Source organism: Pinus tabuliformis, chromosome 4_1 (assembly GCF_031772625.1).
Source record: "Pinus tabuliformis cultivar Carrire ecotype Pingquan chromosome 4_1, CPIR1, whole genome shotgun sequence".
Taxonomy (NCBI): domain Eukaryota; kingdom Viridiplantae; phylum Streptophyta; class Pinopsida; order Pinales; family Pinaceae; genus Pinus; species Pinus tabuliformis.
Window position 1 is genome coordinate 647,445,577 of NC_142303.1, and position 72,089 is coordinate 647,517,665.

The 72,089-nt window shown below is 36.9% G+C and overlaps 2 protein-coding genes and 1 pseudogene across 2 annotated transcripts; all 3 read right to left on the reverse strand.

The window, feature by feature from the left end:
• Window positions 1-33,923: 33,923 nt before the first annotated feature.
• Window positions 33,924-34,613, reverse strand: LOC149177724 (germin-like protein 8-12). The gene has a single exon (XM_089421860.1). The coding sequence runs from the start codon at window positions 34,611-34,613 to the stop codon at window positions 33,924-33,926; it is 690 nt and encodes a 229-aa protein (XP_089277986.1).
• Window positions 34,614-48,102: 13,489 nt separating this feature from the next.
• Window positions 48,103-48,792, reverse strand: LOC149177725 (germin-like protein 8-12). The gene has a single exon (XM_089421861.1). The coding sequence runs from the start codon at window positions 48,790-48,792 to the stop codon at window positions 48,103-48,105; it is 690 nt and encodes a 229-aa protein (XP_089277987.1).
• An 18,485-nt stretch (window positions 48,793-67,277) lies between these two features.
• LOC149177726 (putative germin-like protein 2-1 pseudogene) lies at window positions 67,278-67,964 on the reverse strand (annotated as a pseudogene).
• Window positions 67,965-72,089: the final 4,125 nt, after the last annotated feature.

Genomic DNA, 72,089 nt, shown 5'->3' on the forward strand with positions numbered 1-72,089 from the left:
AACATTTTCTCTCTATTTATAGGCAATAATATTTTTTTCTTAGACTAAAGGGACTTCTAATATTGAAATATTGGAGTTGTGATCCTAATGTTTGTCAACATTTGGTAGAAACAATGTTAGGTTGCATTGTTACCATTTCATGAAAACCATTTGCAAGTTCACAACTATGATGAAGGTTTCCCATAAAATCCTACCAAATGTAGCCATTGTGTACAAGATTTGTACATAAATGGTGGTAGTTGGCCTGAATCACCAACAAGATTTATAGATCAATGGTTGAATGTGTGATTGTGTGATTTTTATTTTCTATGAACGCCTCATGCAAGTAGTGCTCAATTTATATAAAATGTTTTTCCTATAAAATGTATCTTGTCAATGAGAATAAATTGAATATAGCTCAACTCTTCATGGAACATTGTGAAATAATTTCCTTGTAAAGGATGCATAACCTGTATAGGAATCTTACAGATTGTATGTAGCATAAGGTAAAGTATTGGGATATGTCGTTTGAGTGCTTGAGTACACAATGTGACTTTAATGCAACTTATAAGGTAGGATCTCAATGTCAATTTCTCCTTGGATGAACATCTTTAAGACCCGTTTTTTCTCCTTATTGAGAATGTTGTATCATTATGTTGGATTTCAAGAATTGATTGTGTAACAATGTATTTGTATGTGGAGTAAATGTTGGTTTTTATATATGGTTTATCTACTTGATCTTTGAATTATATGAATTGTGGCACTATAGATAGTGTTTTTTCTAGTACTTTTTGTTGGTCCCATGTATGGGTGGTGTTAAAGTAAAAAATACCAGGCATATCAATGTCACTAAAGTGCTTATTTTTAGTGGGGACAAATCTAGATAACAACTTCCATTCGGTCATCTCCATATTCAAATGCCTATTTGTTTGATTATCCTCATCTTCATCTATCATTATGTCTTTAGTGGGATCAAGTTCATGATCAATAGATTGTTCATGGTAAGAGTTCTTATGTCCTCCCAATTTCCAACCATGGCCTCTTTTGACAGTAATTTGTATGTTTTGAAGGTAAGAAAGGGTCTATATAAGAGAAATTCACCCATACAAAAGTTCTTGAAGTTAGTGAAACCTTTGTCAAGAATTATATAAAAAGGTGGCCAAGATTGGGCAATTATTGCGATGGTTCTTAATTACCACTTTTATGTGATTAATATTAGACTTCATGTTTGATTAGAGGTAAAGGGTGTAAGTAAGATAGATGTTTGAAAAATATATCAATGAAGTAGGTCCACAAAATTGATGTTGCATGTCAAAATATCAACATCTAACATTTAAGTCGATGAAATGGTAGCTACATGTGATAATGGTGTAGCTTTTGCAAGATATGGTAAGTTTTATGGATACCTATGTCTTAGTTGATATTTTCTTCCACATTGATTTGTCAATGGGTAAATTAAATCAATTGTTATCTATTTTATATCTCTATTATTATGGTCGTCTTGGTGATAAATCGTTGATCTTATTTCTTTCTTAAAAGATTAAAATGCAATGTATTTCAACATTACATGATGGGAAAGGATTGTTTAGAAATCCACATTTTCTCATCATATGTTAAGTATGTCATGATTATTGATGTTTAGTTAATCATCATTGCATGTAAGCTGATTTGTCATGTGTTCATTATCTTGAATGAAGAGTGTTGACTTATTTAATGTATTTTCCATGGGAATTTATATAAATTGTATTCAACCCATAGAACTTTTTCTATAGAGGCATGACTTCTCACTACATTTTGGATGTCTCTATATTGATTGAGGAGTTAGTAATAGCCATCAAGTGGGTTTAAGGGAATGATATATCATGTATCTCATAAATAAGAATTATCCTTGATAGATTGATGCAATTTTTACAAATGGGAGACAATTGTGGAAAACGTTGAGATGACCAATGATGGTAGGGATATTCTCCCACAGACATGGAGACCCCTCATATAGTGATTTTAGGTTCAATAATTTCCTCATCTAATCACTCACATTGAAAAAGTAGGTCATTTTTATTGATGTGTATCACTTTATTCCTTAGAGATTATAATTCTTTATGACTCTTTAGTTTTCACTACCTTGCATGGCATCATTTGATATGTTGAATTTTTCCATTATGGCACTAGCTCAGGTGGTTATTTTCATGGCCTATTTTATTTTTGTAAAATACATATGACCCATTTAACATTCAATATGTATATTATTCCATGTATTCCTTTATGTTGAGGCTACTAGACTATGTGTCTATGCCTAAGTGGCTAGTGAGAGACTTAGTGGATGATTGAATCACTTTGGTTCTTGTTATATATAGCTAATAAACCACTTGGACAGGACATTCTGAGTCACTTTGGTGCTTGCTAAAGAGTTGTTAACCACATGGATAGTAGACTGCAAAACCCCGTGGTTCTTGCTATGAAAAGATAGTTGATAAACCACCTAGTTAATGAATTCAATCTCCTAGACTGAGAAATACCACATTTGAACCATAGGTGAAGCCCTATGAATGGACTTGGAAGAGTAAGTGATTTATTGTAGTGCTTCAATCAAATGATAGTTGATAAACCACCTCGAAAATGAACTTCATCTCTAAGTGCCTATTAAGACATTGGTGTGAAGTTTCCCCTCGAGCAAGCATCTCCTAAAACTTTGGTTCCAACTCAGGGGTGGTCATCTACAAGAAAGGTTACCATATAGTTGGCCTATGGAAGGGTGGAGATTTAAATTCCTTCCTTTAGTTTCCAGCCATCTTTACATACTCAGATAAGTCAAATACATTGATATATTGAGTTAAATATGTGATGTCCCATAAATTGCACCCATCTAGTATGAACTCTTGTATGATCTTTAATATTAGTGAATGCCTGAATGACGAAGATCATTCTTATGCTCATGATTGCATGATATCTTAGATTTTATGAATTTAATCATTGTTTGGATATTGTTGTCCATTAATTTATTAATTTTTCATGTAACAAGTTGTGTGTCTATTTTCATTCATTAGACTACCATGGTTGAGAGCGTAATAGCTCATTTTCTGAGGATTTTGGTGTAGCCTATCAGAGGATCCACATTTCCTATTATAATATTATCGAGATGTGTCTACTTATAATCAGGTTGACTCTAATAAACTCATGCCTCAGAGTGTCTAAACAACCTATGAGAAAACTACTGAAGTGGGGTGAATCACTTGTCTCGGACCTCGAACTACGGCTATGAAATTGAGATTGGGATGGAGGAAAAACCTTAATGCCAAAAGTCTCAATATGACATGGATAGATGGGATACACCTTTAGTATTGATCATAAATAAGGGGAACTGTGGGTCTCAGACGTTGAATTGCAACTTTTCAATTGAGATTGAAATGAAGAGGAAACCTTGATGTCAAATTCATGAGATGACATGGACTAGTGGGCTCCACCTCGAGCACTAAGCATAAAAAAGGGGAGCCATCAGTATCAAACCTTGGATCACAACTTTACAATTGAGATTTTAATGAAGAGGAAACCCTAATGTCGAAGCCCCAAGACAATGTGAACTAGTGTGCTCCACCTAGGGCATCAAGCATGAGGAAGGGGAGCTGTAAGCCTTGGATCTTGGGTTATGGCTTTGAAATCTAAATTGGAATAAAGAGGAAACCCTAATGTTGACTCCCTAATATGACGTGGATCGGTGGGATCCAACTTGGGAAAAAAGCATAATGAAGGGAGGTCACGAGTATCAAACCTCAGACCTCATCTCTACAATTGAGATTGGAATGGAGGTAAGGATGAGAACCCAATGTTGAGATGACATCGATTGGGGGTGATGTGGCTTGGGATGACATGGCTTGGGGGTGGACCCTACTGGGCTCGCAGGTGACTTGGCCACCAAGCCATTCAATGGAATTAAGTGGAGAGTAGGCCTAGAGATCGACAAATGAGAGTGATTGATGGGGCCCTAAAGTGGTCGATGTTTAACGAGCAGGGGGGGTCGCGGTTGGGATTAATTCCAACCTGCTTGTTACTGATCAATGGTTGAGATTAATTAAGGGACCACCCTTCCCCAATTTCGAAACCACCATGATGGGGGTCTGCAGTAGCAATATTTTTGACTGGGTAATTCCATACCCCTATGCAACATGCAATAAGGTAGGTGGCTTTGTTGACAAGTCGTCATAGCAATGCCTCATAGGCTAAGCAAGGGCCACGTGGAGATCAATGAACCAACGTGGATAGTTATCATTAGAAAAACTTCAAATGTGCATAACATTTGATCCAGGATTCAGATCAAGATAAAAATTATATCGTCAAAAATATCTAGACGAGTTGATCATCATGGTGGCATCCAAATTATTTTTCAAAAAATTAGAAAAGTGAGGTTTCACTAAGCCCATTTTCATAAAAAAATCTTAGATAACATGTCAAAATAAACATGTAATTCCAACCACAGCCCAAGATAAGCTTAAGGGGGTGGAATGGGAGCGTTACATCATAATTCGATATTGACGTTGCGATCAACACCGTCCAAAATTTTGCCTACACTTTAATTTTGGAGCCCGTTGAGGATCTTACGATCTGTCGTCCATGGTCACTTCATCGTCAATTGACGTTTGTTAAGTGTTTTAGTCTTATTCTCAGGCTCTAAGTGTCAAAGTCACTTGTTCACACATGCTCAGTGCTTGATAAATGCATAATCACACCTTTCCTATGCAAGCCTAGACAATTGATAGTCATTGTGCACTTTCTATTAACAGTCTCCCTCAATTTGGTTGTAATTGTACTTTTATTTTAGTGAGTTTTCCCAATATCGATTTTGTGCAAATTTTCTTTCAAAAGTGTCAATTTCTTATTCACGACTATCATTTTTGCTTTCTTTCATTTTAACAAGTGGAATTTTCATGTTATCTTCACTCTAGCATGTTTCACCTTCAATTTCTTTAACTTTTGCAAGTTTCATTTTCACATTTTCTTACTGTCACAAGTGTCACTTCTAGCTATTTTCACTCATGTATGTGTCACACCTTTGCACTTCATTAGAGTCAGTTATTGTGCACTCTTCTGCATTAGATTATCCTAGATATCATGAGAATATGTGTTAGACACATCCTCACAACTTAGCGCACTTTCTGGTCGCAGTCGACCCTTCTATCGCAACTTGTATTCTAAGTGTCATAATGTGTTGTTTCAATTATCACAATTAGAAATAAGTGTTTCTTGTTGTCATTTCAAGGTGTGATTTTTGTTTATGAGTCTTGTTCTTTCCCTTGTATTATATTGATGGCATTCATTGTGTGATCCATGTTTTAGTCTTGCTCAAATGTTTTTCCCGTTCTTACTCTATTGGTTCCACACTTAGCCATTTTGGAGCTCTTCTTGGTCCTACTACCTAGTGCAAGTTATGAAAGCTTCAATCCTTCACCGAGTTATGAGCACATCCTATTCATGAGCCTCATTGATCATATCTGTTCCTCCCACACTTTTTCACTAAGCCCTCTTCAAGGTCATCTCCTATGGATGCACATTCAAAACCTTCAAAACATAGTCACTTAACCCTTCTTGCTAAAATCAACTCACTGCACTGGGATTTGAGCATTCTACCTTGCATAGTGCATGGATCATTTCTAGTAGCCCTTTGCAAAAGAAAATTGCACCATGCCAGATCTCCTCCCTCTCACAGTGCAATAAACATCTCCTGGGAAAAGTGACTTACCTTTTGTTTCCTACCTCAATGAACTATGTTGGTGTCCAGGTATGAACAAATTATTCACCCTCTTTCCTACATTAACTTATCAATCCAGGTGTGTATTCTTTTCAAGGTAACACACAAGGTATATGCAGGGGAAAGGTTACAATCTGTCATCGACCAAGGGTTTGCGATTACAAAATCAAAGCATTGTTGTAACAGGGATGAAAACTAAACTGCAGAACTTAAAAAGGCATTCACAGTAATCTAAAGAAATCTATAACAACAATCAAGAAATACACGCATCAATGAACAACAAACATAACAAGAAAACATGCAGCACCTGGTCAGAAGAGCGGGCCTAGCTCTCTTATCAGGGTTGTGTTACTCATGGCGAAGGATAGAACAACAAAAAGGGTTGTATTTTATTAATCTGAGGAATGTTGTTACAATATAGATCAAGGTCTAGCTAACCCTTCGTACATGAATGACCTGTCTTTTATACAGTACAAAGGGAAATAACATCTCTCCCCAAAACCTAGCAACCATATTCCCAAAGATATACATGAGCTCAACACAGCAGCGCCGAGAGAGCAAGAACATAAATGATCCAAAACGGGTTGAGAACAACTGCAAATTGGTTATTTTGTTTCGTCGTGGTCAATCAACTACTGTGAATTGCAGAACTACTACGATATGCCATGAGGTCAACGTTTGTGCTCCAGAATCTACGGTCATAACATGTTTTAGTGGTTCACATAGGCAAAACCCTCATGACTCTACTTCATTAATTAAATATTCTAAGAGACGAAGAAAGGGGAATTACCTCACAATTTTAGCATAATAAATATGTGTGAATGAATACAAAAAGGATGAGAAAAGGGAGTGGAAATGTAGGAAAAAGATAGGCCGATTTGGTGCCCAACATCTCCCCCCAACTAGGCTTTTGCATGCCCTCATGTAGATTTCCGCCTCCATAGGTTTGGATTGGATAGGTTGTGGGCTTCATGAAGCTGGGTGAGATCGTATTCCTTAGCCATATCTATTCCTAAAACCTTAAACACTTCTGAGAGAAGAACTTCCTTGCACCAATCATTTGGTACATTATATGCAGGGGTGTAGTGCTCTGTTGGCAAGCAAATGACAGGGTACTGAAACTGAATTCCCATCCACCAAACCCCATATGTTTGGATGCATGCCACATACCTTGGCACTCTACTGAGTGCTCGTGCAAAATTTGGTGCTCCAAACAATTCTCTGTTCTGGACAGACGTGGGTGACATCATCCACCTTTTCTGGAAACTATCAAGGGCCTCATCTTGAAACGTGACTAATTGCTTGACACAGAGATCAATGCACCACTTTTGTGTCTTCAGCATCTGTTCCTTGTTCCCCACAATTTCTAAAAAAGTGTTGTTCTTATTGTACATAGTCACTGACCGCTCGTGCTCTCCTCTTACCATAAAAGGCTTCATGACCTGATTTGACTCAAACATATTAGAAGCCTTCTGCTAGCTTATCTGATTGAGAGTGTAAGAGGTGAGGGCCCTTAAATGAATGTCCCCCACATATGGGAACAAATTAAATTCTCTATCAACACGCAGGAGATACCCATGCATGTAAAGTTCACACATCAAATGATGAGTTGGAAAGTCACGGGCCCTCAATATCCGGAGGATCTATACACCATCCTCAATATCATGACTAATTTCTTTCTTTATGCTTTCCAAACAGAATAAAAGAAAATGTTCATGCAAAAATAAAGCATAACTGGAAGCAGGAGGGCAACATGCCATCACCTCATGTACTAAATTGAGCATTTGTTCTTTGTCAGATTTCAATTCTGCCACTTGCCTTTCAAGCCGCTCCACCTTGCGTTGTTTCTTTGGATACCTCAATTGCATTATATCTATGTGCTCCACATATTTGAAGATAGTTGTGGCTGCTCGTTCTTGGGCTCTTTTCACTTCATTTTGGTATCGCGCCGCGGTGGATTTCCAGGTTTGTACTTCGATTGTCAAAGAAAACTCATGGCCTTCGAACAATACTCGATAGGGTCTATCTGAGTGGCAAAGAGGTTGTTACCACTTTGTCTACCTATGTCTCTGCTTTGGCCATCGTGGCTTTGGGCTTCTTAGCCCGCTGCTTATATGTCTTCACCTATTTCTTTAACAGGTGTACCTGCCTTCTCAACCTCTTAACCTCTGTTTTGAGCCGCATTATTTCCCTGAATTATAGTTGTTATTTCTGCTTAATAGGCAGCCTCCATTGCTCACACAACTCTATCCATTCTTGTTTGACCACCACCTCATCTAGTACTGCAGTCAGTTCAGCAGGTGGTGGATTATTCGAGGGAGTATCCATAGGTTTAATCAATGGGGATGCTCTGCTTGGTCCCTCTTCCTTGGGAGAAACTGCTTCCTCATTGACCCCTACCTCGACCTGCTGTGAAGCTATCTCGGTAGGTGGTGGGCGCACTTGATGGATATCCATCAGTGTTTCAGCCAGCATTTCCCCTTCAGGTTCCCTTGTCTCAAAAACACCTGTCTCTTCCTCTCTTCTAGGTTCCCGGGAAAGGTCTCTCTAGAAATATGCGACTAGCAGACCTGTGGTAGCTGGTCCCTTGATCAACCCATCAAACTTCAAAATAGGTGGAATGGCAACGTCCTCCTCTGTACGTCGGGGAGAGCGAGACACCCTCACCCCTCTCGGAATGGAGAAATAAGAGGGGAATTGAAAGAATTTTTCTACCTGGTCTATCCCAGCCCTGGTTGTGACCTCGAGCTCTTTCCCTCTATCTGCAACATCTCTACTCTGGGTTGAGATCTCTGTCTGTGTAGTCCTCTGTTTCGAGGTTGACACTAGTTCTTGTGGAGCAGCATCAGCCTCAGGATCCAATTCCTCTGCAATTTCCAGGGTCGGATGGGTTGATGGTGGTTCTTGTGTAACACCACCCTCCGTATCCAACAATTCTTGAGTAGATGATGCTGGCACTATTTCTTCCAGCACGACATTGATAAAAATGGACTCTTGTATCATTATGTCAACTCCATCCATTATACCTATAGCCTCTCCTTCTATTGGCCCCACGGTTCTTTCAGCTTCAGGCCCCTCTCATCCTGGTTCATCTTCCTCCATTGGTTCCACGGTCGAGGGTGGTTCTTGTGGGACACCCCCAGCCACAATGTTAACGAATTCTTCCACCTCAGCCTGTTGTGGTACCTCTTCTCTTGTTACAGTGTTGTCGATTTGTTCCACTGGCTCCATAGTCAAGGTTGGTTCTTGTGGGACAGCCTCGGTTGTGGTGTTGGTGACCTTTTCTATATCAACTCCTTGCTGCAACACTTCTTCTTCCATCGGTTCTGCAGTCGAGGCTAGTTCTTGTGGAGCAGCCTCGACTATCCTTTCTGGTTCAAGCTCCCGATTTTGTTCCAGCTCCTTGGTTTCCATCTCCATTTCTTCTAGTTCTTTTTGGTCTACATATCCGTCCTCTGCCCCGGATTCTTCCTCCATCTCTTCTAGCTCTTCTTCTCTAGTAGCTATAGTAGCTACTATCTCTTCCTCTGTAGAATCCGGGAAATTCTTCCCACGGGATTTGAAATCAATCAATTGCATGCATGACTAATGAAAGGTTAGTATCTTATTACAGGTTATGTATCTTATTACAAAACCTGCTATCTCACCCCATGGGTGTGGTAATGAATTCCAGTCATACCCCTGGCCTTTTTGAACAACATTCCCTCTGGCTTGCAAAAATTCTCCGGGGAACTCCAGGAGGGAGGTTCTTCGTGAAAACCATCTCTGTCTTTGTTGGGGTAGCCCGCTGACCTCCGCAATGGCTTCCTCTGTAATAGGGATTTCTATCCCCCAGACCCGAGAGCTCCCTTCCTCTAAATTGAGTGAAAATTAAATCGCAATTGCCTCGTTAAACCCCTATAACCTGTCGAGATAGATGTTCCACCCTACATTTTCAAAAACCTGCCATACTTCCTGATTACTTCGGACCATTGTCATATCCTTCGGCTCATGGTGCACAGCCAACCCACCCATCACTGTAGGAACGGGATCAACACGATGGATACAGTCGGCTGGTAGGGGGAGAGTAACAACAATCCAAACTGATGATGGCAATAATATTAGCATGGTGGCCGCGGGGTAAAAGATTGGTAACAATGACTGGTACACCTCGAAAAACACAACAAATAATGGTAGGGTATGGCAGTACAGATGAATGATTATGGTGATTGAATGCGACGTACTGGGGAAATGACCGATAAGGTTTTTGGCGTATGATTTCAAATTCCAATGCATCGGAATCATAATTACAAAATCGTGATATTTTTTATTTCTGTTCGCATTAGATTTGGTAATGATGTGATATAATTACAATTTTAGGTACGTCGTCGTTTATTTGTGACGGGACCCCCCAACTTAAATGCGGTTGTCCGCGGCACGTACCAGTATCTTTTTGGAATATTTTAATTAAATCCGTAAGAGTTAGTGAAGGTGTACCTGGTGACCTACCTAGCAATGGAGTAACAACAAAAATAATTGGTGGAATAACAGCGATGGCGGAGTAACAACACTGATGGAGTGACAGCAACAACGGTGTAACAGCACCGGCGGAGTAATAGCAACGACGAAGTAACAACAACAGTGAAGTAACAACATTGACAGAGTAACAGCAATGGTGAAGTAACAACAACGACGGAGTAACAACACTGGCAAAGTAATAGCAACGGCGGAGTAACAGCACCGGCGGAGTAACAGCACCGGTGAAGTAACAGCAATGGCAGAGTAACAACACCGGCGGAGTAACAACAACGGTGGAGTAACAACACCGGCAGAGTAACAACAATAGTGGAGTAACAACACCGGAGTAACAACAAGGACTATTACTTGGAAAATTTCTCAGTTTCTCCTTGTCATAATTCGGTTCTTATTCCTGCAAAAGACAAACAAGTAAGTAGTAACAGCATATTATATATATATATATATATATATATATTTTAACATAAGGTAGAGAGAGTATTCTCTACACTGTCAACCATCAAACCAGATGTATCAGCAAGAAATTTGATGAAGGCATCCTTAGAATTTGGATGGTGGTATAACTTCAGACGGTGTCCATCCACTAAGAAGGAAGTACGATTTTCATCTACTATAACCAATCTGACTGTTCCATTGTCGAATATAGTGTCCACTTCATAGGCTCCCATCCAACGAGTGTGAAGCTTTCCTTTAAAATCTTTGAACCGGGAGTCATAGAGCAATGCCCAGTCCCCTTTATCAAGCACCTTATTCTTGATAAATTTATCATGCCATTTCATCCTCTGTTGTTGGATAGCAGTAGTTTTCTGGTCAACTACTGAACAAATCTCGTCTAACTCATTGAGCTGCTCCAGCCGGTGTTTCTGAGCCTCTGATAAGTCTAATCCCACTTCCAAAGCTGTTCTGAGCAAACTAATCTCAAACTCTACTGGAAACAAGGGGGATTTCCCATAGACTAGCTCAAATGGTGAAAACCCAGATGTATTCCAGCATGTAGTCCTATACGCCCAAAGAGCTTCTGGAAGTTTTTGAGACCAATCCCGGTGATGACTTGCTATAGTTTTTGTCAAGATATTTTCCAATACCTTGTTTTTACTTTCTACCTGTCCATTCGCTTAGGGATGGTAAGGAGTTGTCACTTTGTGTTTTACCCTATATTTCTACATAAGCCTCCCTATCATGTGGGATGTGAACTGTGCTCCTCCATCTGAAACAATTTCTCTTGGGGTACCATATAGGGAAAAAATCTCTTCAAAAAGGAAATCTGCAACCACCTGTTCTGTTGCTTTCGTAACAGCTCTGGCTTCCACCCACTTAGTCACATAATTAGTGCAGACCAGGATGTGAACTTTCTAGTGAGAAGGTGGGTTGAAAGGCCCAATGAAATCAATGGCCAACTTCTCAAAAGGTTCAAGGGCTATCTGGGGTTTTAATGGCATTTCATCCGATTTCCCAGGTTGTCCCATCTGCTGACAGCTGTCACATCTTTGAACATAATCTCTAGCATCGTGAAAGATAGAAGGCCAATAGTATCCCATTTGTAGCACCTTGTGGCCTGTTCTTTTATCTGTAAAATGTCCTCCACAAGTTCCATCATGGGTGGCCTTCAATATCTCATAGATATCATCCACTGATACACAACGCCGAATCTGTTGATCAACCCCTGTATGAAAGAGGTATCCTGCCATCCATGAATATCGGATACAATGATTAATAATTTTTTGTTGATCCTTATAAGAAAAATGATGAGGCGCCTTCCCTGTAGCAAGATAGTTAGCAATATCTGCATACCATGGAGTGTTAGCGGAAATTGAAAAGAGATATTCATCTAGAAAGCTATCTTCAATAGGTGTACCTTCGGCATCATTTTCTAACCTAGACATAAAATCAGCAACCACGTTGTCCTTCCCTAGTTTATCTACTATAGTAATGTCAAACCTTGAAGTAGCAAAAGCCACCTTGTAATATGACCAGGGGTAACGGGTTTATTCATCAGATACCTGATAGCTACATGATCAGTATGTACAAAGGTGGGGTACCCAGTAATATAGTGCCAGAACTTGTTGATGGCATAGATGACAGCAAGGAATTCTTTTTCAGTCACTGTGTAGTTTAACTCAGCAGGAGCCAAGTTCTTACTAACATAGTAAACTGCATATGGTACCTTATCCACTTGCTACCCCAAAACTGCCCCAACTACTGTCTGGGAAGCATCAGCATGAATATGGAATGGTAATGCCCAGTCTGGCCCTCTAAGGATCAGAGCACTACAGACCAATTCCTTGATCTTCACAAAGGTTGTATCACAGTGATCTGTCCACACAAAATCTGCATCTTTTGTGAGCAATTGAAAAAGCGAATGTGATATTTTAGCAAAATTTTCTATAAAGCGTATGTAATAACCAGCACAACCAATAAAGCTACGTACCTGTGTGGGTGTTTTAGGTATTGGAAAATGTTGTATTACCTTTATTTTAGCTGGGTCCATTCAAATTCCTGCAGCCGAAAGCAAGTGTCCCATGACTATTCGTTCATTCACCATCATATAGCATTTTTCCATACTTAAAGAGACATGTGCCTGCTTGCATCTTTCAAGAACCTTTTCTAGCTTCCGCAACACTTCTTCGAATGAATCCCCGTATGCTGTGAAATTGTCCATGTAAATCCCAACACTATCATCCATCAGATCAAAGAAAATCCCTAAAATTGCCCTCTGAAATGTTGCAGGCGCATTACAGAGACCAAATGGGAGGACCCAATATGCGAATGTTCCCCAAGGGCATGTGAAAATGGTCTTATCCTGATCTTCAGGAGCTATCTGGATTTGGTTGTACCCACTAATTCCATCCAGGAAGGAGAAAAAATTCTTCCTAGCCAACGTATCCAAGACTTGGTCAATGAATGGTAACGGAAAATGGTCTTTCTGCGTTGCCTTATTTAATTCTCTGTAATCCACACATATCCACCATTTACCCTTTTTCTTAGGGACCATTACCAATGGAGAAACCCATTGGCTGTCTAAAATGGGGTAGATAAATCCCACGTCCAGCAGCTTTTGAAGCTCTTCCAATACAATGTTTTTCAAAGTAGGGTTCATTCTCCTCTGGGGTTGCCTCATAGGACGATAGTCCTCCTTAATGTATATATGATGGGTACATAGAATAGCAAGAATCCCCTTCATATCTGAGTAGTCCCAGGTGAAGGCTTCTTCGTGTTTCTGAAGAACATCCAAGAGTTGTTTCCTCTGGGACTCTGACAGATTTGGATTGATATTCATGGTTTTTCTTGGTTCTAATTCCATGAAAATATTGTCATGGGACACAATTGTAGGTAGCTCATCAAATCCATCTGCTGTTCCAATACTTTCCTGTGTCTCACAGCTCAAGATAGACTCCAAGATTTGTTGATTTAAATCTGAAACAGAATAGGGATCACTAATTAAAGTAGTAATGGTGTCATATTTCGTCTCTATTTTTAGCTGGAGGGCCTGTCCAATTGTAAGAAATGGTCTTAATTCCTCATTTTCTGATTCAGACTCTTTCTTGGGTAAATATTTCTTGTGACCTGATGACTTTGCTGATGGGTTAGATTTTGCGGGAGGATATAACACTAAATTCTTAGTGTTTTGTCCATTTGAAATGACCATATGTCCAAACCAACACCTAATATAAGAGTCTGCGGTTGCCAGCCACGACCTTCCCAGAATCAAGGGATGGCCTCTAGCTAGAGATTTCGTTTGTAGTACTAGGAAGTCCACAGGATAGTGCCATGAATCAACCAAGATTGTGATATCTTCTAACTTCCCTACCGGTTTTACTATAGATCGATCTGTGAGCTCTAACGCTGTAGGTGTGTGTTTCAAGTTACGAAGACCTAATTCATGCATAGTTTTTGCAGTGATGACATTTATGGCAGCACCCAAATCTACCAGTACATTTGGAATTTCTACCCCATTAATTTGCACGGTTAAAATTAGGTTCCCTGGATCCCCATACTTTATAGGCATGGACCTTCCCATCATAAAATCTGATAGCTTCCCCATTACATGAATATTGAGCAGATCTCTTGATTTCTTTTTAGGCTTATTAGCACAATATTCCCTAAGCGTTTTTGCATATATAGGCATGTCCCTCATAGCTTGCAGTAGGGGAATCTTGACAAATAAATTCTATAACTTCCCTAACAAGTCAAACTCAGCTTGAGGGATTTGTTTACTCAAAGCCAACCTTTCAGGATAGGGCAGTTTAGCTTGGTGTTTTAGAGTAACTAGCGGTTGAGGAGGTGTATGATTTTTGTTGACTCGGTTTGATTCCTCTTCGACCATTTCTGGTTCCTTTTCCTCACTGTCAATTTGTTCAATGATAACTGGTGAGGGTTGAGCATCTACTGTCTGCCCAGATCATAATTTCATCTCATAAAATTATGCAGTAGAGATGTTGTATGAAGGTAGGTTGAGGGTGTCAGCTTGTTGAGCCCCTTTATTGTTAGGATTCGAATTGGGTTGGATGGGAATTTGGGGATGAATACGTTGATTAGGCACATTAGAGGGTAACTGGAGTTGTTGTTGTGGCAATGACTGGGAAACTTCCCAGGAGGAGAAGGTCCCCGCCAGTTAGGAGCCCACGAGGAACTTGAACTAGCTTGAGGAGCACACTGTTGCCAAGGTAGAAGTGGGTATTGGGGCCACATGGGTGGATAAGGCATGGACTGGGGACCCATATTAAAATTACTAAAATATTGAGATGGATCCAGAAACATACCTTGATTTCCCATTAACAACCGAGGTGGCCATGGCTTTTTAGGTCCCATAAAGTATCGTTGCTCCATCTCTTCACCTATCCCTTGAAAAACTTCTTTCATTCCTGGCAAGGATGGGCATGAACTTGTCGCATGATTCAACTCATAGATTGCACACTCCTCTATAGAGTTTAATGGGCATTCCCTCTGTGGGTGTTTCTTCCTGCATGTTGGGCAAAATATTGCCATAGTTCTTTCCAACTCTAGTTGTTTCTGTTTTACTTGCAGCGTATCTATCTATTTAGACAAGGTACTCAGGATATCAGTCCTCAGGTTGCCCAACAGATTTCCAATTTCTACTTTTGTGACACCTCCACCAGATATTTTTGTTGATCGAATCCCCTGTTTATTTCTTTCAACTCCCCTTGAGAACTATATGCACAACTCGCAGATGGTGTCAAAGTTCTCCTTTGATATATCTCCCTTTCTGACTATATTAAACAATTCCAAAAACTCCTCTTGAAAGGCCTGGAGAAGGATAATTTTCAAAATTTCCTTATCCAGGTCAGAGTGACTTGGTCTCTGCAATGTGTATTTACAGTGTTCCACATAGTCTTCCATATTTTTGTCCTCTTTCTGTGTAAACTTGAAGTCTTCTTCCTTAATATCCCATGATTTACGGTAATCCTGGTACTTCTCCAAGAAATCAGCTTTCATCTCCTCCCATGTTGTGATAGTCCTTCCCCAAAGACCCATAAACCACCACAGGGCTATCCCTTTTAGCATAGTAGGGAATATTTTCAATTTCTGAGCATCCGTTATATAATCATATCGCCGACACACAATGTCAAATTCAAACAAAAACGTGTCGGGGACTTCTGAGGTAAGCCCATGGAAGTTGGGTAAAGTTGTTAAAGGAATGGGCATTGTTGGTGCACTAGTCCCAAGATCCCCAATTGGGAATTCAATAGTAGAGATTGTAGGTGCCATGAATATCCTCCAATACTCACTGGGGACTTCGACAGGCTCCGTAGGAAGGGCTCTCATCACAGGGATTTGAATTTCCTTAACAACGCTCCCTCTATCCCTTGGTGATAGGAATGTCCCTACAAATTCTTCCTTCCTGTCATAGTGGCTTGACCCTTCAGACCTCCTTTCTGTAACTTCTTCTTCCCTACTGGGATGGATTGTCTCCTCGGATGTTGTACTTGCAACTTCTTCTTCTTCTGTTACGAGCAACGGTACCCCTTTATCAAGTGTACTTCTGCTTGTCTCTCCGACTGCTGGAAGGATCTGTTGTATCAAATCAGTAGGGGGTGCTGTAAACAACATTGGTTGATCAACAGATTGTCCCTCGGATCTTGTCCACGCACCTGGTCTCATGGCTGCACGGGAAGACGCCTCTAATTCAACTTTTGCAATGATTTTCTGGATATAAGTATTCCTTCCCAAATCCTGTCCTCCCTTCTTTGGGGTTCTCCCTCTACCCCTCTTATTTGGCTCTTTTTTCATGCAAATTGATATTATGAAAGATGTTGATACCAAATCTCAGTGTCCAAGACTTGGAGTAGGGCATCAAAAGACCATTCCCTCCCCAGGACGACAGATCACATTGAAAGGTTGGTTCGAAACGCGTCGACAAATGATTTTCCATGTGATTTTCGCCGAAAAATCTCTCTCTAAATTGATATGGATCACAGAAGCCTGAACTCTATTAGGAAAAAGAAAATAGTAACCTAGGGTTAAAGGCCTGGAGTAGGGCATCAAAGGACTCCTCCCTCCCCAGGACAAGAAGCCAAACAAGAAAATAACACACATGCAAGAAAACCTAACACATAAAGACCTAAAGTAGGGAGCCAAAGAACCCCTCCCTCCCCAGGGTGAGAGGTTGGATTTCTCAAAACCAAAACAACAAAGATACTGGAAAAAGCTAATCTTAGGGCCTGGAGAAAGGCGTCAAAGGAATCCTCCCTCCCCAAGACAAGAGATCGACACTAATAAAAACAGGAAAATAGTAAAAGCACAAAACAAAAGAAATACATATGCTCAGGACTTGGAGCAGAGTGAGAAAGCTCGTTCTCTCCCCAGGACGAGAGATTGACCCTCTGGTTGATACAGATCATGTCTTGCACCTTGTTAGCCTCCCCGGAAATGACGCCAAAATGTTGGTGTCCAGGTATGAACAAATTATTCACCCCCTTTCCTACATTAACTTATCAATCTGGGTGCGTATTATTTTCAAGGTAACACGCAAGGTATATGCAGGGGCAAGGTTACAATCTGTCATCGACCAAGGGTTCGCGATTACAAAATCAAAACATTGTTGTAACAGGGATGAAAACTAAACTGCAAAACTTAAAAAGGAATTCACAATAATCTAAAGAAATCCGTAACAACAATCAATAAATACACACAGCAATGAACAACACACATAACAGGAAAACACGTAGCACCTAATCAGAATAGCGGGCCCAGCGCTCTAATCAGAGCTGTGTTACTCATGGTGAAGGATAGAACAACAAAAAGGGTTGTATTTTATTAATCTGAGAAATGTTGTTACAATATAGATCAGGGTTTGGCTAACCCTTCATACAGGAATGACCCGTCTTTTATACAATACAAAGGGAAATAACATCTCTCCCCAAAACATGGCAACTATATGCCCAAAGATATACATCAGCTCAACACAGCACCAGCGTCGAGAGAGCAAGACAGAAATGATCCAAAACGGTTTGAGAATAACTGCAAATTGGTTATGTTGTTTCATCGTGGTAAATCAGCTGTTGTGAATCAAGGAACTGCTGCAATATGCCATGAGGTCAATGTCTCTGCTCCAGAATTTGTGGTCATAACATGTTTTAGTGTTTCACATAGGAAAAACCCTCATGACTCTACTTCAATAATTAAATATTCCAAGAGACGAAGAAAGGGGAATTACCTCACAGTTTTATCATAGTAAATATGTGTGAATGAATACAAAAAGGATGAGAAAAGGGAGTGGAAATGCAGGAAAAAGATAGGCCGATTTGGTGCCCAACAAACTACACAATCGGCTCTTACAAATATACCCTGTAGAAGAAAAATGCTTATCTCTAGACTGAACTCGAATGGAGTTGTCACTAAGCTAGTGCTAAAAAACCATGGGTATTATTCCCTGTATTCCTTTATGTTGAGGCTACTAGACTATGTGTCTATGCCTAAGTGGTTAGTGATAGGCTTAATGGATGATTGAATCACTGTGGTGATTTTTATATAGCTAATAAACTACTTGGACAGGACATTCTGAGTCACTTTGGTGCTTGCTAGAGAGTTGTTAACCACATGGATAGTAGACTGCAGAACCCTGTGGTTCTTGCTATGAAAAGATAGTTGATAAACCACTGGTTAATGAATTCAGTCTCCTGGATTGAGAAATACCACATTTGAACCATGGTTGAAGCCCTATGAATGGACTCAGGAGAGTAAGTGAGTTATTGTGGTGCTTCAATCAAAGGATAGTTGATAAACCACCTCGGCAATGAACTCCATCTTTAAGTGCCTATTAAGCCATTGGTGTGAAGTTTCCCCTCGAGCAAACATCTCCTAATACTTTGGTTCTAGCTCAGGGGTGGTCATCTACAAGAAAGGTTACAATGTAGTTGGCCTATGGAAGGGTGGAGATTTAAATTCCCTCCTCCAGTTTCCATCGATCTTTACATACTTAGATAAGTCAAATATATCTATATATTGAGTTAAATCTATGATGTCCCATGAATTGCACACATCTGGTATGAACTCTTGTATGATCTTTAATATTAGTGAATGTTTGAATGATGAATATCATTCTTATGCTCATGATTGCATGATATCTTAGATTTTATTAATTTAATCAATATTTGGATATTTTTGTCCATTAATTTATTAATAGTTCATGTAACAAGTTGTGTCTCTATTTTCATCCATTAGACTACCATGGTTGAGAGCATAATAGCTCATTTTCTCAGGATTTTTGTGCAGCATATCATAGGATCCACATTTCCTCTTATAATATTATCGAGATGTGTATACTTATAATCAAGCTGACTCTAATAAACTCATGCCTTAGAGTGTCTAAAAAACCTATGAGAAACCTATTGAAGTGGAGTGAAGCACTTGTCTCGGACCTCGAAATGCGACTATGAAATTGAGACTGGGATGGAGGAAAAACCTTATTGCAAAAGTCTCAATATGACATGGACAGATGGGATACACCTTCGATAACGAGCATAAGGAAGGGGAATTGTGGGTCTTAGACCTCGAACTACAACTTTTCAATTGAGATTGGAATGAAGAGTAAACCTTGATGTCAAATTCATGAGATGACATGGACTGGTGGGCTCCACCTCGGGCACTAAGCATAAAAGGGGGAGCCATCAGTATCAAACCTTGGATCACGACTTTGCAATTGAGATTTGAATGAAGAGGAAACCCTAATGTCGAAGCCCCAAGACAAATGTGAACTAGTGTGCTCCACCTTGGGCATCAAGCATGAGGAAGCGGAGCCGCAAGCCTTGGATCTCGGGTTATGGCTTTGCAATTGAAATTGGAATAAAGAGGAAACCCTAATGTTGACTCCCTAATATGACGTGGATCGGTGGGCTCCACCTCGAGCAACAAGCATAATGAAGGGAGGTCACAAGTATCAAACCTCAGACCTCATCTCTGCAATTGAGATTGGAATGGAGGTAAGGATGAGAACCTGTTGTTGAGATGACATGGATTGGAGGTGATCTGGATTAAGATGACATGGCTTGGGGATGGAACCTACTGGGCTTGTAGGTGACTTGGACACCAAGCCATTCAATGGAATTAAGTGGAGAGTAGGCCTAGAGATCGACAAATGAGAGTGATTGATGGGGCCTTGAAGTGGTCAATGTTTAACGAGCAGGGGGGTCACAGTTGGGATTAATGCCAACCTGCCTATCACTGAACAATGGTTGAGATTAATTAAGGGGCCCCCCTTCGCCAATTTTGAAACCACCATTGAGGGGGGTTTGCAGTAGCAGTAGTTTTGACTGGGTAATTCCATACCCCTATGCAACATGTAATAAGGTAGGTGACTTTGTTGACAAGTAAGTGGTCATAGCAGTGCCTCATAGGCTAAGCAAGGGCCACATGGAAATCAATGAACCAATGTGGATCGTTCTCATTAGAAAAACTTCAAACATGCATAAAATTTGACCCAGGATTCAGATCAAGATAAAAATTATATCATCAAAAATATCTAGACAAGATGATCATCATGGTGGCGTCCAAATTAATTCTCACAAAGTTAGAAAAGTGAGGTTTCACTAAGCCCATTTTCATAATAAATCTTAGATACCAGGTCAAAATAAACATGTAATGCCCACCACAACCCAAGATAAGATTAAGGGGGTGGAATGGGAATGTTACATCATAATTCTATATTGATGTTACGATCAACACCCTCCAAAATGTTGCCTACACTTTAATTTTGGAGCTTATTGAGGATCTTACAATCTATCATCCATGGTCACTTCATTGTCAATTGATGTTTTCTAAGTGTTTTAGTCTTCTTCTCAGGCTCTAAGTGTCAAAGTCACTTGCTCACACATGCTCATTGCTTGATAAATGCATAATTGCACCTTTCTTATGCAAGCCTAGACAATTGATAGTCAGTGAACACTTTCCATTGACAGTCTCCCTCACTTTGGTTGTAATTGTACATTTATTTTAGTGAGTTTTCCAAATATTGATTTTGCGCAAATTTTCTTTCAAAAGTGTCACTTTCTTATTTGCGACTATCATTTTTCTTTCTTTCATTTTAACAAGTGGAATTTTCATGTTATCTTCACTCTGCCATGTTTCGCCTTCAATTTCTTTAACTTTTGCAAATGTCATTTTCACGTTTTCTTACTGTCACAAGTGTCGCTTCTAGCTATTTTCACTCATGTATGTGTCACACCTTTTCACATCATTAGAGTTTGTTATTGTGCACTCTTCTGCATTAGATTATCCTAGATATCATGATAATATGTTTTAGACACATCCTCACAACTTACCGCACTTTCTGGTCGCAATCGACCCTTCTATGGCAACTTGTATTCTAAGTGTCATAATGTGTCATTTCAATTATCACAATTAGAAATAAGTGTTGCTTTGTTGTCATTTCAAGGTGTGATTGTTGTTCATAAGCCTTTTTCTTTCCCTTGTATTATATTGATGGAATTCATTGTGTGATCCATGTTTTAGTCTTGCTCAAATGTTTTTCCCTTTCTTACTCTACTGGTTCCACACTTAGCCATTTTGGATCTCTTCTTGGTCCTATTGCCCAATGCAAGTTATGAAAGCTTCAATCCTTCACCGAGTTATGAGCATAGCCTATTCATGAGCCTCATTGATCACATCTATTCCTCCCATAATTTTTCACTAAGCCCTCTTCAAGGTCATCTCCTATGGATGCACATTCAAAACCTTCAAAACATAGTCACTTAGCCCTTCTTTCTAAAACCGATTCATTACACTAGGATTTTAGCATTCTACCTTGTATAGAGTATGGATCATTTCTATTAGCCCTTTGCAAAATAAAATCTCACCATGCAAGGTCTCCTCCCTCTCACAGTGCAATAAACATCTCCTGGGAAAAGTGACTTACCTTTTATTTCCTACCTCAATGAACTACACAATCTCCTCTTACAAATATACCTTGGAGAACAAAAATGCACTAGAATGAGGAACAAAGTGAATCTCTAGAAGAAATTGGGCCACTTCTAAGGAAATTTTGCGCTATCCTCAAGCCTCCCCCTCTCTCTCAGTGCATTGCGTAATCTTAATGCACAATGAGGCCTCCTATCAGTTGGTGTCAAGTCAAATTGCGTTAGCATAGGGCACATAGCATGATATCACATTCCTAGTGAAAAAAATTCCATTGTTGAGATAAATTGTACTGGCATAGAGGCATGCACTTAAGCCCAGTGTATGGCATAGTAACAAGGCTTAATCTTTCTCCCACTAATGATTGTGATCCCTCTATGTGACCAAGACTTGTACTGCCTTGCCTAATTAGTGCATGGCATAATCTTAGAGAAAAATGAGGCCTCTTCTCAGTCACTATCAAGTCAAACTGCACTCTCATTGTCTCCTACTCTCTTAGTCCTCACACATGGCGCAGTATTAGTCAATAAACCCATCACCTTTGTCCCTTTTACTTACTCACTATGCTTGAGCCTAAAGAGCTCCTCCTCATAGTGCATGGCATAGTTTTAGTGAACATTGGTGCTTTCCTCTTCCACTGTTGAGCTTAATTGCACCCTCCTCATTAAGCCCTTCCTTCTCAATCCTTTCATAGGAATATCACAAGAAGTCCTTCCATGATCAAGGCAGAGATAGGATAGATGATTTCAAGACTAATTTTTCCTTTTCATGAGTGATATTCATTGGCAGATTTACCATCTCAACATGAAAAGGTGATGCTCCTTGAAGATGTCTAGGACAAGGAACTAAGAGTCACTTGCGAAGAAGAAGCACAAATAAGAACCATCATGAATACATGAAGAGGTCTCAGACCAAGAGAGAATGAAGACATTTCATGATGATAGGGGATTCCAATATTGATCCATGACCCTTCGGAGGGTCAAGGTGAAGAAAAAAGAATATATTTCATGAAGATTGAAGGCAAAGAAGCATAAGGAGCATCTTGGCATCACCACATCATCATCAAGTTCCAAGACATCATTATCAAGTTGACTTGAACAAGTGTCATCACAATGCCATATGTGCCCATGTGTCTTGCCACATCATCATGTTGAATGGAATGATTTATTTGCAAGAAAATGACAAAATGTAATGTGTGGAAGTCCAAAATTCATATGCGGAATATGAAAACTTACATGTTGAAAAAAGAGTCACATAGAAGTTCAAAGGTCATTTAGGACTCCAAGAGTCAGGAGGGTAGCTCAAGAGTCATGGGGATATGAAAGGTCATCCCTCTTGTTATAAATTCACCCTCATAACTCAAGAAAAAGGATTTTGGAGCCACAGACTTTGGAGAGCTATCCTTGGCATCTTCCACTTGGCATAAGAGAGAAAATTATTCCTTAGAGAAGAAATAAGTGACTTAATGTTCCACTATTGGAACTAGTGTCTCACCATTGTAACTGTGTACTTGGATCTTTCACTTAATAATCAGAAGCACGTTGAGCCAACACGTTTTCATGCATGTATCATGTAAGTTTTAAGACTGTTCTTTGGATGTTTGCAGTATATGTTGTGTTCATATGTACTAAATAAATTGAACTATTTCAGTGGATTTGGTGTTTATCTTGTTGAATGTGTGTTGTACTTGCTATCATGAATCGTTGTTATATTTTGAACTAATTTTCAAGTTAATCAATGAGTCTTTCCATGCTCCCGTGTGCCCCTCTTAGGATAGTACTAATACTTTCCTTCTAGAGACTCACTTTTGTCTCCCCTCTTGTGAAGGCCTCCTTTTACACATTGCAATTGGTGTTTCACAGTGTCAACTTACTTGTTGATTTCAAAGATTATATGTCAATCTCTTATGTTACCCATTGTAGCCAACGAAAACCTTAAGTTATCATAACTAGGTCAATACTCTGGATGGGACTCCTACTCCCAATAGTGTGGGGTCTAATTGGTACTTCACATTGGGGAGACCCCCTATATGTTGGCGTTAATCAACACCGTCAACATTATAACACTAGAAGGAGGGCCAAATGACAAGTTGTGCTCATTGATTCTGTTTTGAACCTCTTATCTCAAATGGCTCTTTCCCAAAACATAACCTTGGGATGTTTTTCCAAGGAGGTTGATCTTACCTCCATGTAGAAATTGTTCATGACATGTTTCAATTTATGTTTGATGGAAAATGTGAACTAATTGTTCTTGAACATATGTTTTATTTTTCTTATTTTCCCTTTTCTAATGGAATACATTGTAAGGATGTCATGGCATGACTGTTCATCCTCACAATTGAAGGTCGAGTTAAGAAATGGTATCATACATTACATGTTGCTTCTATCCATTCATTTGAGAAACTTGTTAAGGAGCTTTGTGAATCCTTTGACAAGTATAATTATCAAGATGTATGTGATAGAATTGATCAGCTTAGAATGAATTCAGGTCAGTGTATAGAGGATTTTCTTCATCGGTTTCTTCACCTTGGCTATGAATTTCCCAAGGGAGTGGTTGACTCAGATTTCATTATGGAAAAGTTTCAAAGTTTGATTCAACTCACCTTGAGATCTTTTGAATCCAAACCCCCAAATGATTCTCCTCCCCCAACTTTTGTAAACCATGAGACACCTCAATATTCTGAGGAGGAACCTCTTATTCCTTTTGTTCCTTGTGTTATAAATTAATTAGCGGATCAATGAAATACATCAAATATTGTGGAAACACAAATACAAAAATGCATAAAATAAGAGAGACACAGATATACATGGTTCACCCAATTTGGGATACTTCCATAGAGAAATAGCCAGTCCTTCCTTTTATATTATCCAGCAAAATGAAGAGATACAACCTACAACAAATCCACTGTAATTTCCTCTTCGCTCTCACACAGCCTCCTCTCTCTCTCTCACTCAGAATAATAACACACAACCACAATAAAATTCCCTTATATAAACTGATGGTTTCCTTCTAAGGGAAAAAAACCTAAATCAACATAACTTCTAATGTTACATCATTTGTCTAATTAATGGCTTAGATTGACTACAAAATTACAATATTTTACTAGGCAATTTTTCATCTACTTTTTAGCTTTTGGGGTGTTACCCCTGAACCCTCGTCAGGGGGGGCTCATAAAATTCGTCTTTCCCCCCTGGAACCCCATGATGGCGATTAAACGAGCATTGTTTCCACCCCACAGGGATCCAACATAGCTAAAACAAAAAAAACCTTTGAACAATCAAGAAGATAATCAGTCTCCATACCCAACACCTTGTCCTCCTCCTTTTTTAGTTCCAATTTGGGTGCCTCGTAGTGCTAGTGTTGATGTTTGGAAATCTAGTAATCAAATTGTTTATCCATACTCTCCACCCTCTACTACTCCACATGATTTAGATTTTATGGAACAAAGCTTGGAGTGGTTCATGAAACCCAAGGTGAAGACTAATTTCTTGACTTTTCCATATGATATTAACACTCATAACTTTAACCTTGTATCTAATTTGATCAAAAGTATAATTTCCTCAAGGGATACCCTTCAACCTCTACCATCCATCTTTCTCGATTCCTTGTTCCTTAGTTTTCTTGATCAACCTACTCCAACTCTTAATGATGTTCAACCTGTTGTTTCAATTGGTAATCAAGAACTAGGTAATTTCACTTCATATGTAGACGAGAAAAGTGTTGAAGATATGCCCTATATTTCTTCCCTCTTTCAAGATGATAATCTTGCATTTATGGTTGATCACCTATCTTGTAACCTTAATAACCTGTCAAATGTTTTTAAGCTCTGCATTGAAGTTTACACTTTGGACAACCATCACCTTGACATCCATGTTTCCACTAATACATATGGTAATGAGTGCCCAAGTAAATGGGATTTCATCTTTCCTTTTTCTGAGGACTTGGCTTTACAAGTTATCGATTCAGAACTTGCTTATCATGGTGTATAGTCTCCATTTATGGGTTAGGATACTCTTTCAATTTAGAATGATCCTGAAATCCAGCTAATTCATATATCTCCAAATGACAAACCTGAGGAGGTAAGTTGACAGGTTTTTTAATCTTTGGTATATCCTAGTCAATATGAATGTCACATTGGTATGTCTGTCTTTGACCATTATACTGATGACAATGATATTGATCCATGGTTATTAGAAGTTTAATTTGATTTAGTTACAATTAGTTCTCATCCTCCTGAGTATTTTCGTTCTTCCTCACCTCTAGCACATTATTCATTGTACCCAGATAGGTTTGATAAGTTTGTTATACCAACAACCCCTCTAAATTCTTTAAATATTTATCTGGCTGGTCATGGTTGCAATCATGTACAGAATGGTTTGATCCTACAATCAAAGGATGAAAAGTTTGAATCTATTATTCACTATTTGTTCAATTGTAAATCTTTCATAAGTCAGGAGGAAGATGTTTCAACTCTATATGATCAAGAGAGTTTTCCGATTGATTCATTTAAACGCTCTATCCATCAATATTCTGATATGCCTAGTATTAAACCTAATAAAACCAATGGCACTAACAATGTTATCATTAATACATCTGACAATAGTGGTACATTTCTACCTGTCGATTTTTCTAAGCCACCCAATTCAATGATCCACCATCAAAAAGTCCAAAGACATGACAGGAGGTCAAGACACTTCAACCCTTGTTGATGGTTATGCCAAGTTATCACAATCCTATTGAGATATCCAAACTAAGTTGGATCTATATTTTCAAGCAAATTTATTTATTTGACATATATCCATTGGGTGTGAATTCATTCCTAAAGGACTTTAAGTGTTCCAAAGTTTATGTTATTAATCCTCAAGATAGACTTTCTTATTGGATAAATTATTCTTGTTTGGTTAGTCCTTTTTCATGTGAATCCCTTGTATTAGACCAAGGTCTAGAGAGGACATATTTCAAGTCAACTCAACTTAGTTAATTGTTACAAGTTTCTATGAGAATAGAGTTACAATTTAATTCCCAATTTAATTCAAGGACAAATTAAATCAAAATTTCTAGATGTTATTTTTAACATTTCTTGTTGCTATTTTCAACAGAGCCTAAGGCCTTTCACCCTTCTGCAGCCATCCATATTCTAATATTGCATCACTTCGGCCTTTGTATTGTCATATTGAGGATTTTCAGCCTCTTGAGGCTTTGACAAAGGTTTAGAACTTAAGGCTTTGTCCCTCCTACAATTGTCAACATAATCTTGGCTACAAACTTCAAATTTCCGTTAAACTTCGGTGGCATGTCATGAACTTCAATATAGTAGATTTAACTTTAATCACACAAGGTCTCAGATTTTCTAGGCTTTTTGCTTTACCACAGATAATAAAACAAGTTACAGACCTGGGACCTTTCGACCTCATACAAAAAGACAACTTGTGCCTCACAGCTTCTCTTCAACGTCTGACCTCAAGTACCTCGACTTCTGTAAAGTCTGTTTGGCTGCTATTTATCCTACCTCTGATACCATGTTGATTTTTCATAGGATCTTATAATCAAATAATTACTTCTTGTGATTTATTATATTAAGCTTACTTGCATTCACATTCATCATAAAGAGATTGCACAAAATATCTCAACAGTAGAAACAAAATGCCAATAAGATCATAAAGGGATGGCTAAACAAAAGACACGAGAATTTTACCTTGGGAAAACCAACATTGGGGAAAAACCTAGCAACCTTTTCCTTGGAGAAAATATTAAGTTTAATAGAGATACATCTAATTCTTCAAGTCAAACATAAAGTTAAATTGACTAGTAACATAGTCATGATCACACTTGATCAAACTACCCTTAATAGCCACAGCAATTCAGTCTTCCTGTGCCTCAAAAATTTCATCCTTGTATTTTCCTCAGATAATGCCTCAGAACTCCATCCTTCTTGTGATTTTAAATAAGCGATAAATGATCTGAAAATGGATGCCAAAATTGGAGAGAATGAACACTAATATATATAGAGACGTTAAAAGGGGTCGAATGGGTGTGTCCCTTCAAGTTGGGCCAACTTGACACTGGGAGGGCCAACTTCATCCTTTTGGATCCAAAATTCAAATTTCAAAAATTAAAAATTCTTTATTTTGAAACTGACATGAAGAACATGTCTTATATAATTCAAGGACTAAACTATTAATTATGAAGACCAACCATACCTACAAAATTCAATAGTAGGTATCATCTTCAAAATAAGGAGAAGTGCTCAGTGAGTTGCCTCGGGAAATGCATCGCACAAAAATATAAAATAAAAATAAATAAAGCCACAAAATAGAGTTGTCAAAAGAAACCAATGTTACATTTATCGTTATTAGTAATTTATCGCTCAGGTTCCAAAATTTAAATTATAGGTAATATTGGGAAAAATATCGGAAATTATCAAGAAACTTGAAAAAATACAAAAATAATCATTTTTTTCAAATGTTTATTCTTTTAAAGCAACATCAACATCAAATAAGCACATTAACACACAAATATGAAAATAAAACTAAAATATAAAAGGTATAAGGTGTCAAGTGGTACATCAATGATTGATAGTAGATACCGAAATATGATATTCATCTTGAATCCTGACATTTTTTCAGATTTTTGTTCTTTTAAAGCAAACATCAACATCAAAAAAACATATTGTCATAGAAATATAAAAATAAAACTAGAATATAAAATGTATAAGATGTAAAGTGGTACATCAATCATTAGTAGTAAATACTAAAATATGATATTTGTCATTATGTCTTGACTCCTCAGTCATAAGTGCTAACAAGATAATAGTTAAAACTTAATACAAAATCACATTAAAACAAAAATAAATGTATCTTGTGAGATGATCACCATGAGGCATCTAGATTCTAGATATTATAATGATAATCCGATAATAATACTGCACTAAGAAGGTGTGGCCAAGGGTTAGGTTCCCCTCGCCTTTAAGAAGCTTACGTTTCCCATGAAATTCTTTAGTTCCTCCCTCTAATCTCTCTTTCTATAAGTATCAAGGATTTTTTTCTTTGCAATAAGGACAATGTTTGGGGTAGCTATAGGGAAGATATCCACATCATGCCCTAGAAATTTGCAAGGTGGTATTTCAAGCAAGTGATTATGCTAAACATTTCTATTCCATAGAGCTTGCACTGCAATTTTGTTCTATAATCACCTTCACATGGATCACCATTCTCCCACATTTGGTCTAGTGGTTTTGCCATTTTGTAGAATGCTAATTAAATTTTCAAGTTTTGGACCTACCACACAAAACAAATGTGGAAATTCAAAAGGGGGTAAGAAGTGGCAGACTCTAGATTTATAGTATATACTAATCTTGGAAAACAAAGAAAATGAAGACAATCCTTTTTACATGCCTAGAAATATGGATATGGTATATTGGTTAATCTCATGGCAAAGAAAACTATTGATTTTCCCTTTTTGGCTTGACAAAAAATGGTCACAAGACTCACACAACCCTCAGAGCTCAATATTAGCACAAGAAAAAATGAAAATGACCTTTGAAAAACCCAAACCGCAACTTATATCACATTTTTTAGTAATAAGCCGATAATTTGTCATTGAATCGCAATAATTTATAAATTATCACGATAAATTCAACTGGGGAAATTATCATGACATAATTCCTCGATAATTCTGATATTATCATGACATGTGCAACATTGGAAGAAACCAAGAGTCATCCATCAATCTCATGATATGGAAAAACACCACTTTAATTCCTAAATGATATGGAATGACACCACTCTAATTCCTAAATGGGAGTTATAGATCTAGTTCGACAAACTAGAGGATGACCATTACATTAAACGACAAATTTTACTATAAACCAACCTAGATCCATATTAACTTTGGATCTATCAAGCGTCGAAAGGGATCAAAGATCTCGAGTTGCAAACCTCTTTTTTGAGTGAAAAACTTGAGGAAAGGTTTGCACCTCAAGAAATTTGATCCCTCTCAGCGCTTGATAGATTTGGAGTTAAGATGGATCTAGGTTGGTTTCAATCATGTGCAGCCAAGGAAAATCTATCGAACATATGATTAATTTTATCAATAATATTTAAATACATCTAATATTAAATAATCATTTTCAATATGCTAAATATATCTGAGATTTATCTAGTCATTTTAATTTTAAATTTGCTTAGTTACCTCAGTTTGTTGAGATGATAAGTATTGTTAATAAGTTTAATGATGAAAAATGATGCAATAAAAATTTTGAATGCAAAGTGACAATGTAGAAAATGTGAATAATAAGAATGTAGTTAGATAATCTTCGGCAAAATCACATAATCAATCTTTTGTCGACGCGTTTCGAACCAACCAGTGTGGTTCATCGTCAGGACAAGTTGAAGAACCAATCCAGCTTAGCGTGATTAAATAGAGTGTGCAGAGACTCCAACAGTTATAATGCTAACGGCTAATTACAAATAAGAATGTAGTCAATTACAAATAGTCTTCATTGTGATCAATCTCAAACTAATTTCTTATACTATTCTTATTGTCACCCTTGTTATTTTTGTCATCTTTTCATATCGATTACATGAAAATGACAGTTGAAATTGTAAACCATTTAGACCTTTAGCTCGAGTTGTTGTAGTAAACACCATACCTTGTCTCTCTTACTCTCTAATACTAATAGGCTGAAATACTATAACACAAAAATCAATGTACATTGTCAATATTTTTTTTGCATACACTGAAAGCAATGCATCTAATGAAAGTAATCAAATAGGATTAGAAATCAACATCTACACTCAAATCAATGAATCTAATGCAAGTAAGAAAATATGATTAGAAACCAACATCTACACTAAAATCAATGCATCTAGTGCAAACAATCAAATAGGATTAGAAATCACCATCTACACTGAAATCAATGCATTTAGTGCAAGCAATCAAATAGGATTATAAATCATCTACATTGTAATCAATACATCTAGTGAAAGAAATAAAAAATAATTATAAATCAACATCTACATTGAAATTAATACATCTAGTGCAAGCAATCAAATAGAATTAGAAATCACCATATACATTGAAATCAATGCATCTATTGAAATAAATCTTCTTCCCTCTCTCCCCCCTCCATCTATATCTATATCTCCTTCTTTGTCTCTCTATCTCACTCCCCCCACACTCACATGCTCTCTCACTCCATATATATCAATCTCTCTATCCCTCACTCCCTGTCTCCATCTCTCTCTTCTTCCCTCTCTTCACCTTCCATCTATATCTCTATCTCCCGTTGTCTCTCTATATCACCCCCAAAATATACACTCTCTTTCTCCAATCTATCTATCTATCACTCCCTCCTCTCTCTCTCCCCCCCTTCTCTCCCTCTCCCCCCCTTCTATCTCTCTTCCCTCCTACTATCCTCTCTCCCTCTCTCTTCATCTTCCTTATCACTCCTCTCTCTCCAACTTTCTCTGTCTATGTCTTTTTCTTACCTCCCTCTCTCTCCCTCTCCAACTTTGTTACTATATGCCTCTCTCTCCTTCTCTCCATATCTCCTTATTTGTCTCATTATCTCACCCCCAAATATACACACTCTCTCTCCATCTCTCCCTTGTCACTCCATCTCTCTTCCTCTTAGTGTCTTTCTTCTTTCCTCCCTCTCCCCCCCCTCGAACTCCATCTCTCTATCCCTCCCTCCCTCCTCCTCTCTCTCTCAAGTCCTCTCTCCCATCCTTCCTCTCTCTCACTTTCTCTCCTATCTCCCTCTATCTTCCCCCATCACTCTCTCTCTCTCTCTCCTCCAATCCTCTCTCTCCCCCCATCACTCACTCTCTCTCTCTCTCTCTCTCTCTCTCTCTCTCTCTCTCCAACTATGTTACTATATCCCTCCCTTTCTCCTTCTCTCTCCTTCTATCCCCCCTTGTCTCTATCTCTCCTTCTATCCCCCCTTATCTCTATCTCTCCTTCTTTGTCTCTTTATCTCACCCCTAAACATACACACTCTCTCTCCATCTCTCCCTTGTCACTCTCTCTCTTTCTCCACTTCTCACCCTCTGTATTTCTTCTTCCCTCCCTCTCTCCCCCCTCCAACTCCATCTCTATATTCCTACAGCTCTCCTCCTCTCTCTCATCTTTTCTCTCTCTCCCTTTCTCTCCCCTCTCTCTCTACCCTCCAATCCTCTCACCATCTCCCTCCCTCTCTCCTTCTCTTTGTCCCATCATCTTTATGTCTCCCTCTCCCTCTATTACCCTTCTCTACCTCTCTCACTCCTCTCCCTCTCTCCATTCATCCTCTCCCCTTTCCTTTAGTTTATCTCCATCTCTCCCTTGTCACTCCAGCTATCTCTCCAACTCTATCACTGTATGTCTTTGATCTTCCCTCCCGTATATATATATATATATATATATATATATATATATATATATATATATATATATATATATAATTATATAATTATATATTATAATATAACAAATTTAATATTGTATTAATCCAAAGATATTAAATTTAATAATATATTAATATAAATATTAGATTTAATAGTAATAATCTCTTAATATTAATATTAGGGCTAATAATGTTTTTTTTACATGGTATTAATAATAATTTGGTCCATGGTATATAATTGGATGTTGATTTCTAATCCTATTTGATATATTTTTATTTATTTACTATACCTCTTTATACCTCTTTTATATTTATTTATTTATTGACCATAGCTCTTTTATAAATATGGTATTTGGCTCATGGTACTAATAATAATTTGTACCATGGTATTTGGCCCATAGGCTTCACCTCAATAAAACCTTTTTTTGAGTTTTTGTAAATTTAAAGAGGTTTATGGAGTAAATATAAAAAGAGGTTTTATTTATTTACCATGTCTCTAGTTTATTTATATTTTTATGTATTTACCATAACTCTATAAAAATAAGTTTCATTTATTTACCATACCTCTGGTTTATTTATATTTTTATTTATTTACCATACCTCTGGTTTATTTATATTTTTATTTATTTACCATACCTCTGGTTTATTTATATTTTTATTTATTTACCATACCTCTTTTTTTAGTGTTCATAAACCTCTTCATATTATTAGATTGATTTTTAAATAGGACGACATTAGATTAAAAATGTTAAAGATACCTCTTTTTTTAGTGTTCATAAACCTCTTCATATTTATTAGATTGATTTTTAAATAGGACGACATTAGATTAAAAATGTTAAAGGTTAAACATTACATGTTAAATGTTTAAGTGGTTACATTTTTAAGTGAGATCTATCCCTATATAAATTTGACATCTCTTAAATATATATATATATATATATATGACAAATTTCATATATATATATATATATATATATATATATATATATATATAATATTCTCATTTTTTATTTTATTAAAACCTTGATTTAATTTATAAAATATTGAGAGTTTAGATATATGTCAAAAGTAATTATAACATTTTTCCTTTTAGATTTAATTGAAAAAACTATAAAATCAAATATTTATAAGATATTTTGATTGTGAAATGAGTTATGATCTTGGCCTTGCCGTATTGATAAACCATGGTGTTGTCTCATGATATTGTAAAAAAGTTAATAACATCCATGGTAAAGTAGACGTGAATATATGTGATTAAGATCTTGTTATATTGTAGATATATTGAAAGTATTAAATTTTCATGTGCTTATTAATTAAACCTAAATATGGTTACAAAACCATTACTTAAACTTCTGGAAAACGGATCTTAATTTAAAGCTTTTAAGATTTCTGTTTGTTTTGTCTTTTACTAATATTATTGTAAATAAAAGACAAAAATGGCCAAGCAGAAATCTTAAAAGCCAATTGTTATTATTATTAATATTATTGCAAATAAAAAACAAAACAATTAGGTTTATGGTTAAACACAAATCTTAAAAGCCAAATTATCGTTATTATTAATATTATTGTGAATAAAAAACAAAATTAAGGTCATAGACAAGCACAAATCTTAAAAGCCAAATTATTATTATCATTAATATTATTGTAAATAAAAAACAATAATTATGTCCAGGAAGAAATCTTAAATACCAAATTGTTATTATTAATATTATTGTAAATAAATGACAAAACAATTACAGTTATGGCCCGCAAGAAATCTTAAAGCCCACATTTCCCGAAATACTTAACGAAATTCATTTCATTCCACTCTAAATAAACTTGTGATCCATCCATCCAAAAACGTGAAGGTGCATCATGCAACCACCTTACTGCTCCACACATACACTCAGTGCGGTGCGATTATTATTATTATAATAGTAGGAGTATATCACTGATTCAGGAACCTCCGAGGACCTTCCTGATTCGCTCTACTTCCTGTGGAGTCATGGCAAACGACTTCGCCAGAACTTCCCCGGGAATGCCCGGCTGGGAACCGAAAGTGGCGGAGGGAAGGAGCAAGAAACCCGGATTTTGGCTGTTGAGTGCGTTGATGGTAGTTGCCACCTTGTCTCCGATGTTTTGAGCGAAGTGCAACGTTCCCTTTGGAACCACGAACACATCGCCAGCTTCCAGCGTTTGAGAGAACAGTCTGTTCGAACTTGACTCCACGAAGCCGGCAACCACTTTTCCTTGCAACACGTACACAATTTCAGTGGCTCTGGGATGGATATGTGGAGCTGCCACCCCTCCCACAGCCATGTCTACGCGGGCCATCACTATTCCCAGCGTGTTGAGGCCCGGCATGCTCTTTATGTTTGTCGCAATGAAGTTCACCCCCGAAGGATCGAACGAGGTGTTGGGTGGCGTGCGCAAGGCCGATGTCATGAAGTGTTGTGGGGAAACTTGAGTGGGATTAAGGCATGCCACTCCGTTCACAGAAATGGAAGACTTGGTGTCTGCGACGCAGAAATCCTGCAACGCCTCTGGATCTCCGCTGATCATCATCGGAAGAGCCAGCAGAAAGAAAAGGATGCCTACATTGGCCATACAGCCTGCAGAGGAGACGACGAGTGCAGCTACGGCCATTGCAACTCACGAGCTCTAAAGGGTAACAGCTAAAATGAAGTGCGATGTGTTGCACTTCTTTAACATCTATTTATAGCTCAATGCCCGAATTCTTAACTCCTATTTTTAGAAGTCAGTTACTCAGTTCGTTACAGTTCGTTAGATTTAGTCTTTTTATATTTAAATTTAAAACAAATTTGGTAAAATAAATTTTAAAAATAATGAAATATTCTTTATACTATTTCAGTTAGAAGTAGTCGTATTTATGTTCGTGTTTGAAAATATTAAAATAATAGTTATTTTAAGTGGAAGTGGTATTTATATTTGATTTAAATTGGTTTAATTATTAATTTTTTTTAATTTTTATTTTTATTTTTATATAATTTTACTGAATCAAATATTTTAATTAATAATTTTATTTTCTATTTTTATATAATTTGATCTGGTCAAAATGTTTACATAACATAATATAATTGGACATTACAACAACTATTCCATAATGAGATGGAGAGGGTGTTTTTGCCCAAAAAAAAGTAATAAAATTAAATTAAAAAATTTATATATAAAATATTTTGATTGTGAAATGAGAATGGATTTTGGCATGTGGTATTGATGGGTCATGGTATTGGCCCATGGTATGGTATGGTTAATAATATCCATTGTAAAGTGGGGTGAGTACCCATGGTTAAAAGTTTTGTTAATTATAAGTATTATTTTGATTGTAAAATGAAAGATGGTTTTTGGGCATGTGGTATTGATGAGCATGTCATATTGGCCCATGGTATGGTATAGTTAATAATATCCATTGTAATGTGGTGGTGAATATCCATATTTAGAAATATTGTTATATTGTAAGTGTTAACTTTTTTTGTACTTATTAATGAAATTTAAATATTGTTACAAAATTCTCATTTTAATTTATTTGGTGAAATGGATTTAATTTATAGCTATTATTTATATTTTATATATTTTCATGTGATAGAGGTGTAGAGATGTAGATATATCTAAAAAATAATTATAATATTTTTTCTTCTAAATTTAATAAAAAAATGTTATAAAATTAAATTCAAATCAAATATTTTGAGTTTGAAATGAGAAATGGTTTTTTGGCATGTTGTATTGATGAACCATATTGTAAGTTTATGTGTTTATTAATTAAATTTAAATATAGTTACTAATCATTATTCTATTTTATAAGGTAAAATGGATCTTAACTTATTGTTCCTACCTATATATTTTAATGTAATACATATCTTATGATTTTTTTTAATCTAAAAGTTGTTCACAATTTTATTAATAAAAACAAAATTACAATGTAATAAATTTGAATTTTATTATTTTGATTATTTTTAACATTTTAAGAACACTGCAACATCCCCCTTGAGCTCTACATTAATATTAACCAACATGTAAATGTTTATCAATTTAGGTATCATAAATTCAACATATTAAGCCAACATGTAAAAATATTTACAAACTTTCTTGTATTACATCTACACATTACTCTATACTAATTAGGTTTATAAACTTTGTTACATTACATCTACACATAACCCTATAAATCGATAAAAAATTCCCTATTTTATCACTTTTCACATCATTGCGGCTTGTAATTCTTACCTGCTCTCGGATGTCTTGCTGTTGCTTAGGCCATGCATTTTTTGGCCTCTCAACCAATCATAGGGATGAATTGATGTAATAGCGTGTCATTTTAGTGGATCAATGGACGACATTCAACATAGAGCTTTTGTTTTAAATTATGTTCTCGGTGTCAGACTTGTGCGATGCACATCAAGGCATGCTTTATGGAGAAGGTGTGCTCGATCACACACTGTGAAAAATTTTATTGGTGGGTTTGTCGTGGCCCCATATTTTAAGGATGTGCACTTTCCAGATTGTGAGTGCAAGAATCTTACCTCAAGAACAAAGGTGAAGCAACAGCATCAGCATACCACATGAATAGTAGAACTTACAGCAAGTTTTAGTGAAATATGTAAAAAGAACCAGAAAATTTTTAAAATTTTGTTTTCATGTTTTTCGTTTTGATGGCGGGTTAACTCTAAACTATCATTTTGGCAATTGATGTAGCACAGACTTCCAGCCTCAAAAGCCCAAATGCTAACTCTAAATTATGTAAAACAGACTTCTAGCCTCAAAAGCCCAAATGACACAAGCCATTTAAATCAGTGTTGTGAAAAGTGCGATCGGGATTAAATCGGCGCAATCGGAAAAATCAGAAAAAATCATTTGGTACAAAAATATTCATTTTTTTTCAATTTTTTTAATATCTAAACCATCTACAACATAAAATAAATACATTGACACATAAACTAATATATAAGATGTTTAATATCATTTCTAGGGCTAAAATCACACATAACATTGAATCATGTCCTGAATAGTAAGTGCTGACTCCTGAGTCCCAACTCAGCCTCAAAATATCAACAAAAAATATGATAATGTATCTCATCATGTCATAATGTCATATACAATAAAATGAAAGTCTAATCCTATTGATTTCCTCTACCCCTCTTGCAAGAAAATGCCACAGCTTTCCCTTTCCCTCTAGATGTAGACGCTGGTGCCTGTGCTGGTGGAGATGGCAGTGGAGTCTGATGTGCTCTAAAAGTTGAACAACTAGAAGTAGGAGCTATAGGAGGTAGACCACGTCCTCTACTAGTGGCAGGGGTAGCCCGGGCAGGTGGTGTCACCTGGAAACATTACAATCTCCTAATCCTGAAATCTTGAAAAACTAATAAGTCTGCTGGATTTTAAATGAAATCTAAAATTCTACTTTCTCCATATGAAATCCAATGAGGCTGGAACCACTCTCAAACATCTTGAGTCATTTCATGGTAATGTTAAAAATTTAAGGATGAAAATGATGATTAAGGAGAATGTCACTTTTACTTTAAGAATTTAACATTACCATGAATAACATATCCATACTAGGGCCCAGACTTGATCCCTCCACGTGCGCCACTATCCAAATGAGCAACTGAAAAACCAAAAAAAAAGTTTATAAAATCATGTTGCCCCGACCCCGCACAATTTTTTGGAAAAAATCGCGATTTTTTGAAAAAACTCTATTTTTTCAGTAAAAATCGGCGAAAAAAAGTAGGCGATTTTTCGTATAAAAATCGCAATTTGATTGGCAAGCTGAAAAATCGCGATTTTTTCATTAAATCGCGATTTAATTGCGATTTTCACAACACTGATTTAAATATAGAATGCAACGGAGGGAAGATTGAATGTATATAACTCAATTACCTGTCAATATTTTTCTAGAGGCTTTTGTATAGATCTAGTTAAAACCCCCCAGGAGCTTCTTCATAAGTCCATAAATAATCATGCCACACCCATCTTATCAGAGTACTAACATAATAGTTAACACATTATATTATTATTGTCATGCATTCTTAGAAACCTTAATAAAGACAGAGCAATGCTTTGTATTATGTAAACTTACCCTCATGTAGACAATATACACTTGTCCATAGTTATGGATTCTTACACATCACGTCTTTTCCAGTTGAGGACAAAACAAGCATACTAACCTTATTACAAGAATAGGTGAGGACAAAACAAGCATACTAACCTTGTTGCAAAAACAACAAACATTTAAGGGTAAGTACGAGATGGGCATGCTCTCAGCAAATTAACCTAATCTTTTTCTAATTGTATGGTACATATAATATTTCCTCGTGAAGCTCAATGCCAACTTTCTCTCTCACTTGATACTTGACAAACTTTATCAATGAATATAATATTTCCTCGTGAAGCTCAATACCAACCTTCTCTCTCACTTGATACTTCACCAACTTTATCAATGTATGCATATTTGTAGAAGTCGATTTCTCCACATTGATTAAAAATTTTGCACGCACTTCTGAAACTTTTGCGCCACCCAGCATCACACCTTTCAGTCCTGCTTTCTCGATGATAGCTCTGGTAGAGTGAGTAGTAGTTGCACCGTTACGAAAGACACCCAGCACTGCGTTCACTGATTGGTTGAGTTTTATATCTTCTGCTTGTTAAGATCACCAAGACAACATCTTAATGTGAATATGGATTACATAAGTAGTTTCAATCCAAAGGATAAGCATATAATCCTGTGTTCAAACCTCTTTAAAATATTTTGAAATTTCATGTGTGTCCACAATGGATAATGTGGATGATATAATTTTTATTAGAAAGAAATTTCCATTTCACGTTTTGTGTTCTAATTTCGAACATGGCAGGAGTTCTAGAGAACTTTGAAAAAGAAAATGAACATAAACATAAAAACATTAAGGCTATGACACCTCTCCAAGTAAGCTTTCTGGTATTGTCTTGATGATGGAAGAGGCTTTAACTCAAACGTTGCAGCTACAATAGCTGCAAAGTGTTGCATACCCTGAAAGAGTGATTTGCGGTAGCTGAATGTGAGTTTAGGTCTCTGAAATACCCTTTGGCTTCCATCAACCATAATGACCTTCACAGATTTGAGAACATCTGCAGTTTCCTGTTTGGAAGCATTACAAGACATAAAGCATCAACAAGTGCAACCTTTTATTACTTATGTCTTGATATTTTTAGCTATGCATTGAACAGTATGTACAACAAATTATGAAAGTAAAACAAAAGGCAATGCTTCCAATGAAAAAAATAATATATAAGTCAAGTTTTTAACAAGCACCTACCCATCTGCTCTTGCATTCATAGATACAACTCCTCCAACAGTTCCAAGTATACCAGAGGAAAACTCGTGCCCTGTAAAACCATCCTTTGAACATTGCAAACCCAACAGGTTGAATGCATAGCCACTCCCAACTCGATATGTAGCTGGTTTAATTTTTTCAATAAAATTAATCTGGTTAAGCATAACACAACCATCAAAGCCACGATCATCAAAAATACAATTGGAACCTCTCCCACGAATTAAAAAGTGTAAATTATGTTTGTGACATCTGTCATGATAGTGCATGAATAAATTAGTATCTTTAGAGTCCAAGCATATTTTGTTGAAAAACAGTTCTCATTCTTCTATGTTTCTCATCCATCATCAAAAGCATGGAGTGAGGTAATATTCAAGTAGAAAAGGGCACTTGGTTGTCCAAGGAGAAGAAAACATTATCCTATGGGTTGCCCATTTTTTGGTGGGTAACAGTTCCATTGCAGAAATAAAGGCTCATACCATGAAAGAACAGTCAGCATAGTTTTATGTTGTGGACAAAGCTAAACTGGACAATGATAATGTTACCGTGAGCACCCTCCCCAGGGGCTACTTCCCCTGAGAACCATGCTCTAATTGGGAGCATCTAGGGAGCGTTGTTGGGAGCATAATGTGAGGCCCCCTAGGACATCCCTTGCCACAATGGGCGTGGCACTCATCGAGGCGCTCTTGAAGCAAAGAGCGCACTCATTGGACACTCCCTAGACACCCCCTGGGTGTTCCTTGGGCACTCCCTAGATAACCCCTCAACGATCTCCAAGAGTCCCTAGAGACATTGAACCATGATTATCGTTTTTTAGTAGGTTTGACCAAAAAGCCGACAATTAATGGTAATTTTAGATTCTTAAATTAAGAGTTGAAATTTACTTTATCTTTCCTTGAAAGTTGACATTTCCTTTATTTCCTTATCTTCCCCTTTTTTCCTTTTACTTAAATTTTTAACATTACCATTAATTGTTTCAAGATGTTTGGGAGTGGTTTCTGTTGAAATTGTAACTAGGTTCGATCTTCATTATTATTGTACTTATGTATTTCATGTAAGAACAAAGAATGAATTATTATTATTATTTTATTACCAACCATGTTCTTCATGCTTTATTTTTTGTCATGTTGACCATGTACATGTCAACAATCCAAGAAGCAGGGTATAACGCAGCATATAAAAAAAAAAGTCAATGTCGTCATTGTAATCCCAAATCCTACTTTTATATTGTAAAAATGATTCTAGTATGAATATTAAACCATGTAATAACACCTAGGTAAGCCTATGATTCTTCTCAAAGGGTTTTACTCTAGGGAGTTTTTTTAACCTCGCCAAATTATTTGTGTTTGTAAACACAGATAATTGGTAGAGTGTTTCTCCCGTATATACCACCAAGCTAGGGTGAAGCTCATTGATGAGGTCTTAGGTGAGTCCTAGTGTTTATTGAGTCTATGTATTTTTCTCATACTAGATCGTGTGTCTTGTCGCAGAATTTGGTTGAGTCTCAAGTGGTCTGTGTCTGTGTATTTTCCCTTCCAAGGGTTGAATTAATTGTAATATTTTGATGTAAAAATGTGTTTAGAAATATTTTTGGTGAATATTTCCTCATAATTAAAACACCATTACCAAAATATTTTTTAGATACACTTAGAGGATGGAAAAATAATTAATCCCCTCTTGAGTCCTTTTAATTTTAATTTCTGGCAAAAATAAAATTAATATTAGCGAGAAATTATCCAAGAAATAAAATAAAGGGAAAATTAATTACCCTTCAAGTGGTTAATTCATCAAAAATTATTTGAGGCTATTTTAATAGGAAAATAATTCATTTCAAAAGGATAACAACTGGTTCTGGTAATGACGGAACTACTCAGAACATGTAAAGGTCAAAAGGTTGGCTAATAATACCACTCATCGCAACGGTTCCTCGGGAAAGGGTAAAACAACCAAGTGAAAGTATATGGTCGGCCAAAGAGATGGTGACACTGGAATGAAAAAACCAAGGCTCTTCTCGCAAAAATAGGTTGATAAAAATGGCAATCACGAGAGGTAAAGTGGGAATGTTTCATTTTTACACAAGCTTGAAACTTGGGAAACTATGCTTGAGGATACTTGAAGATGGTTTCATTTTTTCACAAGCTTGAAACATGAGAAAAAACTAAGCTTAAATTTGATTTCATTTTTACACAAGCTTGAAATGGAGACAAACTATGCTTGAGATTAGTTTCATTTTTACCCAAGTTCGAAACAAAAAAAAAAAAATATGCTTGAGATTGGTTTCATATTTACACAAGCTTGAAACAAAGAAAAACTATGCTTGAGATAAGTTTGCATGCCCCCAGCATAATGACCCAACCCGAGGTACATGCCCCCCAAGCTTCATTTCATTCACCTAAGTATACTACTGGTTACTAACAAGTGAATGGAATGAAGGTTCATTTACAATATCAAGTGAAAGACTCGACTGGGGATTTACGAGATATAATCAAAGACTCGAATTGGAAGGGAATATGTTTCATTTTTTAACGAGCTTGAGACATGAAAAGAACCATGCTCATGACACCTTGCTTCATTTTTTAACGAGCTTGAAACAAGTAAAGGAACTCTGCTCCGAGAACCTTGATTCATATTTTTAAGGAGCTTGACACAAGACAAAGAACTTTGCTTTGAGAACCTTGATTCATTTTTTAAGGAGCTTGACACAAGTAAAGAAACTCTGCTCCGACACCTTGTTTCATTTTTTAAGGAGCTTGACAAAAGACAAGGAACTTCGCTTTGACACCTTGATTATGGACGATAAGAGGCCATGGATTCCAACAAGTTCTGACCAAATGGGAGAAAAACGCTTAGGAAGGGATACATGTCAAGGCATCTAATGGAAAGATCAAGCTCCAATGCCCCCAATACATGATGCACTATATCACTGACTAGATCATCAGTAGATGCGGACATGGAACAGGTGGCCACATAATTAACCTATGGCGGGGTTGATACCACTTGCATACAAGGACCATTTAGGGAAGATGGTTGATTGGGAGTCAAATTAGGACCAATGAATGAAATTTGATCAATAGTCACAATTATTCCTTCATGCGGGAAACATATCACACGAAAGAGAGAAGAGACAAGAGCTCCCATGACATAAACATAGTCACAGCCAAGGAGTAAATTAAAATCCAAAGGGCCTTGGAAAACCATCACATCGATATAGACGATTTTTCCTCCCAAAGTAATAAGAAATTAGGAAGGATCCCTAATGATTGACTAGTTCCTCTGTTAAAAGCTAACATATTCTGGGTAACGGGCACATGCTATGAAGAACATAAAGCTTTCCAAGTAGTTGAGTACATAATACGAGCTGACGCATCTTCATCTATAATTGTGCTAGGTACGAATATATTATAAGCATGTACTATGATCTGGAAGGGCACATAAGAAGGAAGACGATATCCTGTCGGTCAACTCTAATCAAAGGAAGTGACCATACTACTTGGAGGGGTTCCATGGGAATGGGAAAACAACCCCCTTGCATTATGGGAATAGGAGGATTGCCCCCCTCTACCGTTGGAACAAGAGGATTTCCCCCCAATTCATTGGAATCTAAAGAAACAAGAAGAACTTGAGTGGTATGAAGTTCACTCTCTATGGGAAAGGTACGATCAACTCAAAGTGGAATTGAGTCAACCATTTTCTCAACAATTGGTTGGTCAGGAATGAGTTCATGGAATTCACATTCAGAGAGAGTGGGATTGACTAGAGATGAATTATGATCAATCACTTCATCAACTAGTGGAGGATCAGGGGAAAGCTTTCAATAACCAGTCGGAAGACGAGGTTGAGAAGTTGTAAAGTTTTCCAACACTTTTGAGGCTTCATCCATATAAGGACAAAGGTGAATAGGATGATTCCCTTCACATAAACTACAGGGAAATTTGATTTTACCATTTTTCCCATGGACCTTATTATCACTAATTGAGGATTTATCACCAACATGATCTCCATAAGCTGATGTAAGCATGTGAACCACACTTCTAATACCTTGGGAATACCAAGACAATCTCTAAGAATTGGATCACCCTTACATAACTTGCAAGGGAATTTAATGTTGCGGGTCTGATTGGAAGTTTTCTCTGCATTAGTTGCATTTGTAGCAATGGTTGTTTGGTTGTCCCCTACTTATTTTTCTTCTTCTTCTTATCCACCTGGTTACTAACTTGCAGGCTTTCACCAGACGAAGAGGAAGAAGAGGAAGAAGGTTGAACAAGTGAAGAAGGAAAAGAGACAACTTTAGGATCAACTGGAGGTTGTTATTGTTCAAGTGAAAGAGAACTCAGTTGAGAAGAAGTTTGGACATTCGGAACCATAGGGGTCGAAAATAACCAAATTGGAAAATCAATGGTAAATCCGAGAAGGGACAACGTTTCCATCTAAGGAGCACCAATATTTCCAAAAGAAGTTAAAGGACCAGGATTCCCATCAAAGGGGTTTCCTTGATTGGTGGACACAGGAACTGTTGCCATTAGTCTCAACCTAATATCTACTAAGGACTATTTCCACAGGAAGGATGTTTTTCCTCAGACAACTAATCGATTTTATAAATTAAAGACACAAACAAAAGAAAGCGATGACTAGGCAAAAGGGTTTACCAAGAAACCGTGAACTGCAATATACAGCTTGGAAAACCATGGACTTAACTTACGGCAGCCAATATCCCTTAATGTTGTGTTTGGTCTATCAATGTATACAAGGCAGCAAACTCGATTACCTATGGATGGATAGCAACCTATAAGGGACTCCCAAAATATACTCGACGGTACGTGGGAGTGCAGTCAATAGTAGTGTTGTCTAATGCGTAACCATTCGATGAGAGAGTTCCCATATACTTTTCTTGCATGGAGTGTCGCTTGATATACCCGAAGGTACGTGGAGAACGATCCTATACACTTACGTACGTGGAATGAGATTTCACCCCGGGATGAAAAGCTGGAAAACAACGACAGCTCCTATGTTTAACGACGCGGGAACACGTCTCTAGCCTAGACCTCTAGATGTTTTCATTAAGGTTCCAAATGCTCCTTAAGTTAATTGAGATAAATTTTAAAGTTGATCTTGAATTATGTTTCGGTCTCAAGGCTCAAAAATTGATGTCACCTGAGCACACGTATGATGCAACTGATATGAAAAAATGATTATTTTCATTTATGAAAGGTATCTAGTGTAGGGAAGAAGTGAAAACACTGATGCAACAATCAAATATGCAACCAACAATAGCTTCCTAACTAGATCATTCAATTCCATAATTCCAATGCAACAATCAAAAAGTAAACGAATTATAATTCACTAAATTTCACCTACATGAATTTTTTCTTTTCTAAATGAATGAAGATGCACTTATCAACTTTCAACACCAAGCAATGTAATCTATGCTCAATGACAATCTCAAAAACAACTTTCCAGTGCAATGTAATCTAATGCAATTTCCAGAAGTACTGATCAATTTTGAGATGAAGGCTTAAAAAATGTAAATGCAATTTATTTCTGGTTTTCAAAAGAACTAAAAATGCTTATCAAGCAACAAATCAGTGACACACACAAGCAGCAAAAAAGTAAACTCGATTACCCAAAGAACTAAAGATTCAACCAAAGTTTGTTTTCACTACTTAAACATGGAATAGACTTTTGCAAACCACAAAGAATCTAACAACAATAAGTCAAAATTCTATGAAACAGAGTAGGAGAAAAACTTTAGAGGTTAAGACATTTCATATCTTCTGTCAAAAACCCTAAGAGATCGGCGTTGGAAGATAAAACTTAGGAAAAAAAACAAAGTTGAACAGAGACCTAGATTTGACACTCTAGCCCACACACCACTTAGAATGTGGATCCACAATCAATCAAAGTTATGGGTCACTAATAGGTTGGCCAAACTTATCAAATGAGACCAAAAACAAAAAGAAGTTTGAAGAGTTATGTACTCCCCAACGGAGTCACCATTTTGTTGTGTAGGAAATCCTTTCTGCGAATAGAAACGGTCCCTCTAGTCCTATGGGAGGATCTAGCAACTACAGAAGACAACTACATGCAATATTTCCTGATTCGTACTAGAAAATACAAAGGAGGATAGATCTCCTACCTCTCTATGATGCTAATACCCTTGTTGTCGGCCTTGACTCTTTGGCTTCCAAGCTCACGATCTCCTCTTCACTAGTGTAGATGAGTGCTTGCAAGAAAGATCAAATGGAGACAACAAAACCTATGCAAAGCATAACATTTTCTAATACAAATTATGTAACAGATCAAGGAGCATTACAATAAATGGACAATAATTGACATATTTATGGAAATAAAACATATATTATATTATTAATAGATGAAAAATGGAGCATTAAAACCAATGAAGCCTGTTGGAAGCCTCCTTCAAGTGAGAGTCTAAGTCCAAGCCTTAGCCTTCAAACATCTTTTCTCCTTTGCAAATGGGAATCATTAGGGCACAATTCAGCATTAGGATGGCAACCAATCAACCAATAGCCAACAACCAACCATTAGTAGATGGTGGGAAATTCCTTCAAACATCTTTTCTCCTTTCTTCAAGTGAGAGTCTAAGTCCAAGCCTTAGCCTTCAAACATCTTTTCTCCTTTGCAAATGGGAATCATTAGGGCACAATTCAGCATTAGGATGGCAACCAATCAACCAATAGCCAACAACCAACCATTAGTAGATGGTGGGAAATTCCTTCAAACATCTTTTCTCCTTTCTTCAAGTGAGAGTCTAAGTCCAAGCCTTAGCCTTCAAACATCTTTTCTCCTTTGCAAATGGGAATCATTAGGGCACAATTCAGCATTAGGATGGCAACCAATCAACCAATAGCCAACAACCAACCATTAGTAGATGGTGGGAAATTCCTTCAAACATCTTTTCTCCTTTGCAAATGGGAATCAGTAGGGCACAATTCAGCATTAGGATGGCAACCAACCAGCCAACAACCAACCATTAAGTAGATGGTGGGAAATTCATTTATAAGGAAGGAGAGGGAGTTGAGAATCCATGAAAAGAGGGATTTCCACATCTCAAGGGAGAGGTCCATGGAAGTAGGATTTAGGACTAGGACTGGGAGGTCTTCACGCACCTGAAACCACATTGTCATTCTGAAGTTTTCTAGTAGGAAAAGATCCTTCTCCATTTTGAGAAAAATTGCCTAAAGAGGACCAGTGCAGATTTTCCTAATAAAAATAGTGCTGACAGTGCTAGACATGTGTAATGCCAGAGGTTACCAGCACGGACTTTCCTAATAAAAGTAGCGTTGGGCTTTCAAATCAATATTTTTTACAAGCTCTTCAGAATGCCTTCAAGGCAAGTTTTCTTCATTTTCTTCAAGTTCCAAACATGTTTCATGGTGAATACATTGTTTACGACAACTTTCACCACTTTACAAAACTTGCTATATTGACGACACAAAGTGCGACACTTCAAGATACGAGACTAAGAGTGTGACAAAATACTATGTAACATATTAACATGTTTCATGGTGAATACATTGTTTGCGATAGTTTTCATCATTTTACAAAACTTGCTACATTGACAACACAAAGTGCGACACTTCATGATACGAGACTAAGAGTGCGACAAAATACCATGTAACATATTAACATGTTTCATGGTGAATACATTGTTTGCAATAGTTTTCTCACTTTACAAAACTTGCTACATTGACGACACAAAGTGTGACACTTCAAGATACGAGACGAAGAGTGCGACAAAATACTATATAACATTAATTTTGAACCATTATTTTTATGGTATATTCGTATATTATATATTTTAATGTGATATATATATTATGATTTTTTTTATCTAAAAAAATCTTTGTAATTTATTAATAAATAAATAAATTACAATATATAAAAATTGAATTTTATTGTTTTTAATTTTACAATATTTTCCTTAATTTTATAGTAGTTTTAACCTTTACAAACAATTACACCAATACAACCATCATTTCTTAGGACTAAATTATTAACAACTCTAAAATGAAATAAAAAAGAACTATTAAACTTATGACTAAAATAGAAATTTTAAAAAGCCAATGTTCAACAAAATACTCCATAAAATTCATTACACTTTGAATAAACTTGTAAATTGTATACACATTTCTCCAAAAATGTTGAAATACCTCCCTTCAAAAACCTTGCTATTCAACACACACATTTGAAGTTATTGTTATTATTAATATTATATTCCACACATACATTTGAAGTTGTTATTACTAACATTAAAAATCCAAATTATTGTTATTATTAATATTATTATAAATAAAATACAAAACAATTGTAATTATGGCCAAGCAGAAATTGTTATTACTAAAAACCAAAACAATTATGGTTATGGCCAATTAAAAATCTTAAAAGCCAAATTATTGTTATTATTAATATTATTATAAATAAAATACAAAGCCCATCAGAAATCTTAAAAGCCAAATTATTATTATTAATATTATGGTAAATAAAAGACAAAACAATGACAGTTATGGCCGAGAAGAAATCTTAAAAGCTAACCTTTCTCGAAATACTTAACGAAATACTTGTGAGCCAGCCATCCATCCACACACTCAAAAATGTGGAGGTGCATCATGCAAACAACTTACTCCTCCACACATACACTCAGTGCGGTGCGATTATTATTATTATAATAGTAGGAGTATATCACTGGTTCAGGAAAAATGTGGAGGTGCATCATGCAAACAACTTACTCCTCCACACATACACTGAGTGCGGTGCGATTGTTATTATTATAATAGTAGGAGTATATCACTGGTTCAGGAACCTCCGAGGACCTTCCTGATTCGCTCTACTTCCTGTGGAGTCATGGCAAATGACTTCGCCAGAACTTCCCCGGGAATGCCCGGCCGGGAACCGAAAGTGGCGGAGGGAAGGAGCAAGAAACCCGGATTTTGGCTGTTGAGTGCGTTGATGGTAGTTGCCACCTTGTCTCCGATGTTTTGAGCGAAGTGCAACGTTCCCTTTGGAACCACGAACACATCGCCAGCTTCCAGCGTTTGAGAGAACAGTCTGTTCGAACTTGACTCCACGAAGCCGGCAACCACTTTTCCTTGCAACACGTACACAATTTCAGTGGCTCTGGGATGGATATGTGGAGCTGCCACCCCTCCCACAGCCATGTCTACGCGGGCCATCACTATTCCCAGCGTGTTGATGCCCGGCATGCTCTTTATGTTTGTCACAATGAAGTTCACTCCCGAAGGATCAAACGAGGTGTTGGGTGGCGTGCGCAGGGCCGATGTCATGAAGTGTTGTGGGGAAGCTTGAGTGGGATTAAGGCATGCCACTCCGTTCACAGAAATAGAAGACTTGGTGTCTGCGACGCAGAAATCCTGCAACGCCTCTGGATCTCCGCTGATCATCATCGGAAGAGCCAAAAGAAAGAAAAGGATGCCTACATTGGCCATGCAGCCTGCAGAGGAGACGACGAGTGCAGCTACGGCCATTGCAACTCACGAGCTCTAAAGGGTAACAGCTAAAATGAAGTGCGATGTGTTGCACTTCTTTAACATCTATTTATAGCTCAATGCCCGAATTCTTAACTCCTATTTTTAGAAGTCAGTTACTCGGTTACAGCTCGTTAGATTTAGTCTTTTTATATTTAAATTTAAAACAAATTTGGTAAGAAAAATTTTAAAAATAATGAAATATTCTTTATACTATTTCAGTTAGAAGCAGTCGTATTTATGTTCGTGTTTGAAAATATTAAAATAATAGTTATTTTGGCGGGAAGTGGTATTTATATTTTATTTATATTGGTTTAATTATTAATTTTTTAAGTTTAATTTTTACTTTTATATAATTTTATTAAATTTAAAACAAATTTGGTAAGAAAAATTTTAAAAATAATGAAATATTCTTTATACTATTTCAGTTAGAAGCAGTCGTATTTATGTTCCTGTTTGAAAATATTAAAATAATAGTTATTTTGGCGGGAAGTGGTATTTATATTTTATCTATATTGGTTTAATTATTAATTTTTTAAGTTTAATTTTTATTTTTATATAATTTTACTGAATCAAATATTTTAATTAATAATTTTATTTTCTATTTTTATGTAATTTGATCCGGTCAAAATGTTTAGATAACATAATATAATTGGACATTACAACAACTATTCTATACTTAGATGGAGAGGATGTCTTTGCCCAAAAAAATAATAAAGTTAAATTAAAATTTTTATATATAAAATATTTTGATTGTGAAATGAGAATGGATTTTGGCATGTGGTATTGATGAGTCATGATATTGGCCCATGGTATGGTATGGTTAATAATATCCATTGTAAAGTGGGGTGAGTATCCATGGTTAAAAGTTTTGTTAATTATAAGTATTACTTTGTTTGTAAAATGAGGGTTGGTTTTTGGGCATGTGGTATTGATGAACCATCGTATTGGCCAATGGTATGGTATAGTTAATAATATCCATTGTAAAGTGGTGGTGAATATCCATGTTTAACAATATTGTTATATTGTAACTATTAAACTTTTTTGTACTGATTAATGAAATTTAAATATTGTTACAAAATTTTCATTTTAATTTATTTGGTGAAATGGATTTAATTTATAGCTATTATTTATATCTTATATATTTTCATGTGATAGATGTGTAGAGATGTAGATATATCTAAAAAATAATTATAATATTTTTTCTTTTAAATTTAATAAAAAAATGTTATAAAATTAAATTCAAATCAAATATTTTGAGTTTGAAATGAGAGATGGTTTTTTGGCATTTCTATTAATGAACTATATTGTAAGTTTATGTGTTTATTAATTAAATTTAAATATAGTTACTAATCATTATTCTATTTTATAAGGTAAAATGGATTTTAACTTATTGTTCTTACTTATATATTTCAATGTAATATGTATCTTATGATTTTTTTTAATCTAAAAGTTATTCACAATTTTATTAATAAAAACAAAATTACAATGTAATAAATTTGAATTTTATTATTTTGATTATTTTTAACATTTTAAGAACACTGCAACATCCCTCTTGAGCTCTATATTAATATTAACCAACATGTAAATGTTTATCAATTTAGGTATCATAAATTCAACATATTAAACCCACATGTAAAAATATTTACAAACTTTCTTACATTACATCTACACATTATTCTATACTAATTATGTTTATAAACTTTGTTACATTACATCTACGCATAATCTTATAAATCGATAAAAATTTCCTAATTGTATCACTTTTTATAAACTTTGTTACATTACATCTACACATAATCTTATAAATAATCTTATAAATCGATAAAAATTTCCTAATTGTATCACTTTTCACATGATTGCAGCTTGTAATTCTTACGTGCTCTTGGATGTCTTGCTCTTGCTTAGGCCATGCATTTTTTGGCCTCTCAACCAATCATAGGAATGAATTGATGTAATAGCATGTCATTTTAGTGGATCAATGGACGACATTCAACATAGAGCTTTTGTTTTAAATTATGTTCTCGGTGTCACACTTGTGTGATGCACATGAAGGCATGCTTTATGGAGAAGGTGTGCTTGATCACATAGTGTGAAAAATTTTATTGGTGGGTTTGCCGTGGTCCCATATTTTAAGGATGTGCACTTTCCAGATTGTGAGTGCAAGAATCTTACCTCAAGAACAAAGGTGAAGCAACCGCATCAGCATACCACATGAATAGTAGAACTTATAGCAATTTTTAGTGAAATATGTAAAAAGGACCAGAATAATTTTAAAATTTTGTTTACATGTTTTTCGCTCTTCGCTCTGATGGTGGGCTAACTCTAAATTATCATTTCGGCAATTGATGTAGAACAGACTTCCAGCCTCAAAACACTAAATGACACAAGCCATTTAAATATAGAATGCAACGGAGGGAAAGTTGAATGTATATAACTCAATTACCTGTCAATATTTTTCTAGAGACTTTTGTATAGATCTAGTTAAAACTCCCCTAGAAGCTTCTTCATAAATCCATAAATAATCATGCCACACCCATCTTATCACAGTACTAACTATTGTATTATTATTGTCATGCATTCTTAGAAACCTTAATAAAGAGAGCGATGCTTTGTATTATGTAAACTTACCCTCATGTAGACAATATACACTTGTCCATAGTTATGGATTCTTACACATCACGTCTTTTCCAGTTGAGGACAAAACAAGCATACTAACCTTATTACAAAATAGGTGAGGACAAAACAAGCATACTAACCTTGTTGCAGGGTAAGTACGAGATGGGCATGCTCTCAGCAAATTAACCTAATCTTTTTCTAATTGTATGGTACATATAATATTTCCTCGTGAAGCTCAACACCAACTTTCTCTCTCACTTGATACTGGAAAAACTTTATCAATGAATATAATATTTCCTCGTGAAGCTCAACACCAACTTTCTCTCTCACTTGATAGACCAACTTTATCAATGAATGCATATTTGTAGAAGTCGATTTCTCCACATTGATTAAAAATTTTGCACGCACTTCTGAAACTTTTGCGCCACCTAGCATCACACCTTTCAGTCCTGCTTGCTTGATGATAGCTCCGGTAGACTGAGTAGTAGTTGCACCGTTACGAAAGACACCCAGCACTGCGTTCGCTGATTGGTTGAGTTTTATATCTTCTGCTTGTTAAGATCACCAAGACAACATCTTAATGTGAATATGGATTACATAAGTAGTTTCAATCTAAAGGATAAGCATATAATCCTGTGTTCAAACCTCTTTAAATATTTTGAAATTTCGTGTGTGCCCACAATGGATAATGTGGATGATTTAATTTTTATTAGAAAGAAATTCCCATTTCACGTTTTATGTTCTAATTTCTAACATGGCAGGAGTTCCAGAGAACTTTGAAAAAGAAAATGAACATAAACATAAAAACATTAAGGTAGCTATGACACCTCTCCAAGTAAGCTTTCTGGTATTGTCTTGATGATGGAAGAGGCTTTAACTCAAACGTTGCAGCTACAATAGCTGCAAAGTGTTGCATACCCTGAAAGAGTGATTTGTGGTAGTTGAATGTGAGTTTAGGTCTCTAAAATGCCCTTTGGCTTCCATCAACCATAATGACCTCCACAGATTTGAGAACATCTGTAGTTCCCTGTTTGGAAGCATTACAAGACATAAAGCATCAACCAATGCAACCTTTTAGTGCTTATGTCTTGATATTTTTAGCTATGCATTGAACAGTATGTACAACAAACTATGAAAGTAAAACAAGAGGAAATGCTTCCAATGAAAAAAAATATATATAAGTCAAGTTTTTAACAAGCACTTGCCCATCTGCTCTTGCATTTATAGATACAACTCCTCCAACAGTTCCAAGTATACCAGAGGCAAACTCGTGCCCTGTAAAACCATCCTTTGAACATTGCAAACCCAACAGGTTGAATGCATAGCCACTCCCAACTCGATATGTAGCTGGTTTAATTTTTTCAATAAAATTAATCTGGTTAAGCATAACACAACCATCAAAGCCACGATCATCGGAAATACAATTGGAACCTCTCCCAAGGATTAAAAAGTGTAAATTATGTTTGTGACAACATCTGTCATGATAGTGCATGAATAAATTAGTATCTTTAGAGTCCAAGCATATTTTGTTGAAAAACAGTTCTCATTCTTCTATGTTTCTCATCCATCATCAAAAGCAATGGAGTGAGGTAATATTCAAGCAGAAAAGGGTACTTGGTTGTCCAAGGAGGAGAAAACATTATCCTATGGGTTACCCATTTTTTGGTGGGTAACAGTTTCATTGCAGAAATAAAGGCTCATACCATGAAAGAACAGTCAGCATAGTTTTATGTTGTGGACAAAGCCAAATTGGACAATGATAATATTACCGTGAGCACCCTTCCCAGCGGCTACTTCCCCTGAGAACCATGCTCTAATTGGGAGCATCTAGGGAGTATTGTTGGGAGCATAATGTGAGGCCCCCTAGGACATCCCTTGCCACAATGGGCGTGGCACTCATCGAGGCGCTCTCGAAGCAAAGAGCGCACTCATTGGACACTCCCTAGACGCCCCCTAGGTGCTCCTTGGGCACTCCTTAGATAACCCCTCAACGATCTCCAAGAGTCCTTAGAGACATTGAACCACGATTATCGTTTTTTAGTAGGTTTGATCGAAAAGCTGACAATTAACGGTAATTTTAGATTCTTAAATTAAGAGTTGAAATTTACTTGATCTTTCCTTAAAAGTTGGCATTTCCTTTATTTCCTTATCTTCCCCTTTTTTCCTTTTACTTCAATTTTTAACATTACCATTAATTGTTTCAAGATGTTTGGGAGTGGTATCTGTTGAAATTGTAACTAGGTTCGTCTTCATTATTATTGTACTTATGTATTTCATGTAAAAACAAAGAATGAATTATTATTATTATTTTATTACCAACCATGTTCTTCATGCTTTATTTTTTGTCATGTTGGCCATGTACATGTCAACAATCCAAGAAGGGGGGTATAACGCAGGATATAAAAAAAAATAGTCAATGTCGTCATTGTAATCTTAAATCCTGCTTTTATATTGTAAAAATGATTCTATTATGAGTATTAAACCATGTAATAACACCTAGTTAAGCCTATGATTCTTCTCAAAGGGTTTCACTCTAGGGAGTTTTTTTAACCTCGCCAAATTATTTGTGTTTGTAAACACAGATAATTGGTAGAGTGTTTCTCCCGTATATACCACCAAGCTAGGGTGAATCTCATTGACGAGGTCTTAGGTGAGCCCTAGTGTTTATTGAGTCTATGTATTTTTCTCATACTAGATCATGTGTCTTGTCGCACAATTTGGTTGACTATCAAGTGGTCTGTGTCTGTGTATTTTCCCTTCCAATGGTTGAATTAATTGTAATATTTTGATGTAAAAATGTGTTTATAAATATTTTTGGTGAATATTTCCTCATAATTAAAACACCATTACCAAAATATTTTTTAGATACACTTAGAGGGTGGAAAAATAATTAATCCCATCTTGAGTCCTTTTAATTTTAATTTCTGGCAAAAATAAATTAATATTAGCGAGAAATTATCCAAGAAATAAAATAAAGGGAAAATTAATTACCCTCTAAGTGGTTAATTCATCAAAAATTATTTGAGGCTATTTTAATAGGAAAATAATTCAAGTCAAAAGGATAGCAACTGGTTCTGGTAATGATGGAACTACTCAAAACATGTAAGGTCAAAAGGTTGGCTAATAATACCACTCATCGCAACGGCTCCTCGGGAAAGGGTAAAACAACCAAGTGAAAGTATATGGTCGGCCAAAGAGATGGTGACACTGGAACGAAAAAACCAAGGCTCTTCTCGCAAAAATAGGTTGATAAAAATGGCAATCACAAGAGGTAAAGTGGGAATGTTTCATTTTTACACAAACTTGAAACATGGGAAAATATGCTTGAGGATACTTGAAGATGGTTTCATTTTTTCACAAGCTTGAAACATGAGAAAAAACTAAGCTTAAATTTGATTTCATTTTTACACAAGCATGAAATGGAGACAAACTATGCTTGAGATTAGTTTCATTTTTACCTGTTAGGATATTCCGACACATAGGAAATAGTTAAGTACAACTTGGTCTAGTATAGAGTTAGGTATAGAGTTAGGTAAAGTGTGTTTCTTTACCGTTGTACATTTTGTAACTTACAATCCGACGGTCACGATATGTAGTGATCCGACGGTTCATTCTCTCCTCGGTATTATCGACACTTGATCTGTGGCTTGACACCCGATTGGTCCATGAATTCTATTTAAAGCGCATGGAGGGTCATTTGTAGGGTAATCCGTGCATGAGAGAAGCTTATGTAAATTTTCATTCTTTGATTAATAAATTGCCTGAAGTGGCCGCGTTGGCTCAGGCCGTGGACTATTTCCCTCTTTGAGGGTTTTAACCACGTAAAAAATACTGGTGTATTGATCTGTGATCTGGTTGTGAGCGGTGTCCTTTTGGTGTTCTTTCTGAGGAACTTACCCTGTAAATTCCTACATGGTATCAGAGCTATTTGAGGGCCACGTCCGTTGGTGATCCAAATCTGAAGCCAGTAGAACTGCATCCGACTGCCGTTTCCTAGATATGTTGTTTCTGACTGCTTTCGGGCCGAGAGGACTGCTCTGTTGTGTTCGGAGCATCTGTTCCATTGAGGAACCCCTTTCGTTTCACGCGAAAAGGTTTCCGGTAGCCCTAGCTGCGTCATTTTTAAGATCTGGAGGTATATAGTGTTTATTTGCAGTTTACTGTTATTCTCTCTCTGTTTATTTCGGTTTCGGTTTATTTAGCCTTTTTATTACCGGATCTATACCTTTCATTTCTGCGTATGCTCTTTGCCCTGCGACTCTGTGCGATCTAGGCAAATCAGAAACAGAAAGGAAGGATTTTTCTCATGTGTATGCTCTTTTCCCTGCGCCTTAGGGTGATCTCGGAAAATCAGAAACATTGAGGAAAATATTTAGTTTCCGGCCAAAGCTAACTTTGAGGCGCAAGGTTCATTTTTGAAAATATTTAGTTTTTCGGCTAAAGCTAACTTCGAGCCATAAGGTTCGTTTTCTTTGCATGTCCGTGTTGGGTTTTGTGTTTTTTGTTTTGTAGGGAAAAAGAGCTTTCTCAAAGCAAGCACGCAACCTAAAGCCCCCCCCCCCCCCCCCCCCTCTCTCTCTCTCTCTCACTCAAATTTTTTGTATAGATCAATTGGTTCAAAGCTATTTTAAGAGAGTAGAGGTCTTGGGTTCAAGTCTCCATTTTGTGGGGGCGGACTTTTTCATTTCCGCACATTCCCGCACTTCGTCGGCAACTTCAACAACTTTTTTTCAAAAAGCCATAACTTCTTCATCCGGAAGCCTTTTTCAGAGCCGTTTTTTTTAAACCAGCCTAATTTTTCGAGATCTATCCATTGGAACACTTACTTTCAGCATCTTCAGCTTCAGTTTCTGTTGAAATGGAAAGTCAATACCAAGTTACCCTTGACAACACCAACTACTTCCAATGGTTGTCCTACATGGAGGATTTACTTAGAAGTAAAGGTCTCTACCGAATAGCCACAGGCCAAGAAAAGAAACCGAAAGATGAAGACAAGGCTGCTAAATGGGAAAATAGACAAGATCAAGCACGTGGTTTGATAGGGATGTCTATTTCTCCAGATCTTAGATTCCATAGAACTTGAAACTCCTCATGAAGCAATGGAACAAATCAATAAAGTTTTTGGGATTAAAAATGAAATTAGAGCCTATCAACTTGAAAATGAGTTGCTTACATTGGACCCTAATAATTTTTCTTGCATTGAAGATTTCTTGTCTAAGTTCAAGACCCTTAGATATCTTTTGGAAGGTGTTAAGGTTAAGAAAGAAGATAGTAACCTTATTTATTCCATCCTTACTAAGTTGGGACCAGCCTACTCTGTATTTGTTTCCACCTTCCATTCTACAAGAGAAGCCTTCATTTCTCAAGGAAAAGACTACAAACCCCCTTCCTTTGACTCTTTTTGTGATTCTTTAATAAGAGAACAAGAAAAACTCTTACACCTTGGTCTTCTTAATCTTGGAAACTCTTCCAAGAAAGCGTTAGCCGCCCAGCAGCAACCAAATTCAAAGAATCCTAAGAAGTCATATCCTAAAAAGAATGGTCCTAAACCAAACAAGGGTCCTAAGCAATTTCAGCCCCAAAATGAAAAATCATTTCAACAAAATGATAAGATAAATAAAAACAAAGGGAAGAAGACTGATAGACATTGCAATTTTTGTAATCGAGATGGCCACTTAGAATCAAAATGCTTTAAAAAGATGGAAGCCTTGGAAGCAGCAATGAAGAAGCATAACATCCATTTGGGGCAATCTTCAACTTCAACTTCATCTTCAGGAATGGCACTTTCTGCATGTGGTTGTCAAGCATCTCGGTCTGGCTATGCATTAAATGTATCTTCTTCTTCTCATTCTCATGAGTGGCTCATTGATTCTGGAGCTTCTTATCACATGGCCAAAAACAAAGCCATGTTCTCTTCTTTAAATGATTGTAACACCAAAAATATATATGTTGGTGATGATAGATCTCTTAATGTTGTAGGGACTGGAACTGTTCATCTAGACAATGGTCAGTTTAATGATGTATTATGTGTTCCAACCTTATCCTGCAACCTTCTATCTATATATCAGATAACTCATTCAGGTGAAGGTAAAATCGTTGAATTTTCACCTCATGATGTTGTAATCAAGGACTTAAAAGATCCTAAACAGATTTTGGCTATTGGCATTGCTGATGATTCTACAAGGTTGTATAAGTTTCACAACTTTGGGTCATCAAATCTTCCCTCAGTATTTGTTGCTCATAACGATGAAGTGAGCAAACTTTGGCATGAGCGATTTGGTCACTTAAACTATCACTCCCTTCAGCATCTATGTAAAGAAAATATGGTGACAGGTCTTCCTATGGTATCTTGCAGAGATGGTGTTTGTTCCGGATGTGTACTCGGAAAACATCATCGGGACAGTTTTGAAAAACGTGCCTCTTGGCACGCCTCAGCCCCTTTACAGCTTGTGCATAGTGATTTATGTGGTCCACTTCCAGTTGTGTCATTCTCTGGTTGCAAGTATTTCTTAACTTTCATTGATGATTTCTCCAGACGCACTTGGGTATACTTCTTAAAACTCAAGAGTGAAGTATTTAACACTTTTTTGGCCTTCAAGGCCTTTGTTGAAAAACAATCTAGACATCAAATTCTTAAGTTAAGATCTGATAATGGCGAAGAATATGTTAAAAACACATTCATCAACTATTGCACTGAGAATGGAATTCAAATGCAACATATTGTTCCATATACTCCACAACAAAATGGTGTAGCTGAAAGGAAGAATCGCACCTTAAAGGAAATGGCTAATTGTATGTTGCAATCTAAAGGACTTGGTCTTAGTTTTTGGGCAGAAGCAATTAACTGTGCAAATTACATAATAAATCGCACTCCTACTAAGGCTTTAAAGAATATCACTCCAGAAGAAGCATGGAGCTCAATCAAACCAGATGTAAGCCACTTTCGTGTTTTTGGAAGTGAAGCGTGGGCCCATATTCCAGATGAAAAGCATAAAGCTTTAGAACCTAAGAGTGAAAAATGTACTTTTGTTGGATATTCTGAAGATGTAAAAGGCTATAGACTTATTCCATTTAAGTCCAAAAATGTTATCATTAGAAGAGATGTAAAATTTGATGAAAATATATCGGCCTGCGAGCCTAGTCCGGTGGTTGTGCCACCTCTCCCTATCTCTTCTACTTTTGAAAACATTTCTTCTTCAGAAGATGAAAGTGAGGATGACAATCCTCCCCCACCATCTCAGGATCCTCCTTCAGCTCCTGAGCTTCCAAAATGGGTTCGTGCTACTCGAGATGCAGCAGGTGATCTTGCCGGTGATCCTACAGATCAGCGACGCACACGTTCTTAGTTCGAGAGAGCCTCTTCTTTACTGGCTCAAGCTCCAGTAAATTATGTTCCTGACACCTTTGCAGAAGCTTCAGGCCATCCAGATTGGGAAGCAGCTATGAATGAAGAATATCATTCATTATTGGCAAATGATACATGGGATCTTGTTCCTTTACCAAAGGGACGAAAACTTGTTAGATGCAAATGGGTTTACAGAACCAAGTATGGACCAGATGGGAAAGTTGATAAACATAAAGCTCGTCTTGTTGCTAAGGGCTTTTCACAGGTTGAAGGCATTGACTACACTGAAACCTTCTCCCCTGTTGCCAAAATGAACTCTATCCGCCTTGTTCTTTCCCTTGCTGCCTCTTTCAAATGGGAAGTCCATCAGATGGATGTTAAATCTGCCTTCTTGCATGGGGACTTGCATGAAGAAATCTATATGGAACAACCCATTGGCTTCATACAAACAGACTCCAGCCTTGTTTGTCGACTTAAGAAATCCCTTTATGGTCTCAAGCAAGCTCCTCGGGCTTGGTATGCCAAAATGGATAGCTTTCTTTTAGAATCTGGCTTTTCTAGGTGTCATTCTGACAATACTGTCTACACCAAGAAAGTGGGCAACTCTCTTATCATCCTTGTTCTTTATGTTGATGATCTTATCCTTACTGGTAGTGATCCCAACCTTATAAACCATGTGAAGTCTAGCCTCAAAAGGAAATTTGAAATGACAGACTTAGGACACTTACACTATTTTCTCGGTCTTCAAGTCTTGCAATCCAAGGAGGGTATTTCCCTTTCCCAGTCAAAGTATGCTTGTGATATTCTACGTCATTTTCACATGGAAGACTGTAAGCCAGCCCCTTCTCCCTTTCAGTCTGGAGTCAAACTCTCAGTCACTTGTACTTCTCCTGAAGTTGATGCTACCTTATACCGTCAACTTGTAGGAAAACTTTTGTATCTAACCCATACTCGTCCTGACCTTTCCTTTGTTGTTGGCCTTGTTGCTCGGTTCATGCAAAACCCCCGTGAAAGTCATTGGAAAGCAGCTAAAAGAATACTTCGTTATGTTCGAGGTACAGTTCAGTTTGGGATTCAATACAGTGCCAAAGCATCTCCTCTATTGGTTGGTTTCACTGATTCCGATTGGGCTGGTGACCCTGATGATCGGAAGTCTACTGCCAGTTATGTGTTCACTCTTGGTTCAGGACCTATTACATGGGCTTGCAAGAAACAGGGTGCCATTTCTCTTTCATCAGCAGAAGCAGAGTATCGTGGTGCCGTAGAAGCTAGTAAGGAAGCCTTGTGGCTTCGTCAGATCCTGTCAGAGTTTGTCTTTGAGCAGCAGCATCCGACTACACTTTGGTGTGATAATCAAAGTGCCATTCAGCTATGCAAAGATCCAGTCCAACATCAGCGCAGCAAACACATTGAACTGCACATGCACTTCATCAGAAAGCTCATTCACGACCATGTTCTTGAAGTGCAATATTGTTCAACAGATGATCAAGTTGCAGACATCTTCACAAAGGCTCTCACAGAGGCGAAGTTCACTAAACTTCGATTTATGGTTGGAGTTCAGGAAGTTGTCACTAAGGGGGGATAGGCTCTAGTGCCTCCTTCCTTCTCCTATTGTGTCATATTTGTAAATCCTTCAATCCTATCCCAAGTTGTTCTTAAGGGGGGATGTTAGGATATTCCGACACATAGGAAATAGTTAAGTACAACTTGGTCTAGTATAGAGTTAGGTAAAGTGTGTTTCTTTACCGTTGTACATTTTGTAACTTACAATCCGACGGTCACGATATGTAGTGATCCGACGGTTCATTCTCTCCTCGGTATTACCGACACTTGATCCGTGGCTTGACACCCGATTGGTCCATGAATTCTATTTAAAGCGCATGGAGGGTCATTTGTAGGGTAATCCGTGCATGAGAGAAGCTTATGTAAATTTTCATCCTTTGATTAATAAATTGCCTGAAGTGGCCGCGTTGGCTCAGGCCGTGGACTGTTTCCCTCTTTGAGGGTTTTAACCACGTCAAAAACATTGGTGTATTGATCTGTGATCTGGTTGTGAGCGGTGTCCTTTTGGTGTTCTTTCTGAGGAACTTACCCTGTAAATTCCTACATTACCCAAGTTCAAAACAAACAAAAAATATGCTTGAGATTGGTTTCATATTTACACAAACTTGAAACAAAGAAAAACTATGCTTGAGATAAGTTTGCATTCCCCCAACATAATGACCCAACCTGAGGTACATGCCCCCCAAGCTTCATTTCATTCACCTAAGTATACTACTGGTCACTAATAGATGAATGGAATGAAGGTTCATTTACGATATCAAGTGAAAGACTCGACTCAGGATTTACGAGGTATAATCAAAGACTCGAATTGGAAGGGAATATGTTTCATTTTTTAATGAGCTCGAGACATGAAAAGAACCATGCTCATGACACCTTGCTTCATTTTTTAACGAGCTTGAAACAATTAAAGGAACTCTGCTCTGAGAACCTTGATTCATTTTTTTAAGGAGCTTGACACAAGACAAAGAACTTTGCTTCGAGAACCTTAATTCATTTTTTAAGGAGCTTGACACAAGTAAAGAAATTCTGCTCCGACACCTTGTTTCATTTTTTAAGGAGCTTGACAAAAGACAAGGAACTTTGCTTCGACAGCTTGATTATGGACAATCACCTTGATTATGGACGATAAGAGGCCATGGCTTCCAACAAGTTCTGACCAAATGGGAGAAAAACGCTCATGAAGGGATACATGTCAAGGCATCTAATGGAAAGATCAAGCTCCAATGCCCCCAATACATGATGCACTATATCATTGAGTAGATCATCAGTAGATGCGGACATGGAACAGGTGGCCACATAATTAACCTATGGCGGGGTTGATACCATTTGCATACAAGGACCATTGAGGGAAGATGGTTGATTGGGAGTCAAATTAGGACCAATGAATGAAAGTTGATCAATAGTCACAATTATTCCTTCATGCGGGAAACATATCACACGAAAGAGAGAAGAGGCAAGAGCTCCCATGACATAAACATAGTCACAGCCAAGGAGTAAATTAAAATCCAAAGGGCCTTGGAAAACCATCACATTGATATAGACGATTTTTCCTCCCAAAGTAATAGGAAATTAGGAAGGATCCCTAATGATTGACTAGTTCCTCTGTTAAAAGCTAACATATTCTGGGTAACGAGCACATGCTACGAAGAACATAAAGCTTTCCAAGTAGTTGAGGACATAATACTATCTGATGCGCCTTCATCTATAATTGTGTTGGCTACGAATATATTATAAGCATGTACTATGATCTAGAAGGGCACATAAGAAGGAAGACGATATCCTGTCAGTCAACTCTAATCAAAGGAAGTGACCATACTACTTGGAGGGGTTCCATGGGAATGGGAAAACTACCCCCTTGCATTATGGGAACAGGAGGATTGCCCCCCTCTACCGTTGGAACAAGAGGATTTCCCCCCAATTTATTGGAATCTAAAGAAACAAGAAGAACTTGAGTGGTATGAAATTCACTCTCTATGGGAAAGGTACGATCAACTCAAAGTGGAATTAAGTCAACCATTTTCTCAACAATTGGTTGGTGACGAACGAGTTCATGGAATTCACATTCAGAGAGAGTGGGATTGACTAGAGATGAATTATGATCAATCACTTCATTAACTAGTGGAGGATCAGGGGAAAGCTTTCAATAACCAGTCGGAAGACGAGGTTGAGAAGTTGTAAAGTTGTCCAACACTTTTGAGGCTTCATCCATATAAGGAAAAAGGTGAATAGGATGATTCCCTTCACATAAACTACAGGGAAATTTGATTTTACCATTTTTCCCGTGGACCTTATTATCACTATTTGAGGGTTTATCACCAACATGATCTCCATAGGCTGATGTCAAAGGCTGTTGTAAGCACGTGAACCAAACTTCTAATACCTTGGGAATACCAGGACAATCTCTAAGAAGTGGATCACCCTTACATAACTTGCAAGGGAATTTAATGTTGCGGGGCTGATTGGAAGTTTTCTCTACATTAGTTGCATTTGTAGCAATGGTTGTTTGGTTGTCCCCTACTTATTTTTCTTCTTCTTCTTATCCACCTGGTTACTAACTTGCAGGCTTTCACCAAACGAAGAGGAAGAAGAGGAAGAAGGTTGAACAAGTGAAGAAGGAAAAGAGTCAACTTTAGGATCAACTGGAGGTTGTTATTGTTCAAGTGAAAGAGAACTCAGTTGAGAAGAAGTTTGGACATTTGGAACCATAGGGGTCAAAAATAACCAAATTGGAAAATCAATGGTAAATCCAGGAAGGGACAACGTTTCCATCTAAGGAGCACCAATATTTCCAAAAGAAGTTAAAGGACCAGGATTCCCATCAAAGGGGTTTCCTTGATTGGTGGACTCAGGAACTGTTGCCATTAGTCTCAACCTAATATCTACCAAGGACTATTTCCACAGGAAGGATGCTTTTCTTCAGACAATTAATCGATTTTAGAAAATAAAGACACAAACAAAAGAAAGGGGTGACTAGGCAAAAGGGTTTACCAAGAAACCGTGAACTGTAATATACACCTTGGAAAACCATGGACTTAACTTACGGCAGCCAATATCCCTTAGTGTTGTGTTCGGTCTATCAATGTATACAAGGCAGCAGACTTGATTACCTATGGATGGATAGCAACCTATAAGGGACTCCCAAAATATACTCGACGGTGCGTGGGAGTGCAGTCCGTAGTAGTGTTGTCTAATGCGTAACCATTCGATGAGAGAGTTCCCATATACTTTTCTTGCGTGGAGTGTCGCTTGATATACCCGAAGGTACGTGGAGAACGATCCTATACACTTCCGTACATGGAACGGGATTTCACCTCGGGATGAAAAGCTGGAAAACAATGACAGCTCCTACGTTTAATGACACGGGAACACGTCTCTAGCCTAGACCTCTAGATGTTTTCATTAAGGTTCCAAATGCTCCTTAAGTTAATTGAGATAAATTTTAAATTTGATCTTGAATTATGTTTCGGTCTCAAGGCTCAAAAATCGATGTCACCTAAGCACACCTATGATGCAACTGATATGAAAAAATGATTCTTTTCATTTATGAAAGGTATCTAGTGTAGGGAAGAAGTGAAAACACTGATCCAACAATCAAATATGCAACCAACAATAGCTTCCTAAGTAGATCATTCAATTCCATAATTCCAATGCAACAATCAAAAAGTAAATGAATTATAATTCACTAAAGTTCACCTACATGAATTTTTTCTTTTCTAAATGAATGAAGATGCACTTATCAACTTTCAACACCAAGCAATGTAATCTATTCTCAGTGACAATCTCAAAAACAAATCTCCAGTGCAATGTAATCAAATGCAATTTCCAGAAGTACTGATCAATTTTGAGATGAAGGCTTGACAAATGTAAATGCAATTTCTTTCTGGTTTTCAAAAGAACTAAAAATGCTTATCAAGCAACAAATCAGTAACACACACAAGCAGCAAAACAGTAAACTCGATTACCCAAAGAACTAAAGATTCAACCAAAGTTTGTTTTCACTACTTAAACATGGAACAGACTTTTGCAAACCACAAAGAATCTAACAACAAGTCAAAATTCTATGAAACAGAGCAGGATAAAAACTTTAGAGGTTAAGACATTTCATATCTTCTGTCAAAAACCCTAAGAGATTGGCGTTGGAAGATAAAACTTAGGAAAAAATAAACAAAGTTGAACAGAGACCTAGATTTGACACTCTAAACCACACACCACTCAGAATGTGGATCCACAATCAATCAAAGTTATGGGTCACTAATAGGTTGGCCAAACTTATCAAACGAGACCAAAAACAAAAAGAAGTTTGAAGAGTTATGTACTCTCCAACAGAGTCACCATTTTGTTGTGTAGGAAAACCTTTCTGCGAATAGAAATGATCCCTCTAGTCCTATGGGAGGATCTAGCAACTACAGAAGACAACTACATGCAATCTTTCCTAATTCATACTAGAAAATACAAAGGAGGATAGATCTCCTACCTCTCTCTGATGTTAATACCCTTGTTGTCGACCTTGACTCTTTGGCTTCCAAGCTCACGATCTCCTCTTCACTGGTGTAGATGAGTGCTTGCAAGAAAGATCAAGTGGAGACAACAAAACTATGCAAAGCATAACATTTTCTAATACAAATTATGTAACAGATCAAGGAGCATTACAATAAATGGACAATAATTGACATATGTATGGAAATAAAACATATATTATATTATTAATAGATGAAAAATGAAGCATTAAAACCAATGAAGCCTGTTGGAAGCCTCCTTCAAGTGAGAGTCTAAGTCCAAGCCTTAGCCTTCAAACATCTTTTCTCCTTTGAAAATGGGAATCATTAGGGCACAATTCAGCATTAGGATGGCAACCAATCAACCAATAGCCAACAACCAACCATTAGTAGATGGTGGGAAATTCCTTCAAACATCTTTTCTCCTTTGCAAATGGGAATCAGGCACAATTCAGCATTAGGATGGCAACCAACCAGCCAATAGCCAACAACCAACCATTAAGTAGATGGTGGGCAATTCATTTATAAGGAAGGAGAGGGAGTTGAGGATCATTGAAAAGAGGGATTTCCACATCTCAAGGGAGAGGTCCATGGAAGTAGGATCTAGGGCCAGCACTGGGGGGTCTTCACGCACCTGAAACCACATCGTCATTCTGAAGTTTTCTAGTAGGAAAAGATTCTTCTCCATTTTGAGAAAAATTGCCTAAAGAGGACCAGTGCAGATTTTCCTGATAAAAATACTGCTCACAGCGCTAGACATGTGTAATGCCAAAGGTTACCAACACCAGCACGGATTTTCCTAATGAAAGTAGCGTTGGTCTTTCAAATCAATATTTTTTACAAGCTCTTCAGAATGCCTTTAAGGCAAGTTTTCTTCATTTTCTTCAAGGAAGTTCTAAACAAGTTTCATGGTGAATACATTGTTTGCGACAACTTTCACCACTTTACAAAACTTGCTACATTGACGACACAAAGTGCGACACTTCAAGATACGAGACTAAGAGTGCGACAAAATACTATGTAACATATTAACATGTTTCATGGTGAATACATTGTTTGCGATAGTTTTCATCATTTTACAAAACTTGCTACAGGTTTCATGGTGAATACATTGTTTGCGACAACTTTCACCACTTTACAAAACTTGCTACATTGACGACACAGTGCGACACTTCAAGATACAAGACTAAGAGTGCGACAAAATACTATGTAACATATTAACATGTTTCATGGTGAATACATTGTTTGCAATAGTTTTCATCATTGTACAAAACTTGCTACATTGACGACACAAAGTGCGACACTTCAAGATACGAGCCTAAGAGTGCGACAAAATACCATGTAACATATTAACATGTTTCATGGTGAATACATTGTTTGCAATAGTTTTCTCACTTTATAAAACTTGCTACATTGACACTTCAAGATACTAAGAGTGCCACAAAATACTATATAACATTAATTTTGAACCACTATTTTTATGGTATATTTGTATATTATATATTTTAATGTGATATATATATTATGATTTTTTTAATCTAAAAAATTCTTTTTAATTTATTAATAAATAAATAAATTACAATATAAAAAAATTGAATTTTATTGTTTTTAATTTTACGATATTTTCCTTAACTTTATAGTAGTTTTAACCTTTACAAACAATTACACCAATACAACCATCATTTCTTATGACTAAATTATTAACCACTCTAAAATGAAATAAGAAAGAACTATTAAACTTATGACTAAATTAGAGATTTTAAAAAGCCAATGTTCAACCACATACTCCATAAAATTCATTACACTTTGAATAAACTTGTACATTGTATACACATTTCTCCAAAAATGTTGAAATACCTCCCTTCAAAAACCTTGCTATTCTACAAATACATTTGAAGTTGTTATTATTAATATTATATTCCACACATACATTTGAAGTTGTTATTACTAATATTATTGTAAATAAAAACAAAACAATTATAGTTATGGCCAGCAGAAATCATAAAATCCAAATTATTGTTATTATTAATATTATTATAAATAAAATACAAAACAATTATAATTATGGCCAAGCAGAAATTGTTATTACTAATATTATTGTAAATAAAAACCAAAACAATTATGGTTATGGCCAATTAAAAATCTTAAAAGCCCAATTATTATTATTATTATTATTATAAATAAAATACAAAACAATTACAATGATGGCCCATCACAAATCTTAAAAGCCAAATTATTATTATTAATATTATGGTAAATAAAAGACAAAACAATGACAGTTATGGCCGAGAAGAAATCTTAAAAGCTAACCTTTCTCGAAATACTTAACGAAATACTTGTGAGCCAGCCATCCATCCACACACTCAAAAATGTGGAGGTGCATCATGCAAACAACTCACTCCACACATACACTCAGTGCGGTGCGATTATTATTATTATAATAGTAGGAGTATATCACTGGTTCAGGAACCTCCGAGGACCTTCCTGATTCGCTTTACTTCCTGTGGAGTCATGGCAAATGACTTCGCCAGAACTTCCCCGGGAATGCCCGGCCGGGAACCGAAAGTGGCGGAGGGAAGGAGCAAGAAACCCGGATTTTGGCTGTTGAGTGCGTTGATGGTAGTTGCCACCTTGTCTCCGATGTTCTGAGCGAAGTGCAACGTTCCCTCTGGAACCACGAACGCATCGCCAGCTTCCAGCGTTTGAGAGAACAGTCTGTTCGAACTTGACTCCACGAAGCCGGCAACCACTTTTCCTTGCAAGACGTACACAATTTCAGTGGCTCTGGGATGGATATGTGGAGCTGCCACCCCTCCCACAGCCATGTCTACGCGGGCCATCACTATTCCCAGCGTGTTGAGGCCCGGCATGCTCTTTATGTTTGTCACAATGAAGTTCACCCCCGAAGGATCGAACGAGGTGTTGGGTGGCGTGCGCAAGGCCGATGTCATGAAGTGTTGTGGGGAAACTTGAGTGGGATTAAGGCATGCCACTCCGTTCACAGAAATGGAAGACTTGGTGTCTGCGACGCAGAAATCCTGCAACGCCTCTGGATCTCCGCTGATCATCATCGGAAGGGCCAACAGAAAGAAAAGGATGCCTACATTAGCCATGCAGCCTGCAGAGGAGACGAGTGCAGCTACGGCCATTGCAACTCACGAGCTCTAAAGGACAACAGCTAAAATGAAGTGAGATGTGTTACACTTCTTTAACATCTATTTATAGCTCAATGCCGGAATTCTTAACTCCTATTTTTAGAAGTCAGTTACTGAGTTGGTTACAGTTCGTTAGATTTAGCCTTTTTATATTTAAGCTTAAACAAATTTGGTAAGAAAAGTATTTAAAATAATGAAATATTCTTTTTAGTTTGAAGTGGTGGTTTTTATGTTTGTGTTTGAAAATATTAAAATAATGATTATTTTGGCTGGAAGGGGTATTTATATTTTTGTTTTCTTTTTATGTTTGAGAGGTCTTGAGTTAAAATAGATCTAAGTTGGTTTAATTATTAATTTTTTTAAGTTTAATTTTTTTTAATATAATTTTATTGAATCAAATGTTTTAATTAGTAATTTTACTTTTTTATTTTTATATAATTTGATCCGGTCAAAATGTTTATATAATATAATATAATTGGACGTTACAACAAATATTCCATACATAGATGGAAAGTGTTTTGGCCCAATAAATGTAATAAAATTAAATTATATATATATATATATATATATATATATATATATATAATATTTTGGCATGTGGTATTGATGAGTCATGGTATTGGCTCATGGTATGGTATAATTAATAATATCCATGGTAAAGTGGGGTGAGTATCCATGGTTAAAATTCTTGTTAATTATAAGTATTTGATTGTGAAATGAGGGATGGTTTTTGGGCATGTGGTATTGATGAGCCATCGTATTGGCCCATGGTATGGTATAGTTAATAATATCCATTGTAAAGTGGTGGTGAATATCCAGGGTTAAAAATATGTTATATTGTAAGTATTAAAAAAATTTGTGCTTATTAATGAAATTTAAATATGGTTACAAAATTATCATTTTAATCTATATGATGAAATGGATCTTAATTTATAGCAACTATTTATAGCTTATATATTTTCATGTGATAGACGTGTAGATATATCTCAAAAATAATTATAATATTTTTTCTTTTAAATTTAATAAAAAAAATGTTATAAAATTAAATTCAAATAAAATATTTTGAGTGTGAAATGATAGCTGGTTTTTTAACATGTTGTATTGATGAACGATATTGTAAGTTTATGTGCTTATTAATTAAATTTATATATAGTTACATAATCATTATTATATTTTATAAGGTAAAATGGATCTTAACTTATTGTTCCTACTTATATATTTTAATGTAATATGTATATTATGATTTTTTTAATCTAAAAGTTAGTCTCAATTTTATTAATAAAAACAAAATTACAATGTAGTAAATTTGAATTTTATTATTTTGATTACTATTCGCATTTTAAGGACACTACCATATCTCCTTTGAGCTCGATATTAATTTTAACCAACATACACATTATCCTATACTAGATATGTTTACAAATTTTATTACATTACATCTCCACATTACCCTATACTAAGTTATAGAGCGCCTCTTGGTGCAATCAAAATACCTTTACAAGATTAAATCAAAATTAAATACTCAATATTTAGGTCGATAGGCCTTCTTTTGAATCAGTTTAGTACTCTACACTTTCATTTTCTGATTGACATTTTGCATATGGTTTTCTTTTTGACATCTGGCTACATATCTTCTATTGTTTGACATCTGGCTAGCTACCATATTTATGTTGCAGAATTATGCTATCTCCAGTTCCTAACGATTTCTACAATTTAATCTACCTTTTCTACTGTTATTTGACACTTGTCTCTCTCTGTCGCGGTGCAATAAGACAAATCGACGGCAATAGGAGTTCTTACCTCTCACGTACATTCATTTTAGATTGTTCAACACTCATTCTAGATTGTTCAACAGGGTATGTGGCTTGTACTTTTCCATGTGAAGTGGCACCGTTATCGACCATATATCTTCAGAGCTCATGATCTAACGGTTCAAAAGGGCTAGCATTAGTTATGGGGTGTAACCACCCCCACCCTCTCCACATTCGCACCCTTCAGATTTCCCGTGACTCAAACCCTGGTCTGTAATTTTTCATTAAGCTAGGGTTTCGTTGTATGTTTATTACCAGGTCTTCCATGTGTGAGGAGGACCTCTTCCATCTCTCCAATGTTTGGACATCTACTACATGAACTATTTCAAATTCTCATTCCGATACAGGAACTATTTCAAGTTCTCATTCGGGTTTGCAAGTAAAGTTACCTATTGTAGATGGGATTTTGAGCTTCTTTCTTGTTTTTCTTATTTGGATACTCACATTATTTAGGTTATTTTATTTGGGTTATTTTGTTGCAGGATGAGGAGAACAAAATCCAACCACCAAGGTCTCCAAGACGAAACTTGCATTTCAACGACTGAGAACAAATCTTGCTTTTAAAGCCCAATCCTTGGGAGGATAAGCGGGCCATATCCAACCCTCGGACAAACTAAATGGCGAAAAAATGAGTCGATGACCTGCTGCCCACCCCAAGGGCAGTGATCATCTCTAGGGACCCTCGTATTCCCCTCTATATATAAGCAGCACTAACAATTCATTTTCTACTATCCAAACATTATTTTCTTGACATTTATCTTCGCACTTTTGATTTGTGCACCAAGATCTTGTTTCCTGGTATCATTTTTTTTTGTAGTTTTTGAGTAATTTGGTGATATAAACAAATGGCTTCAGTTGAGACAACTGCAAAGCCTGTAGTCAACAATGTTGACAAAGAAAGGAAGTTGAGGGTTTCTGAGGGATTGAAACTACCACCTTCTCATTGTTGAAGTTTCTAATTTTACTTAGTTTAGAAACCCTTCATGCACTTTATCTGATTTATTCCTACCTACGTGTTATTTTTCCTTAACAAGTTATTTACGAAGTAAATACTCAAAATAAACACCAGTGCATGCTCAACATATTACAGATCAGCGACTAAAAGAAACAAGAACAAACACACCACATGACACCATTATTTTTGGACCAATGTCCCTGGAAAAACACAATGCAAGAAAATCGATGCAGCTATCTGAGGGTTTTCTTATTAAGTAATAGCAGAGTATAATTTGGGTGCCATAACTGGCCTACCCAACAGAGAATTTCCTTAGCATCTATACCTCACAGTTTGAGAGAAATCTCCTGGCTAAAACCCTGAAAAACCCTTCCAGCAGCTCCTTAGCACAAAACTTCTCCTGCAACTCTAGCATCTGCCTAATCTAGACTACGTCAGCCCCTCTCTATCTCACGTTGGCCCTGTGTTAGCCTTTCTTGGCCTGCGTCAACACCAGGAGGCCATGCGTCAGCTCCGCTAGCCCCTCTAGTGCTCTGTGTGGCCCTGTGTGAGCCCTTGCTGGCTCTGCGTCACCCTCCTTGGTTGCTGCACTGCTCTCCTAGCACAATCTTTGCCTTCTCTATTCCTCTGTACTCAATGCCCCTCAGATAATCTCTCAATCACTTATTCTACCTCTCTTAGCAAACCCCACTCTAGAGAATAGAATAATTGATCATCTGGGGTTATCTCCAAGTAACTAGAGCAGAGAAGGGCAAGGGTTAGGCTATACAGGGCAGTGCATTTGATGGATGAATAGTAACGACAAATAGACAGATTGTAGATGAAGTTCTCCCTAGTTGAGAGGGAGTGTTAAAACTGAAAACTAGGGAAAAACTTCATGTGGGTCATCTTATTCTTGGCTCATAATATTTTTATTAGATTCCCCTCATCGAGAGGTGTAGGATTGTATAAAGATCATCCTATTCTGATAAGTATTCATGGAGATATGAATTTATTTTGATTATGGAATTATTATCAAGCCGACCTACAACTCATGTAGGCTCAAAAGCCCAACAGTCACATATATTCAAACACCAACGTTGTGTATAAATATAGGAGGACTTTTCCTCATTTGGATTCACTCATCTCATCACATCTCTTTCTCTCTACTGCGCAGAAAAGAGTCTCTTCTCTATTGCATAAAAAAGGGTCTCTCCCTCACACATGTGAAGCCAGAAGTTGCAACTACAGAAGTGAAGTTTGACCTGCGTGGACCAGAATATCTCCTCATCTGAACTACGTTGTAGGTTCATCTGAACCTCCTCTGAAAGCTGCAACTTTTGGTGGTGGAATCAAGCCGATCCGATGGTCAGT

What these genes read in the sequence shown, in the direction of transcription:
- LOC149177724 (XM_089421860.1), bottom strand. Translation starts at nt 34,613, where the DNA reads ATGGCCGTAGCTGCACTCGTCGTCTCCTCTGCAGGCTGTATGGCCAAT.
- LOC149177725 (XM_089421861.1), bottom strand. Translation starts at nt 48,792, where the DNA reads ATGGCCGTAGCTGCACTCGTCGTCTCCTCTGCAGGCTGCATGGCCAAT.